Source organism: Ruditapes philippinarum, unplaced genomic scaffold (assembly GCF_026571515.1).
Source record: "Ruditapes philippinarum isolate M1 unplaced genomic scaffold, ASM2657151v2 ctg275_1_1_1_1, whole genome shotgun sequence".
NCBI classification, from domain to species: Eukaryota; Metazoa; Mollusca; class Bivalvia; order Venerida; family Veneridae; genus Ruditapes; species Ruditapes philippinarum.
Window position 1 is genome coordinate 54754 of NW_026852998.1, and position 70247 is coordinate 125000.

Genomic DNA, 70247 nt, shown 5'->3' on the forward strand with positions numbered 1-70247 from the left:
ATATCGTTTTATAAATATAACGACAAATCATTTTCCGGGCCAGTCGACTAGAAGTTTCATGCTCTAAAGTCTGCCGTTTTAAAGCCGATTTAAGTTTTTACAATATACATGTAAGAAAAACTTTAGAAGTCCTTTCCCCAAATTAACATCCTTTCGCGTTTAATTGGAATAGGACTTGGGGTTAATGTAGAAAACATTTTATGTATATAACAGAGAACATACACGCATACAAGACAATTCTGCGATGCAGTGGCACGAAAAGTTAGTTTGTAGTCGCTTTCTTGCTGCTGAAGCCTAATATAGTTGTGTTAGTTGTACCGTTGTCTATTATCGTCCAGGTCTAATCATCACAAAACACGCATGGAAATTTTCAAGGCGATAGACTACAGTGATTGCAATGCATTATAAAGATTTACTTCATATTCTAGTTTAAATATACATGTACGGGGTTAAACTAATGTCATACACAGATGATCGGGACTGAAAACATTCAATGCAAATTTTGTACACTGCACATTTTAGTTTGGATAAAAACAACTAGAAATATGTCCAAAAGACAGTACGTATGTCCCCAAACTGCACCGTTTTGTCAGTCTACTGACGTACAGCAGGGCAGTATGACAAAAGGAAATACAAAGAAAATACTACATTCATTTTTTCCAATGTTGACTTCTTGATTTTTCCCAATATTGATTTCAAGTCCCAATTTTATATCCTAAAGTATGCTTAAAAGTAAATAAAAACAAAGTCCCGTATGAACAACTACACATACTGACCAACAGTACTGTAAAGTTTCATGATTCTAGGTTTGTTTGTTTGGGCAATAACTTCACAAATTCTGGTCAACTACATATGCTGACCAACATTTCTGTCAAGTTTCATTACTGGAGGTCAGATACATTTTGTACTACGCACGTCACAAGTTGAAAATTTCAAATTTATACTAAGTCACGGGCATTTACTCCCAGAAACCCAAAAGCCAACCCCAGGAGCACAGCTTCACATGCTGATCAACATTCCAGTAATTTGGGATACATGACAAAAACATTTTGGACGGTTTTTACAAAGTCAAAGGTAAGTACTTTACAAATTCTGAAAGAAAATATGTACAAGCAAACCCATAGGTGCATAACTACACTTGCTGACCAACATTCCTATAAAGTTTCATGACTCTAGGTCAAATAGTTTTAGCGGTACTCGTGACACAATAATTTGAAAGTTGCAATTTTTCACTAAGTCAAGGGCAACTGTATAAATACTGAATAAACCACAATCAAACCACAAAGTGCACAATTACTCACCCTGACCAACATTTCTGCAAGGTTTCATGACTAGATCAAATTAAATAAAATAGCTCTACAAAAACTTACTGAATCCACGAGCAACCTCCCATGTGCACAACTACACATGCTGACCAATATTCCTATAAAATTTCATGACTCTAGGTTAAATACTTTTTGCGCTACTGCAACGCAATATGAAAATTGCATTTTTTTATAAAGTCAAGGGCAATAACTCTACAAGAACTGAGTATTTCCATAAGCAAACCCCAAGTACACAACCATAGAAGCTGACCAACATTCCTATAAAGTTTCATGACTCTAGGTAAAAAACGTTTTGGGCTTAGCCGGACATAAAATGAAAATTTGCATTTTTTTTATTAAGTCAAGGGCAATAACTCAAAAATATTAATTAAATCCTCAAGCAAACCCCAGTTGCACAACAACAGATGATGATCAACATTTCTGTAAAGTTTCATGAGTCAAGGTCAATTTTTTATTTTTTTGAATGCAGGGCACAAGTTGAGAATTACAAATGTCATACAAAATGATCTCACATCTCAATAAATCCACAATCAAACCCTAAAGGTGTACAATTACAATAATTGTAAATTGCTGACAAACATTTCTGTAAAGTTCATGACTAGGTCAAATATATTTTCGGCAACATACAACCCAATAGCTCTAAATACTGAATAGCTACATATGCTGACCACATTCCACTAAATTTTCACGACTCTTGGTCAGATATTGTGAGCTACGCGCATTACAAATTGAAAACTGATTTTTTTTCCCAATAAAAAGCGCAACTAGACTTATCACTTGATGTGATCAATACCTCCACCAGCAACTTTGACTTTTTGAAAAAAAAGTTACTGAAGAAAAATTTGAACTCATCCTATAGTAAGTGAAGTATCAACTGTATACAAAGATTTGTTTTTCAATTAATTGCAATTCAAACCAGGATCTTCATATAAACTTCCTATTAACCAAGTTTGATTACAATATCTCATTTCTAACTCTAGTTATTGTCTGGTAACCATTTTTCTATTCTTATTAATGGCGACCTTGACCCCAGAGGTCAAAATGCAATACCAACCAAGGTCTTCATATAAGCTTGCTATACACCAAGTTTGATTACAATCCAGAACTCATGTTTCTATTTTTAGTAACGGTCACCTTGACCCAGGGCTCCAAATGCAATACCAACAGGGGTCTCCATACACAAAGTTGGATTACAATATCTCATTCTTAACTTGTTATTGTAGGGAAACCATTTTTCTTTTTTAATAACAGTGACCTTGAAAGTTTGATTACAATACCTCATGCCAAACTCTAGTTATCGTCCGGAAACCCATGAAGAAGTCCAACAAGCTGACTCCTATATACCCCCCTAACTTCATTTGTGGGGGTGTAATAACTCTGACAAATGTGAATTAAACGAAAGAACAAGGGATGATCAATATTTCTGTAAAGTTTGTTGACTAGCTCAAGCACTTTTAGACCTACATGTGACACAACATGAGAACGGATGGGCCCACAAACAAAAGGGCAAATCTAATGCCCCCCCCCCTTCTTACTCCCCATCCAAGGGGGCACAAAAGGAAACAAACAAGGTTGTAGAAAACTGTATATATAATTTATTTGTTTTAATAGGAAATAAACAGCACTTACAGTGAGCACAATTTGCAACTATAGAGTAAAGTTCTAACAACAATGTAATCATACAGTGTATAGGATAATAATGTCTATGAAATAAGCCAAGAAATTCAACACAAGACTAATTAATGATACAGAGAACAGTGGAATCACTTGAAACATAAAACATACACATCATTTCTCTTATATAATCATATATACTAAAGTAAATTTATGTTTGAAAAAAAAATATCAATCTATAAAATACAATATTTCATATATATGACATTGGAATCACTTCACACATAACCTCCAATCAACACCGAAGAAAAACAAAACTTTTAATTTTCTTTGTAAATTTCATCCTCTATCATTTTGTGTATTGATTGATGAATATCACCAAGATTTGTACAAGCATAATTTTCCATGTTGATTTATAGAAGCTCCCATTCGATTGGGAAAAGCATAATTTTTCAATCTTTTTATTGATAAAAAGCTTAATTTTCCATGATGATTTATAAAAGCTTCATTTTACATCCTGATTGGTAAAAAGCTTGTTAAACAAGCAATTATCATAGTATTGCAAGCAATCCATAAGTCCCCTACCGGTAAGAGCCCAAGCAACATTCTGAAGGGCCATTCACTTAGGTTCCTATTTTAAGTAAATTTGTTGAAAAAGTTCTTTAAAAGTGATCACAGGAAACAGTTTTTATGTACAGACAGACGGACTGAAGGACACTCTAAAGTTACTTTTTAAACATCCCTGTTATCAAAATATAACATTTTTAAAATCCTATCATGATTGAAGAATTTCTCAAAAAAAAGTCTAAGTTCAAAAGGGGCATAATTCTGGAAATAGTCTTGCTAGAGTATTGAACACTCGCAAATGTTGAGTGACAATAAGAAACATTTATATAAAGTTTGAAGTAGATATATTCAGAAAAAGAAGTTATTAAAAAAAAACAATGTTTTTTTCATGAAAATTTTAAGTTCAAGGGAGTCAATTCTGATAAATTTTGTACTAGAGTTGTAAACCTTGCCAAATATGATATGTATGATGACAAGCAACTTATATTTAAAGTTTGAAGAAAATACCTTAAGAAATAAAGAACTTATAGTGAAAAAACTTAAAAACTAGAATAAGAAATCTTGAAATTCAGTCTATTTGTTGCCATAGCAACCAGAATTTTCAACATAGGAAGATAAGAAAAGGATGTGCATAATTTCCATACTGCCATCTACACATATGTCAAGTTTCATAAACATATTTTCAGTACTTTTTGTGTTATCACTGGATCCAGGTTATGTGTAAAATTTGCCATATTTTCAGTCTATTTGTTGCCATAGCAACCAGAATTTTCAACATAGGAAGAAAAGAAAAAGACGTGCATAATCTCCATACTGCCATCTATCCATATATCAAGTTTCATAAAAATATTTTCAGTACTTTTTGCGTTATCGCTGGATCCTGTTTATGTGTAAAATTTGTCATATTTTCAGTCTATTTGTTGCCATAGCAACCAGAATTTTCATCATAGGAAGAAAAAAAAAAGACGTGCATAATCTCCATACTGCCATCTATCCATATATCAAGTTTCATTAAAATATTTTCAGTACTTTTTGCGTTATCGCGGGATCCAGTTTTGTGGACGGACGGACTGACGGACGGACAGACGGACGGACAGACAGACGGAGGGTAAACCTAAAGTCCCCTCCGGTAAACCGGTAGGGGACTAAAAACTTAAAATTTTAGCTTAATTGGTAATGAACATAACATCTTGATTTCATGAAAGAATTATAGAAAAAAATCCACTGAAAATGTTCAGAAACATATCATATATGCTTGTAACAAAAAATACAGACCATGATAAAGAGTTAATACAACATTATTTGGAAGAACATGAGGACAGAAGAGGTATTATAATTATACAATTTTTTTTTCTATTATGTGTCTTGATTTGTATGGACCAGGAACCTGCCAATGCTAAATTTCTGTAATGAACTTATCCTGCCTTGATTGTGGTAGAGTCCACTGTATATTTGAAGGGTTTCAATATCAAACTACTTATATTGAGCAGCAGATAGTGGAGTGGCTTTAAATTGATTGCTTGGTCAGCTAGTATTAGAAGAGAATTTTTTTCTCTCTCCATTTATGCCTTTTAACAATGAATTAAATGAAATCAAAAAGTCTTGCTTTAAAACAATTCCTTTTTAACATTAATATTGAACAGTTTGTTCTAGCTGAAGCAAAAAAAAATGTTCTTGAAAGCATCTGATGCTAACTTTATAAGAAAAATACTATTTGAAATACTGTCTTTTAAATGTTTGAGATCTGTATCAATTAGTGAAATATTTTAACAAATTAACATAAATTGAAAATCTGCTGCAATAGTTTAAGGGAGTGATGGAATGAGATTTTCTCTCAGAAATTATTATTAACCAAATTACAAATACTGCAACAACCTTGACATCCTATAAATAATTAGCTGCTGCATCAACCCTGAACAACTTCATTAGTAAAACTTTATACGTTATATTAACTATTGATTATCACGTCAATGTTCTTTCCATATCTTAATACAGTCATTAATTTTATGTTTTTAACACTTCATGATCAATGTAGCTTGTTTAACAAATTGGAGAATAAATACTGTATCAAATTTCCAATAATAACAAGAAAACTAAAGTTGCTGGACTTCCTAGCAACACATATATTTGTCAGCATTAAAATACCTTTGCTCATCTCAAGCTGCCACAAAAAAAAACTTCTGCCCTAGAAAATGTCACTGGAAATTACACTTTTGCATAATGATAATTTCGGACCTTTGGCAAATGTGTAAAACATGCTGGGCATTTTTATGTGAACATTAGTTTTCAACCTGAGTAACTAATGACAAACGGCTGCTGGGCAGCGTCTATTTTTCAAAGAAATCGTTTTATTGGCCGGTGTCCGGGCTCTGTGACAATCAGACAACAGCAGCTGAGAATTTTGCTAATCGGGCAGACATCTTTAACTTTAAAATCGCCCTGCATTTGTGAAATCTTCAAAACTGCTGATGCTGTAGTTTGTTAAATCGTGCCGCAGCGGTTCTATTTGTGACCTCGGCATTAGTAAACAATGTTAAGCATACAGATAAGCAATAGTCCCATGTAACTGTATGGCTTTCATTTTGCTGTTCCAGGAATAATATTGACAGAGCAAACAAATACATGCAAAAATACAAGAGTACCAATAGTAAATAACATACCTCCCTTTATAACTAATGACAGCGTTCTTTATACACATTTTATTAACCATTAACCTTCAGTATTTCTTAAATGGACCCGTCCAACTTCCATTTTTGGAACTACATGTATGCTTAAGATATCAATTTTTGGGATAGCAAGATAAAAATTCAAAGTTACACAGCCATCGGCATAAAACAAGGTCAGACTGTACAAGCATCATCAGACTGTATAAATAATCTGGTTATATACTAGTGGCAAAGGCTAATTACTTTTGATAAACTAGTGCTACATTGAATCCATGAATATTTTTTCAATATTTTACAGACAGATTAGAAAAGAAAAGGTGGGTCTTTCATGAGGAACACCACGTATATATGCAGGTAAGTCGTTAATGAATGAGGTACTATCAGACACAATTGTGTCATCAAATACACAAACAACTTCTATCATTACATAACATCAGTTTGTAACAATAATAACTATCATCTATAAGTCCTTAAAGTTCACAAAGAAATGACAAACAAATAATAGTTTGCTGAAATGGCAACAATATAACTATAAAAACTTTATTTCATATAAGTCGTGAAGTAATGTCTGACCATCATATACTGGCAAACTACATGTTATGATGTATTTTAAAACTGGCACTTTACCATCAGATTCCCAACATGCTGTATATCTATAGATAAACACACAACATGAATCAAGCTCTACATACATTCAATGTTTTAATGAAATCTTGTCAACATTTAACAGACCAAAAGAACAGCAATAATGAATATTTCTGCAACAAAATTTCTCTGTCCTCTAGTTCTCTTACAAGAATCATAAGGAAAATTGTTATTTCAAAGTAGTTTGTAAGGTTGATTGGTCTGTATTTTTCATACCATTAAAAAATGACCATATTTGTAGCTAGAATTTCTTCTTACCACACTATTTTAATATCTAATACGTGAGACAAATTATTTATCTATTGTTACAAACACCTGTGATAGCACTGACCTGACTGTAGTAAGCTTCTAAACACAAAGACATACAAATGCATTATGTAATAACACAAATGTACGATGTTACAACACAATTGTGAAATGCCATAACACAAATGTATTATGTAATAACACAAATCTAATATGTTATAACACAGCTGTGAAAGTCATAACACAAATGTATTATGTAATATATTTTGTAATAACACAAATGTATGTTGTTATAACACAGCTGTGAAATGTCATAAAACAAATGTATTATGCAATAACATCAATGTATGATGTTATAACACAAATGTTTTTTGTAATAACACAAATGTATTATGTAATTTCACAAATGTATTATGTAATAACACAAATATTTTGTTATAACACATAAATGATGTTATAAAAACAGTTGTATTATGTAATAACACATATGTATATATATATATGTATATATTAACACAAATGTATTATGTTATAACACAAATATGAAATGTTATAACAAAACTATGAAATGTAATATAATTGTATGATGTAATAAGTCAACTGTATAATGTAATAATGCACCAAACACATTCATGGAATCATGGTAGGTCAAACAAACAGATCAGAATAATTGACAAAAATACATCACATACATGAGCACTAGTTCATACCATCACAGAAAAAGAACAATATTGTCCTTGCAAAACGCAACCAAAATCTTTTAAAAAAAAAATGGCCAAGTATAGTTTTACATGTATTTGTTTTCCAAATCCACTTTCAATTAAGTTGTTTTTTCATTGGACAGACAAAATGAGCCGCGTCATGACAAAACCAACATAATGTGTTTGCGACCAGCATGGATCCAGACCAGCCTGCGCATCCGCGCAGTCTGATCAGGATCCATGCTGTTCGCTTACAAACCCTATAGCAAGTAGAGAAACTGATAGCGAACAGCATGGATCCTGATCAGACTGCGCGGATGTGCAGGCTGGTCTGGATCCATGCTGGTCGCAAACCCATTATGTTGGTTTTGTTGTGACACGGCTCAAATGTTTTTGACAAACACAATGTGAATATATTTGCTGTTTTGTTTTCTTCAAGTATCTAATATAGATATCTCTCTATGTAGAAGTCAGCTATGAAAAACCACTATTAAAATCTTAACTTAACTGAATGCTGTTTCAAAAAACCAAAGATTATTTTAATTAAGTTCATATAAATTTATGTTCTGTATTTACATAGTTTTGCTAGTGAAATTTAAAACAAACAGCGACAATGGTTCTTGAATATGGGTGTGAATATGAATTGACTATATTAGGGATGATGCAAATATTATCTCGAGGATTGCATGTAATACTGTGGTACTAATAACTTACTCTAAAAGTTTATTATTGAGATGACAAAATTGCATTCAATCCTTGAAAAATATTATGATACATGACTATTCATTAACATGAAGCAAGATCTTTAGAATTCCTCATTAGATGATACAATGACCTTTTTTTCAATCACATTTGGAAAAAAAACCTACAAAGTTACAGGTTTCCCCAAAACTTTTTAATACATTTTTGATGTTTTCCTACAGGAGTAGTTATTAAATTGGGATTAAAGTAGCAATATTTTTTTTCTTTATACAATTAATTATCATTCCTTTGAACTAATCAAATTGTGGTATTTGCTACTACATAATAGAATTACAAGCCTTTGAAACTTGGGTTTGTATCTTATTTTTTTTATACTTGCAGAGGTTCACATATTTTAACACTTTCCCTTCTGAATTATATTGGCAGATAGGTCTTAAGTACAGTCATCTTTACAAGACAATACCATACATGTATTATGTAGGAACATCAAGAACGATGTGATAAACATACTAATGAAGAATCCTATTTATCCTGACTATTACATTAACCTGTAGATAAGCAACTGATATGTGTATAAATGTTTGATACAAAATTGTGCTTTCTTTATTTACAAGATAATTAGTGGAGGGCCTATATAATAAAGTTTACCTTATACATGATATAAAAATGTAGCACACTGGTCAGTGTACTATTCTATAAAACTATAGTAACAGTTATAATGTTAATGGTTATATAATATTACCTGTCAAAGCAGGCAGAACATGTAATATATGCAACAGATAGAGGCTATCTACTGTTTTCGTAGCTAAATTAGGATCATTTTTAATCACAAATCTACAATATACAAACATAATTTGTGCATGTCAATAAACTTCTTTAAATGCTAAACTTAGAAGATAAAATTTTTACTGCTCTGTCAAAAAATCTAATATGCCTATGTATCATAACTAGTACTGAAGTAAATTATTACTTACAATTTAAGTTGAATATGAAACAACAAAACATACCTCAATGCATATATAAAATGAAAACACTTATCTTTTCTATTATGATGACACATACTTCAATTATTTTTTGTTCAGAATGCTCTTTTTCAAACATTTAATGTTTCCTGTCTTGTATATCTGCGTGTTTTAACACTTAAAACTGTGAAATCTGTATAATGGATTCGCATAGCTCAGAAACTAGAACATTCAATTTAAAGTCTCAAGGGATTTCAATATCATAAGAGAAAAGATATGAGCCGCATCACAACAAAACCAACATAATGGGTTTTCGACCAGCATGGATCCAGACCAGCCTGCACATCTGCGCAGTCTGATCAGGGTCCATGCTGTTCGCTTGCTTACTACCGGTATAACAAGTAGAGAAACTGATAGCGAACAGCATGGAACCTGATCAGACTGCGCAGATGTGCAGGCTGGTCTGGATTCATTCTGGTCGCAAACGTACTATGTTGGTTTTGTCATGACAGGGCTCATATTAGCCTACCAACAGCAACAGCCTGGTCAGATTGTAGCACAATACTTTAGGCTGGCCTGGCTCTATGGCAAATACCAATTACTTTAGGTTACACCAGGTTAAAGGCTTACACAAAATTTAATTAATTTAAACATACTTTATTGCTCATAATACATGTAATACCAATATACAAAGAACAAAAGTAAGTGGGCTGAGCAGCAATTTTTTCCCAGCTCATTTGTTTTTGTATGCTTGTTCTTTGGTATATGAATTTAATTCATTGTCATATAGTAAAACCTATAATCAGGGGAGAGATTTTCATTTTCAATTGGGTTTATCATTAGATATTACATATTTTAGTAACAAAAATGAGCAAGATTAATCACAAAGGCAATAGGCTTATTTACAATTAACCTTAACATATCAAGTAATGTTCAGGCCATATATTCTATCAAGCAGTCCATTTTGATTGTTATATATATATTATGCTCTGGTCTCAAATGTCATTTAGTCACACATTTTGTGGTCATCTATGTACTATATTGTGCTACAGTAGTATATAATGCTGCAGTACTATATAACAGCATGTACTATATGTGTAACTAACATAAAGTGACATTATGCCCATCCAAAGGTATATAGTGAGTGAACAGAAAAAGTCAAAATTAGTTTACATTTAGCCATAATTCCTTTCAATTTTATAATTTACTTCAAATTTATAATTTACTTCAAATAAATAATAAATAACTCACATTGTGAAAGGAAATATTTGTAAATATCCATCTGAATTTACCTGTAATGTTCCATTTATAAAAAGAGTGGGGCAGTCTTTTTGTATTTTATGCAGATTTATATTTCACCATAAACATTTTCTAATATCAACTGTTGGCCAACCACTATTATATCAATCAGTCTTTTGGAATATACTGTCAATTCCATTCACTTCGACAATGAAAACATGAGCATAATGTCCCTTTAATTACACGGATCAATTGCTATATAATATATATGTAAATATATACGTATATCTTACTGACATATTTCAACATATTTTTAAAATTAATCCTGGAATTTAAGTAAAAACAATAATTTAACATTCATATAAGGTGTTTATTGTACCACTACCAGAACTTGTTCTTCCTACAAAATAACTTGCAAAAACTGTAGACTTTGAATCCTATATTTTAATGTATTTAGCAAAATGTGTTTTCTTATGGTCTATGTTTTAAAAACAAGATTATTAGTAATACATTGTGCAACAAACTTATGATATCTGTTAATCAAGATACTATGTCAGTAATGTATGTATAAGACATAGTTTAAGATATACATGAATATTTTGATATTATGCTAACAGTAGTTATAAACAAATGTAAAGCTATAGCACTAATATGAGATAAACTTGTCAACAAAAAAATAAAGGAAGAAAAATAGCATCAACAAAAACATCTCAACAAAGAATACAAGTTTTAACTAATACACATATAATTGTTGATTTTTTAACAAAAGAAAGTCTCCTTCAGGTTAATAAGTCATGTATTATTATATATAATGATTAAACCTCCTAAGACTGGTAAACAATACTTATAAAAGACAAGTGTATGACACACACAAATAATAACATGCATGTGTCATGTGTAAACCAATTAACTATCACATCAACTAAGTTAAAAAGAAAATAAATCTTTTATATTAATGCCAAAGAATTTTTTTTTTAATATCAGACTCAAAATGTAGGATATGTCTTGGTATTTGTTCCCTCAAATAAAGAAATGTAACCCATCATCTACATTCTGATTACGGTTTCAATTATGAATTTATCAGATTGTAACTAGATTTATCTAGACAAATTGACAAAACAAATTACAAAACAATTTACAAAGCATAAATCTATAAATTTCACAGAAAAAATGACTGAAAATCGTACAAAATTCTGAAAATGTCGACAAGCAAAAATCACAAATTGAACAATGACTTTCAATGCTGAACATTGCAACATATTACAAAATAAAGCAATAAACAAACAACTACCAGTAATATAACATTTTTATCATGCCTCACAACATTCATAGGAATCTATTTGGCAATTAAAGCAATAACATTCATCATGTGAGAAAAAAAAAACAACCAAAAAACAAATAGGGTGCTCAAAATTTCCAAATGCAACCCCATCCCCCTACCCTAAAAAAAATTCAGCTTATCTCAATACTGTATGCATCCCAATTAAATACAAAGATTAATAAAAAAATCACTCTTAACTTAAAGCCTCAGAAAATAATATGATTTCCCTCTGAAGTAAAGGCAAAGATGGGTTTTTATTATGATTTCTTTTATCATAGAAGCTCAACATGTAAGCAGTGTTAAATTTGAAATAATCTGTTAATAAAGCAACTGAAGTTAACAAAGTGCTATCACGCTAAAGCTTCTGAGAAATAAAAATATTTGCATTTTTTGGGCTTGAGATGTCTTTAATAAAAAAAAAAACCCAATGAATTTTCATAACAAGATTGTAAATTTCAGAGATAAGGAGATTATAATCCAAAATGCCATAATCCGAGAAATCATAAGAAATCTTTATTTCTTTTAGTTTATATACAGTACTATGTAACAATTATAACTAACAGCTGAAAGTGAATATCAAAATCCCAAATATCTTTCAAAGAATGTTTTTAAAAAAAGCAGTATCAAAACAAATATTCATATAAAACAAATTGTAGAGGAGAGAATATATAATCTTAAGGCTATATAAATATACAGCGTCCTCCTGTCAATGTATCCTCATTTCCAAATAGTTTGTGTCCTTTACAACTGAATTCTAACACATCCCTGAAACACTCCCCCCTGTCAAGACAGTTAATGCAAAACTTGAAAAACAATTTTCACGTAAAATTCACAAAAAACATATTAAGAACATGAGCAATATTGTCATGTTCGGTAAACCACATTTAGTTAGTGATTTCCATTATTCCTGTACAAGGATATTATTTAATATAAACATTCCAAAGTGATTAAACTTACAATGAAACTTTGCCAATAGTATTTCCATCAAAATTCTCATCTTGAAATGAAATACTTCTCAAATTTTCAAACATTAAAAAAAAAAAAAATTCATATCTTCATTTAAGAAAAATAAAGACAATATTTTGAGACTTTGTCACATGATCCAACTGTGTCATGTGATCAATCATGTGATCAAATCACATGACAAAAAACTTTTTCTTGTTAGTCTAAATGAATGAATGTAGTACTAGTACTAAATGCTATTTGCTATATACAGAGCTGTTGCCTCTATATGATATTTATGCTGCTATCAAACAGCTGTTGAACTTTTTGGTCTTGCTTTGCCACGTCTCTGAGCAAGGAAAGAGGCACCTACTGGTTCTAGTGACGGCACCTTTGGTTGGGTATTCAATGCTTTAAATGTAGCTGCCATTGCACCCTGCAAAAATTGTGAATTTACACCGGTCAAAAAGCTTGTCAAGATAATGCTAATACACAATAGACACTTTTAATTTTCCACGACCCCTCACTTTTTTAAATGCCTTAAACAATGTATTACAAATAAAATTGAAGCAAACCAGCAAACTATTTTCACCCTTTCAATTTTTTCTTTGAATCAGACAAGCCAAAAAAATCACTGCAAAGTGAGGCATGTTCTATATTTGCGCAGAACATTTTCTTTTTCATTATGTAGCTTTTTCCATATAACTTGTCAAATGCCAATTCAGAATTGGAATCAAATTCCATTATTTTATAGGATGTTATCCATGATGCCATGAAAATCTTTGTCATGCATTTTTATTTACTACATCCTTGAATATATAGCGTGAAAACCAAACATTCTCAATCTCACTCAGTTTCAATGGTGTGCTTATGACTTATATCAAAATGCTGTTTTATTAATATTTGAACAAACAAAAACTAGAACTATCACTAAATGTGATTAATACCCCCACAAGACTGCTTCGGAAATGAGGATGTTACTAGTAACAGAATATCTTGTAAAAGAATTGAAATATAGAGTTATGGTTGTGGGCAATTAAAGATAGTTGTGGTTCTTGTATATTGCATTTCCTTTCAATGTGGTTGGCCATTGATGAAGTTTTATTGAATTACTCTGTAATAAGTCCAGAAAGACAAAGAAAAGGAACAAAGGGCAATAACTCTATAAATACTGAAGATGGAGTTATAGTTCTTGTGCACTGCACTTCCTCTTTTTGTGCTTGACCATTGTATGAAGTTGTTTTGAATTTCAACCAGTACGTTTTAAGTTATGCTCCAGACAAGGAAAAGTATCAAAGGGCAGTAACTCTGTATTTTGTCAAAATGGAGTTATGGCTCTTATGCACTGCACTTCCTTTTAATGTCCTTGACAACTGTATGAAGTTGTTTTGAATTCCAAACAGTAGTTTTCAAGTTATGCTCTGGACAAGGAAAAGTAACAAAGGGCAATAACTCTGTAATTTGTCAAGATGGAGTTATGGTTCTTGTGCAGCACTGCACTTCCTCTCAATGTGCTTGACCATTGTATGAAGTTATATTGAATTCCAACCATTAGTCTTCAAGTTATGCTCCGGACAAAAAAAAAGCAATGGAAAAGTAACAAAGGGCAGTAACTCTGTAATTAGTCAAGATGGAGTTATGGTTCTTGTGCACTGCACTTCCTCTCAATGTGCTTGACCATTGTATGAAGTTATAATGAATTCCAACAATTAGTCTTCAAGTTATACTCCGGACAAAAGAAAGCAATGGAAAAGTAACAAAGGGCAATAACTCTGTAATTACTTTAGATAGAGTTATGGTTCTTATGCACTGCACTTCCCCTTACTGTGTTTGACAATTGTATGAAGTTGTTTTGAATTCCAACCAGTAATTTTCAAGTTATGCCCCGGACAAGGAAAAGTAACAAAGGGCAATAACTCTGTAATTAGTCAAGATAGAGTTATGGTTCTTGTGCACTGCACTTCCTCTCAATGTGCTTGACCATTGTATGTAGTTATATTGAATTCCAACCATTAGTCTTCAAGTTATGGTCCAGACAAAAGAAAGCAATGGAAAAGTAACAAAGGACAATAACTCTGTAATTACTTTAGATAGAGTTATGGTTCTTGTGCACTGCACTTCCCCTTATTGTGTTTGACAATTGTATGAAGTTGTTTTGAATTCCAACCAGTAGTTTTCAAGTTATGCCCCGGACAAGGAAAAGTAACAAAGGGCAGTAACTCTGTAATTAGTCAAGATAGAGTTATGGTTCTTGTGCAATGCACTTCCTCTCAATGTGCTTGACCATTGTATGTAGTTATATTGAATTCCAACCATTAGTCTTCAAGTTATGGTCCGGACAAGGAAAATGCAACGGACGTCTGGACCGACCGACCGACCGCCCGACCGACCAACCGACCACCGGGTGACTCCTATATACCCCCCCAAACTTCGTTTTTGGGGGTATAAAAAAACCTCATAAGTTAACAATAATAGATTACCTTCACAGCACTAGCATCTTGTAAGGTAAGTCTCATATGAGGCAGGTTATCTCTCATGGCTACCCATGGGTGTTTTAAAACATCTCCTGCTGCCAAACGTTTGTGTGGATCAACATGTAACATTTTACTCACCAAATCCTGGAAGGCAAAATAAAAACACAAGTTTCAGCACTTATATTACAAATAAACAAAAGCAGAGTTCCTAGTTTTTGCATTTGTGTTCATCGATTTTTGTCTGACCGGAAACTGGCAATTTTCCCAACATGACCCAGTGATAAAGTACACAAAGCAAGAACCACAACGTTATGTAATAAAACATGTAAACTCATACCAGACTCAAACTTGCAAAATTGATGATAATGCACAAAACTCTTTTGCTTTTCAGATAAAATTGAAAAGTGAAGCTATTAAAGTAAATTTTGAGACATCCCAATCTCTTAACATAGGTTTTTCAGCAAAAATGACACTGTTAGATATTATACATGAGGTTGAACATTCTTCATTCCATATGATAACCCCATCAATCAAGTCCTACAATATTTTCTCTTCCTAAAATTTTTTTTCTGGAAATTACCTTAGCTGCCACTGACACAGAATCCCAGTTTCCTCCACTAAGACTGAACTTTCCTTCACCAATACGCCCTAATATATCATTTGGAGTGTCATTTGGTCCATTTGCAAATGGTGTATGCCTGTAAGATATATTATTTATCAATATTATACACATTAGGTCACACAAAATGCAATTTTATTCATAATTCACTAAAGTATCTTGGTATTAATTTTATTTACTAAAACTCTGAACATTTACAACAATTTAACTTATTGACGATATTTATAAATCATGCCATTACTGAAATATTGTGCAAACACACCCATTACTGAAATATTGTGCAAACACACCCATTACTGAAATATTGTGCAAACACAAAATCAAGCAATGGAAGATCAATATTGTGGACTCACCCTGCCAACATAGTGTATAAAAGAACTCCCAGACTCCATATATCACAGGCAGCATCATATCCTTGACGTTTTAACACCTACAATATATCATCAATAGAAATACTTGTTATACTTCAATAACAATACCAAGATCACCTGAAGCCAAACAATAACAAAATTTGTGTTCTCATATTTTGTTAGTTTGACTGGGTTTTACATCACACCGACACAGTATAATTGTATAGGTCATATGGCGACATTTTAGCTTTACTGGTGGAGGAAGGCCTCAGGTGCCCTTCCGTGCATTATTTCAGGCACGTACAGGTACTTTGAGTAGAATGTGAAAGAATCCAAAGTCCGTGTTGTGAATCGAAACCAACAGCGGTGAGGGGCAAGTGGTTTGAAGTCAATGACCTTATCCACTCGGCCATGGACGCCCCTCAGTGTTGTCATATATTTGAAAGATCTCACACAGCAATGTTTAAAGATACAAACAAAACTATTAACATGAATGACTGACTCTTATATGAGTATTAGTATCACATATGGATCCTCTCCACATTCTCATTCATGCAATGATTATTTAAGGAATATATAAAAATCTAAAAAAAATGTGCATATTTCTACACTTTCACAAAAGTTAATCTGCAATAGTATACAGATGAACACATCTAAAAATGCCTATATTCAAGATTTTGCATCCTTTGTATTACTTACATTACAGACATATTCATTACAGTCATTCTTGTCATTAAAACCAATATTTATACTTTTAACTTATAGGTTTTTAAACCTCATCAGGTCTGCAAAGACAGTAAATCTAAATTATAATCGTCCCTGCACTCTTCGACATATTTCCTGCTATTTTGATGTAAAAAAACACAACCATGACATTGTCCTGCAGGTAGACTAGGTACAATTTATTGGTACATTACCTCAGGGGCTACAAAGTTAGCTGTATAACATGGAGTCATTAGCAGACCGTTGTCTGCTCGAAGTTGTTTAGCAAAACCAAAGTCACAGATTCTCAAACTTTCTGGATCACCACTTGTATCTGCATACAATATATTGGAAGGCTTGAGATCACGATGTACAACCTGAAATCATTTAAATTATTATTATATTGTTATTTCTGGGGATATGACATGCCAAGATTTCACTAAAACTGTCCATTGTGACATAAAAACTTAATAGTGTAAATAGGCTTTTTCCAGTAGTTTTACAATGTAAAAACACAACATTTTGTCAAGAATATTTTAATACTGAACAAAACTATTTTTTTTTATATATTTTGAGCCTAGTCTATGTGCAAAAGGAATCAAGGGCATACAGGTTATAAAACAACTGTCTGCAACAAATAGTCCTTTTGAACTAACATGTAAGAATGACATTATGCTACAGTTAATTATGTAAGTGGTATAGAAATTAAAATAAATTTTAACAGACGTCTTTTGTCATATCTCTGCGGTTGATCCAACTAACTCCTGGATAACTAACCAGTAACTATTAATCCTACATAATTTCTGAATCCATGTTGAGTGATAAATGACCATTAGACTCATGTCCAAGATCAACTGTAATTGAGAAATTACGAACCAGTTAGATAGCTAATCTGATCACCCTACTGAGCTAAGTGGGAGGACTTTGAAATAAATGTATTAATTAATAATATTCCTATACAAGGAGACGAAACATCAATATAAAACATTACCCCATTTTGATGAAGATATTCGACAGTTTTTGTGACAACCTGTAAGACAGCACTCGCCTCACGTTCAGAGAAAAACCTCTGTAATAAAATCTTGTCAAGGAGTTCTTTTCCTTGTAACCATTCAGTTACCATATATACCTTGTTCCCATTGTCAAATACCTGCAAATATCAAATGAACTTTTCAACTATAATGCTTAAAAATAATCAATTCATCATACAGGAAATATAAATTTACCTAACTTGTAAGTAATTTTTATTATAAAATATTTATTTAAATGACCAGGAATTACTTCGCTACATTCATATGTTATGAAACATACAGACTAGGAAAGTGATCATTAATATAATGGTAAAAGCTTTATAAAGGCAAGAAAGATAAACTTAGATATGCTAAGCTTTTACTGTGTTACTATTTTATCATTATGTTTAAAAGGAACAACAAAAATAATATAAAACGGCATTATTTTCTAATAATTCTGTTATACATAAACTTTAGTGTTTTGTCTTTTTTTGTTTTCACTTAGATCCTTTACAAAAGAACATTTACATTAAATCAGATTTATATTTTAATGTACTTACATCTCGTAATGTGATTATGTTTGGGTGATGACCAAATCTCAATAAAATTTCAACTTCTTCTGATGGGTCAACTTTTTCTTTGTCCATTATCTGAAATATTAAGTTGGTCTTCAACTCTGGAGTTATAGATTAAAGAACAATAGATATTCTGTCTTGTTTTTTCCCATTAATCTTGCTACCTGAACTTACAACATTTTCTGAAATCATTTTAGGCATATTTTACAGCATTTTTATATATCTGATTTATATAGAAATGGAACCCTTTAACTCTATATGAAACAGATATTCCAAATGTTTACAAGTTAACCATTTAATCAATTATAATAAATTTCTAAATTTTCTGATACTACTTTTCAATTTTTGAATATTCACGAAGGAGTAGGGGAGGGGGTAAATATAACAATTTATCTTCACAGCAATTATCATATAAAAATGATAAGTAATATTCACCTTGACAGCATAGCTGTTTCCTGTTAACCTATGTACACATCTCTTACACACAGAGTATGAACCTATACCAATATCCTGTAATATAATATATATTATATAATAACACAATTATTGAATAGTGAGTCTTTGAATATGATTTGATTTTTACTGGCAGATGACATATTGGTAGATGACTTATTGACCAAGGTGATAGCCAATTACACTCCCCTGCTAGATTTTATGTCACACTGAAACTGTATGTTCATAAGGCAACTTTCCAGACATACAGGTGGACAAAAGTCTAAAGTGTCCCTTTAAGCAACATTTCAGGCCCATGCTGGCACAAGAGTAGAACCATGCACCTTCTATAAGCTAGAGAGATACTAAGATACAAAGAAATCAATAGACAGGGGTACCATAGACTTTTTTTTGCAATTGATCCATCTGACAATTAAATGTACTTGAAAATTTAAAATACCCTTTACATTCATCAAAATATACTGCATTCCATCAGAGTTGAGGGAAACACTGTAAAGAAGAGATCTTACCTCTTTTATATCATATTCATCTGTAAATGATGACACTTTTACACCAGGAAGCTGGAAAAATAGAAAATTCTTTATTAAATTTTTATCTCTGAGATTTAAGAAACTGACTTTATCCTGCTTTCAAACAGATTTGTCCACAACTATTTTCAAAAATCTGGATAAGGGGAGATCACTCCACAGCAACGATAAAAAAGTTTAAAAGTGATATTTGCAGACTGTTTGAATGTGACTGTTCAAGAGAGGTAATAGTAATTGCAACATCTCTTACTCCCCCTAGAACCAGCTTAAGCAGTATTCAATCTTCCAACACACTAAAGTATTGAAATCATTTATCTTGAAAAGTCCAGAACGATATAACAACATTGAAGTTATGTGACACTTGACACCTGCTGTTGTGAGTATATTAATCTGTAAATGGGTAGATCCAATGAAAGCAAGCTGACAGATGCCTCGTGCATTCACAAATCTTGTGTAGCTGATGATGTAGAGCTTAAGTTGAACTACAAACAGTAGGTTTAGTGGCCAGACTGACACACACACACACACACACTAAAATAGGTATACCCCACTAACAACATTTGTTGTGCGTATAACTTCAAGCTTTGTTTGTTTGTTTGTTTTGGGTTTTACGTCACATCAACACAGCATAGGTCATATCGCGACGTTCCAGCTTTACTGGTGGAGGAAGACCTCAGGTGCCCTTCCGTGCATTATTTCAGGCACCTGAGTAGAACCACCGACGTTCTGTAAGCTAGCTGGATAGCTTCCACACATGAAAGAATCCAAAGTCCCTATTGGGATTCGAACCCACAGCGGTTAGGGGCAAGGGGTTTGAAATAACTTCAAGCAATTGCAGGCCACCATAGTTATACTAGCTATGTAATTCTTGCTACTACCACTCAAAATGGAAGAATTTTATTTCTTACACTAAATACCTCAAAACATTAATTCTACACTAGGTCAGAATATCAGAAGTTCAAACAGAGCTTTTTATTGTTAACTACTGCAAAGAAATGTTTTCAACATGCTCTTTAAAACCTCCTATGTTTAGGACTATATTAAATGCTGAAAATATAGAAATTCAGCAAGAAAATTCAATAACTGAAAAATTACTTGGAAAAACTAATACTTTAAAAGTGCTGAGACATCACACTCCCTCGAGAACATTTTCTTTTCTCTCTCAACAGTTTGCCTGTCTATTATATTATTATAAGTATAATCAGAATGTTTTACAGTGTTATGCTGAATGCTAAAGCTTCATATTGTATTCTTGAGAAACAAATGTCACAAATATTTTTACATAGATTTTATTGTCTATAAAAGATGAATTTCAGCAAGAAACACTCCTCTTACAGACAGTTTTATTCAACAATCCCTCTTTTCTCTAGGGAATGTCAGGTGTTACTGTCTCCTAGCAACATCAGACTCATATTGTAACATGTCAGACACTTTCATTTTCTTCTTGCAAAAATTCAGCTTTATCTGTTTTACCAGGTAATTTCCAATCTTTTCTTAGACCACAACAACAAAACATTTTATGGTTTTACATCAATAATTCTTGATCATTACTCTCTTTTTTTCCTTAACATCTTTTAACAAAACCAAACTCATTTTTCAATCAATAACTTTTGTGACATTTTGTTTCAAGAAGAAAAGAAAGTATTTCCTTTTTATATTTCATGACCTACATAATATTAATCTAAAATGGTATTGCACTGAGTATACGTAAGGAAAGAAGGTTTTGGGAAGAAATTGTGAATTAATCATTACCACATTAATCATTTTATACTGGCTTGCCTATCTCTCTCAAACTCAACAAAATCATTAAGAATTTTTCAGGGTTTTTTCTTTTTAAATATTCACTCATTGTTATAGCACACAGAGCAAACAATGATCAGACGGCACAGATGTGCATGCTGATTTTGGTCTCCACTGGCTGCATGGGTAGATTTCGTCTATTACTGGTAGAATGCTAAGCGTTAAAATGTCAAAATTTCCTTAATTATGAAAGGTTCACAAGTCTGAGCAAACAAATATCATTACTGTATCTAGCAAGTTTTTAACTTTCATTTATTTCATGCTTTCCAGTGTTTTATTGTAATATATCAGATGATTATATTCTGATAAACCACTAGTGAAATTTATAAAATATAATTTTCACTGTAGCCGGACTATATCTGGATGCGGATGAAAAGAAAATTATAACGAAATGGAATAACAGGCAGAAATAAATGCTGTCATGCGTAAATTTTGCTTCTTTAGGAAAAGAAAGTCGATGTAATCATACATCATGTTATAAAATTTATCACAGTTAGACAAAATTTATCAGAACTATATTTCAAAATTAATGATGTGACGTCATGATGTGATGACGTCACAAAGGAGAATGCGCGACGTTACGCGGAAAAATCAGTAAAAAATACTTAAAATCACTTAAAAAGCATGAAATAAAAAGAAAATTTATTTGTTTTACATATAAGATTGAAATATATTTCATTCGTGAACACCAGCTATTATATTTTCACTCGTGGCTATGCCACTCGTGAAAATATTGCATCTGGTGTTCACTCAGTGAAATTATATTTCAATCTTACATGCAAAACAAACAAATATCCTCTATATAAAACATTGATGAAATTTTAATAGATCATATGAACTATGACAAAGATGGTGTGGCTTGTCTCCCTGTCTGTACATTACATTTACCAGTATCAGATAACTCTTTCTCAAACTTCAATGTGTAGGATAAACACAGATCTCGAGACTTTTCTTCGAGGCTTATCTGAATATATATATTTATTCCAAATAAAGGTGACTATAATAATTATAAAGGGAAGTGATGTGGATTTGAGGTAATTGTCAGGAAATAAGGTTGTGTAGATTACCTCTCCAGTAACTGGTCTAGTATACTGTAATACAGAGTCTACAGACAAACATTTTCAAGTCTTTATCTCAAATTAATATTTATACTGATAGAATATTTCGTAGATATCTACTTATTCATCAAACTGACACTTGCAGTCTGCTGATACAATATAAGTATTTATCTAAAGAATTATTCTAATCTTGTTCAGATGAGCTGGTCACAACATGCATTCATCAAATTTTCATATTTCAAAATAATTTTCATGAAAAAACACTTTCATATGACCACCTTGTATACAACTATTGTATATGTATATGAGAAATAGAACATATGAAATAGCTGTTTAAATACATATGAATGTGTCCACAGAATAAAATATTTTAAATATCCTCTTTTCACAGTCTTAATGCTCGTCTGTTTAAAACCAAGAAATTTGCCCCTTGTCTAACAACTACACCTTATCATGATAAGCAAGTATTCCAAGTTTCATGTTGATAACTTTTAAAATGATTGAATCATGGGCTACAATAAGGTTTTTCACGATGATAATGATGACAATGCAGCAATCATTATAGCTCAACTTTTTCTCCCGGACAGTGGAGCTAAGAATGTCAGTATCTTACAAATATCTCATACAGGATGGTGTCTAGATTATACTTGTTATACTTACATTTCTGACTTTAGCAGTACTGAGTTGATTATCTAGTGGGTTGGGAGGCTGTGGATTGCCATCTAGCAAGGCAGGCGCTACAAAACTAAATCCACGGAATAATTCATGAGCTGTAGCACTGGGAGGTATACCTGGGGAATCTGTAAATAAGTTGATCATTAGTGAATATGTTTAATATTTCGATGAAAAATTTATTTATCTAATCACCTTTCAGTCAACAGTACAAGTTAGATAGGAAATTAACCTTTTTTACTTTGATCACCAACATATACATTTACACACATGAAAAATATACAACTTTTCTGTTTATCTAATATACTAGTTTATCTTGTAACAATGAGTGGTATATACAGTCAGTGATATATAAATCATATCTAAATTATAAACTATACCTTTCACTGAAATGTCTAGAAAAATTGCTTTTACCATGTTATTTTAAATAATATCATATTGTTTCTAGTAATGATATAACAAAATGTAATGTCTGTAAATGGTAATATAGAGATTAATTTTCAACAAAATATGCAAGTTTTAAAGAAAGAAAACTGTGACTGTTTGAAACTCGTATATAATAGACAATAAATTTACAAACACAGATTTCTTGGAACTTTATTCATGAATCATAAAACAATAAATCTATCCTTAACTTTTATCCTACGGCAAATGAATATACCATGCAACCAATGCAGACCATGACAAGCCAAGGCAATTGTGTTGTCTGATCATGGTCTGCAGTGTTCACTATTCAAGTAGTATTTTTTTTGACATTTCCCCTGAAAATGATAAATGGTTAAGTCCAGACTTAAAGGTCGGCAAGTCCATTTAAGAAATTAACATTGTAAGGCTTAATGGGATATATACCTTTGGGTGTTTTGGATGTAAATTCTGGATCAAAGTAGAAAGCATCATCTGTCTGTACAACAGCTGGTTTGAAAGGTGGATTCACCTCACGTCTCATCAACTTTTCCCAGTCAATTGTTGAAAAAAATGCATGTCGCTTAAGTTCTTCTATACCACTATTACTGGATCCTACAATAATGATCAACCCTATCTTATTAAAATGTAATAACTGATAATACATACCCTGGGAATGACTACTAAATTGTACACTGCAGAACCCAATTAAAACCCAATGTTATATGTTATAATAATACACTATTACACCCCAGTCTAACAACAGTATAGATATTTTTCTTTCACAAATTTTATCATTTATTTTATTCATAATCAAAAATATCTTATAACATCAGTTCCTGTTTTATTTAAGTGATTTAAAAACACCTTTTCCTACTTCAATTGGTGTTTATTGTTTGAACATAAACAACAGACAATAGAGATAAGTGGGTCGGGTAATGCCACCTGTCAACAATCAGATCGTGAGATGAAAGTTTATACTGGGGTATGAGACAATCAATACATATAGAACAAATCTTTCACATTAGTTGAATCAGTTTGGTTTCCATAATCATCCAACTTTTGGAGGTAGATCCATGGTGACGACTCAGTCTTAACTTTTAACTTATCTGATTTGCTTTCTATGCCAAAAAAACAAATTATGGAAATAAGATGTTGCTACAACAATTATGCTCTAAACAAAGTAAAGATTACCTAATCTGTTTTGTGGATTGCGTTTGAATAATGCCCGTAACAAACTCTGTGCCTCAGGGCTGAGGAAGCCTGGCATTCCTAATTTGGCTCTGAAAACACAAGTTACCAATATATTAAGATTAAAACTTTACATAACTTTATGTATTTCTTCAACTTTTTTTGTTCATAATACCTCTAAAGGATAACACTAGTTAAGTTTAAATCAAAGTCTGCTCTCTGTAATTAGTAGATGTCAGTTAAGGATCAAATCTACAGCTATCTTGTTCAGTAGGAGACATTGTCTTCATGAGAAAATCTAATTTCATTTCAACTTTTTTTCCCCTTACTATCAAATAAGCTATATGCTAATATATTATTGATAAGAGTCGGTATATCATAAGTTGTTTATGAGGATGTTGAATGACATACTTTAGAATCTGTGTCATTGTTTCCTTTCTGTTTGCTCCCTGGAATGGCAATGCACCTGTCAACATCTCAAACTGTAAAACAACATATCAATACATGTTTTATATATCTTACAATGCTGTCTTATACTACTTTATGTATATGACACTTGAACCAATTGAACTTGTCTGTATAATATTCTATACATTTAAGTATATATGACAGATACACACTTGGAATTTCACTTACATCTTTGTCATGTACATGGAACAACGATATACAATAAGACCTACATGATGCTCAACCTATTTAAAGAAATACTCTGTATATCAATTAATAACACACTGAAGCATCCAATATAATCACCTTTTACTGCACAAGTGTGTGCATCTGATCATTTGCATGTAACATCAATGACAAAAGCCTTTAACAGAAGTATTCATATGAATTCTACTTAACAGCACAAGAAGATTCATTTGAAAACAAATTTAACTCATTAAACCATAACAATAATAGGTCACATCTTGCCTTTCCTCAATGTAATCTGGATATCGACCAATAGACCAAAACAGGTTATAAAACATGTACAATTCAATGTTCAATAACCTATTAGAAATCACGCCAATGATATAATAAATGAGGCATCATTTAAAGTGGGCTGTTAATCCTAGACATGTTTTGCCTTTGCCCATTATTACACAAATCAACTATTATCAACAAAACAATAATCACATGTCTAGACAACATAAACATTTATAGTGTAAACATTCAATGTAAATAATTGGACTGATCGATTATTAATTTCCTTTTTCTCATTTAGATTAATGAGTCAAATAAAAAGAACAAGAGAATGGCCACAGATATAGATGAATAATTTTTGACGATATTTGTATGCCTGGTTTTGAGAAGGACTAATGACCTGTTAATAGTTGTAAATTGCATTCATTATCTACAGTCACTGGTGATCGATAAACAAATATTTTGCATTATTAGGAAAGCTATGTATCTAAAATAGTCATAGCAATAGCCTGAAATGCTGATATTCTTTGCATACTTTTGCTTTTAACTAAGAGAAATACATACAATCAACATAATAAATTTAAACATTGTTTCAATTTTCAAATAATAGCATTTTCATATATTTTTTTAGACATTTTATGAAATCAGGCAAAACAAACACAAGTGCGTTTGCGACCAGCATGGATCCAGACCAGCCTGCACGTCTACCAACTCTATTACAAGTAGAGAAACTGATAGCGAACAGCATGGATCCTGATCAGACTGCGCGGATGTGCAGGCTGGTCTGGATCCATGCTGGTTGCAAACGCACTATGTTGGTTTTGTCATGGCGCGGCTTTTATATATAATATTTACCATGAGAACACCATATGACCACCAATCAGCTGCTGTCCCGTGCCCTTTTCTGTTGACAACCTCAGGTGCCATGTACTCAACGGTACCACAGAAAGAATATGTCTTCTTGTCTTGAAACAATGACTCCTTACTTAGACCAAAATCTGTCAGTTTAATATGTCCATCAGAGTCTAGAAGTATGCTGAAAGGTAAGCAAAGAAAGTTTAACATTATTTTTTTCATATAAAATAAACATTAACAGAAGCAACGCAGTTTGTTGTACCCATATGAAATTGTGCATATGACTTTACCAAAGAAGACTCTTGAAGAGTGTCTAGAGACACTAGCCATCTATATAAATAATTATAAGCATTTAATCCAAATATCTGCTACAACTAATAAAGTTACATGTTTATTAGTTATTACAATATTTGACATGCTACTTATTACAGCTACTTATTACAAATTGTAGTATGCTTACATAACCTGAGCCACTAAGTGGAATCATATTACAAACAACTGGCAAATTTTTTTATTACAAATTTATGTAGCTCAACCATTGTTGCCTTTGATTAAAATAACAAGAGCTGTCCAAAAAGCAGCACATTTCATTTGTCTCAGTGCTTATTTTCTAAATGGAGAGATAATTTGAAAGATAATGTTTGATGTAATGACTTATTATAACTTTGCTGTTACAAATCACAAGGACCATGAACTTTGACCCAAAATCAAAGTGCATTTACATACAAAGTTAAAGCTCTTTAAACTTTCTTTGATCTAAGTGACCTTGACCTTTGACCATTTCACACAAAAAATGGATAATGGGTTATATAGGTAAAACTTATCAACTGGCATTTATATATATTTACAAGTTTCAATGTACCAGCTCTTTTTAAGTATTTAAATTAATGTTCATACCCACAAAAACTGATCCTATGCTGACCCTGCCAAATGGGTCATGACAATGGCTTCACAATTTCTAAGTTAATAAAATTTGATGCAGCAGTGTATTTTAAAAATTGATAAGTGCTTACTTTTCTGGTTTCAGATCTCTATAAACAATGCCCACTCTGTGTAGATGATCCAAGGCCAGGGCCAGCTCAGCCAGGTAAAACTTGACATCCTCCTCTGTGAACATCACCTATAACACAATACACAGAAATACATAAATAAACACTGGTTTCAATTTTATATATGACTTTTTCCGCATTTATTTCAGCCAATGTCTGAGATTATTAAGGTGTATTGTGAGGAAGACACTCTATGCTTTGAACAATAGCTAAACAGATAGTAATATTAAAACTTTTAGGCGTATACAAAACTCGATTCATTTTACTTGTGATCCAGGAGACAAGAATTTTTTTATATTTTATTATTGATTCCAATACACTTTACTGTTTTCACTCTCATTACCATAAAGTTTATTCAAACAATTGCTATATATATTCTTTTGAAAAGATCACACAATTTTTAAAAGGATTCACACAATTCTTGGAAGAATTCATACTATCAGACAACTTTTGAGACGTTTTCAGTGTACATTTTGTAGGCAAATAATAATTTTCAACCATCAAAATATTACAAGTTAATCAGATAAAGCATCTCCTTTCATCATTATATTCTAAACATTTGTCAAACTTCAACATTCTTGTACAATGCTACACAGTTTCAGTGTTGTAATGTATAATTATTCTATTCACTTAGCAGTCAATGATCCAGTGAACATTCTTGAGAACACACTAGGGAAGAAATTTTAGGAAAATTAAGTTAATTACAGTTTCATTATGACAGTTTCATTATGTTCCAAATGTTCCGTTAAAAATAGCAACATGATCAAGTTTGCTGAAAGGGGTGCACGGCAGTCCAAATTGCAAAAATGCACAATCTGTTAAAGCTAAGACTATTTTGTCTTTATAAAGTGAGCATTAAATATATAGCTATTTTCATGCATCACTAAGTTTTCTATGCCTAAACATGTCTTAATCTAGTAAACTGTAAATAACAATCTCAACGTTTTTAAATTTTGTAGATGAAGCATTTAACTGAAAGATAATGTAAAAAATCTGAAAAATGTTATTCTAATTCTACAGTAATCAAAACCATTATAAATATGTTGTTATCATAGTATATAACTAACAGTATGCATATTACTAACTTATATTTTACAGATTTCACATTTTAGTATTTGATACATATAAACAATGTTTTATATTGTGTGATACATATATCATACATTGAAATATAAACAACATATAAAACCTGTTACAGTATAATACTGGTACTCAACAAAACTGGTTTATAAAATGACTTCACTTGAGAATTTGGTGTTCAGGTGAAAAACACAAGCACAATAAAGCTAGTCTACATAACAACCCTACAATAACATCATTGTTTGTTTGTTTTCCCATTATTGTCAAATTTCTTTTATTTTATTTTCTTGAAAGGTGGGGGAGGGGTGGTCATAAACATGCACTTTTTGTCATGCCAGATAACTTCTTTCTGGGTGGTGAAACCAGCAATGAACCCACTGGTAATATTGAAAGTCAAGAGAAAATCACACCTCTGGTGGGATTCTAACTAATAGACTTTGAATAAGAAGTCTGATTTTCTCCCTTAACTCCACTCTTGCCACCATATTTTGTTGAAGAGATGATCCCTTCACAATTTATATAATATTCTATTATCATTTTCTTGCAAAATTAAACTTATATCATCTTGTTCTGCTTTGAATGTGGAACTATTCAATGTTATCTTGACTTGTCCATCTTTCATCAGGAAATTACCATTCAACACATTTAGGGGAAATTTTTTGTTTTGATTGAGTTTTACGTCACGCCGATACAGTATAGGTCATTTGGCGGCGTTCCAGCTTAACTGGTGGAGGAAGACCTCAGGTGCCCTTCCGTGCATTATTTCAGGCACGAAAGGGCACCTGAGTAGAACCACCGACGTTCCGTAAGCTAGCTGGATAGCTTCCACACATGAAAGAATCAAAGTCCCTGTCGGGATTCGAACCAACAGCGGTGAGAGGCAAGTGGTTTGAAGTCAACGACCTTAACCACTCGGCCACGGACGCCCCTTAGGGGAAATTAAAATCTAAGTACCGACAGAATAGCGAAAAGTACAGACCATGATCAGACAGATGTGCGGGCTCTTATTGGTCTGCACTGGTTGTTGTTGCCACAATCGGTCTAATCATTAAATATTTCAAGTTAATTAACTGCAAATACTTAAGCAGGACAGTAAAACACAGATGTGAAATACATGGGAGGGGGGTGACACAAGTACTTGGTGACGGGTAAAAACAGCTTCAATGCTTGAAGTGCAAAAATAATTCTGAAGCTCAAAATGCAAACTGTTGGCAATAAACTTATTTCTATGTAATGATACCATCTATATATATTTTTTTAAAAATGGGACAACTGACAAAGAATTACGATCAAATTAAAACTACCATAAGAAAGTGAAAGTAAAATTAATAATTAATTAATAATCTCCTTTCTTTCTAATATCATGCTTGCATCATTTCATTTTATGAACATGTAATTATGTACAGACAATTACTATACAAACATATTACAATACTGTACTTCGCGATATTTTCATGTTGGCAAATTTTCACAGTTTATACCTAAAATGTATTTTCACGAGTAACAGCATTGGCTATTTTGTTATTTTATCAGAAAACTAACAATATAACTGCCATGTTTGAAGAGTAACAAAGGGAGGCTACATGTGATTCTGAATTGCAAACATGTGACTAAACTACATTTATATAATTATATTAAACATTAAATAACATTGTAATGTCTCTCAATTTTAAACATCAAAAATAAACAGTCAATTATCTCCAGCAATTGTTTTTGTTATTAAAAACTCAAACTTGAAATTTACCAGTTTGTAAATAGAGCTAAAATGAACAGTATTTAACACAATAAAGTAAAACGGAAGGTATCAAGTATGTGTGTATTTTGCCCAATCTGTTTTTATCTGTCTTAGTACTCTCTTAGTACTTAGTATATTTTCTTACTCAGGCAATGTTTTCGTTTAAGTAGACTACAAAGCACAAATATAACTGAATTATAAAAATACTGTACAGTATATTTACCTTCAATATGAACACAAATAACTTTGAAACACAAAAATGGTAAACAAATATTACAAACATTGAGAAACTCAAATGCATAACTGAGCAAGGAAGGTTTACACAGCAGCTATGTTTACACACTGGCATGTAACACAGATGCTATGTGTAATAAAAAAAATATGGCATATAACATATCTAAGGAACTGAAATAATAGAAACCAAACTGTAGCATGCTTTATATATACTACCTGTGGCATATATCCATCAATTTGAAGCTGATTAAAAAGTAAACAGCAAGTTTGTGCTCAGTCTGAATGTTTCTTAGTTATTGAGGTTACAGATATAAACAAATCTAGGGAAGATATACAGATAAATTATTCAAAGAACAAGTCCAATGTTACAGATTTCTAGATAAGTAATTCAATATGAACAAAAGATTAACTTAAGTTATATTAACCACAACATTGCAGGAAAATATGCCTATTTCACAACACAGTCCGAAAAGTTTTACAAAGGCTCACTAGTCAGCATGAAAGTTTGATCAAGTTTCAAACTTTATCACAATTCTTTTACTTACCCTTATATGTTTTTCTACTATAAACTTCTGGGGAAAAAAAGAGACATTACCAAAACCAAGAAAAACCAAATTCCCCACATGTGATCCTCAAGAACTTTAATTTGTTTGCCGTTATTTTGAAACCATTTTTATTGTATACTCATAATACTGGGATCCTTCATATTTACTGGACAATCATCTTACCTTACAAAATTTATTCCTGTTAAATAGGTACTTAATTTTTTTTTTAATTCCAAGGTCATCCCGGTTGAATCACAGAGAACCTTTCTGTTTTCAAGTGGTTATAACATTATTTTAGCAGACAATATTCTGTGATAATTGTTATTTTATAATTTTGAGTTTTGATTTAAAGAAACCAAAAAAAACAGAAACAAAAAAACAACAACCGAATAACAAAAATGTTAACTGTTAATGATTTATAAAGACTCTTCGTAAAAAGCATGGTTGTCAATATTCCATTTTTAGTGACCACTTTGGTTTTTCCAGTATCATAACCTTACAATTTATCAGTTTAATTTAAATTCACAACTTTAAAATATTATGAGTAAATGAGTTGTCTATGTCTTTTTTGCTCTTATTATTATAATGACCTACTTTGAAGCTGCTTTTAATGGTCAAAATGTTAAATTCCATATTTGATAAGGCTACGTTTACATGAATTAAGAAAAAAATCAATGTTTTTTCATCATTTTAAATAAATGTTACAGCCAAAAAAATCATATTTTGTCCAGTAATATGAAGGATCCAAGTATACTTTTCAAAATAATTAGAAACAGACACTTAAACATTTGTAATTTATGTCTTTTGTTTTGTTAACTATACAAGACTTAAACCTGATTGACTAAATGTGTACCATACTTTTTTTCATATCAACTGATGCATTTAGGCTTATTTCCACTGGCTTAAAGCCTTCAGATTCATGTTAATTTTCATGAAAATTTTGAAAATGTATTTGAATGTGTTTTATTGTGAAGTAACCAAAAGGAAGCAATTTACACATTATCAATGGTACTTACAAACCGCGTAAATTACCAAAAAATGGTCAAAATATGCATAAATAACCTTTAGTAAAGCATAAGAAATATAATTGTAAATACTGAAAAATCAGTCATTAATTGCACATAATATGTAAAATATTACTTAAATCTTGAAACTAATTTTTCCTGACATCTTAGTACATTTTTCTCAAGTTTGATTTTATTGAAATATTTTGACTTATCTGGAGGCATGTAGCTATAATGCAAGACCAGCCTGCAAATCTGTGAAGTATGCTCAGACTCTTTAATGCTGATTGATAAATTTCAAATTTTCATTTTGATATCCCCAAAAAATGATAATGAACAGTTCTACGACACGTCCATTTCAAATAATTAAGCGGAGTAAGTGATAAAACTCTGACTAGCTTTTACAACATTGTTTGCAAATTGTAGAGGCTAAAATTTAAATGAACCTGTATACCATCAAACATCAATATTGTTGATCAACACTTGAAAAGTTCATAACAAAAATTGATCAACATTTGTAAAACTGAAAGAGTTAGTATATTTCAATATATAAACATCATCCTCTGTGGACCTGTATTTAGGTGCATGTGTTTTAAGACCAAACAACCAAATTCTCAATCAAGATATTACAGACATCGGAAACAATTTTCCCATAATTTCTTTTTCATGCTTTCTAACATGAAAACATATTTTTGCCATTTAAAATGACTGACAAAGAAAATATAAAGAAAATGAAGCACTTACCTCCTTTGAAAGTCTTGTAAACAAATCTCCGCCTCTAAGAAACTCTAGAATCAAGTACAGCTTGCCCTCTGTTTGAAATGCTGAAAATATGACAATCTTTTCAATTACTTTTACCAAATTATCAGATTTACTCTATGGCACTTGAAAAATTGGGTAAAAATATCTTAAAGCAATTTAACTTCAAAATTAGGCTACATTATAATTATTCTTGGGAAAAAATATATGAATGTATGAACAACAATTTTTCATTTTATCCAGAGTGCCTTGATTTTGATGAAACAGTACAAGTAATTGGCCTACAGAATTTTTCCATTGCAAAAATGTAAAAAGAATACCACATGTCATCACTCAACGCTCTAAGTTTAAAAAGGGCAAAACTCCAAAAATATTGCTTTCAGATTTACGCTCCTTGTTTAACAACTGCACCTTTTCGCCATACGCAAGTCTAAGTTTCATACTGATAACTTTTAAAATGTTTGAATAACGGACTACATTAAAGTTCTTGCATGATAACTACAGTGACAACAATGATAACCGCACAGAGAGATCATTATAGCTTGACTCTTTCTTCCACACAGCCTAGCTATAACTGACAATAATTGAATTTATCGGAAGAATTCCATCTATAATGTAACAGTTCCTACCCTGTGATCTGTATTTATTTAATTTCATATCTTATTTTTTTTTTGCAAGCTGTTAATAAAGGGCCTAATATTTACCATAATGTAGTTTGACAATATATGGATGGTTAATATCTGCCAAGATATCTCTCTCCATTTTGGTTCTCTGTCGGTCACGCACTGAAAATATAGTACAATTTTCTATCACTTGCACAAGACCAAAACATAACTTCACTAAAATTGTTTTATTATAATATACTAGTAACATAACTGTAATAAAAGAAGCCAAAATGCAATCCAGCAATTCCACTTGGGGTTAATGTTTTAAGTCAAACTAATTAACAATGTCAAGGTGACTGGTCATAAGACTAGAATCAAGTTAATTTGTTTGATAAAAACCTTTGGGCCCATTTACTAATATATATTATAGGGCTCCTGTTTATATTAGCTTGGAGTCATTTACTCCTTGATTTTGCCTATTGACTTTCAAAATATAATGTTTTTCCTTTCTCAGTCTCTGACTTCCAAATTTTGATACTAAATGGAAGCCCTGATTAGTTTGTACAGGAGTATGCATCAGTGTAGAATCACATAATTTCCAATAACAAAGAGATGTATGAAATCTTTCTAAAACTTGACTGGATCACTTTTGTCTTAAAATATAAAGAATATTTATGATATACAAAAGTTATTGGATAATTTCTTAAACCTACAAAGATATGATAATTATTAAACAGTATTTTAAATACTACCTTTAAGTGTTGCTTTCTTTAAAACTTTCATTGCAAACAATGTACCGGCATCTTTCCCTGTCACTTTTCTAACCAAGAATACCTAGAAAGAAATGCATTAATGAATTTTAATGCATAATTTCTAATTTATAATTACATACTTAATTTCTTCAAAATTGTCTTATTTATATTTAACTTTACATATTTTGAGAATTTTAAAACTATTTCATAATCTAAATCATTTCCTTTTTTAACCTGAATTGACAGCTGTTTGTAAATATTATATCTGCATATAACTGTATTCTTCTTCAATAACAATGCATGAACTAGGAATACATGTATGTTGGAATTTTGTAATGAACTTCTAGCAGTTTTTTAAGACCCTAAAACAAGGTTAGTCCTTATACTTTAAAGATTTCAATTTCTTTTAAATCAGCTGGAAAATTTTGCATATTGGCAATAGACCAATATATCACAGTATTAATCCAGGGCATCATGTAAAAACACTTTTAAACAAACCTTTCCAAATGATCCCTGTCCAAGAACTTTGAGCAATTCAAAATTTGATGGGTCCACTCTTTCACCATCTTTACCAACAGTCTCACTTCCTATCTCAATCTCTTTATCCATATCATCCTCATTCTTTGTGGAAAAAAAGACGAAAAAATCATTGAATGATTCTTTATACAAAACTTTGTATTAACCCTATAAACAGTCATTACAGTAAAAACAAGCTTCTAGTAACTTTTTTTTAACATTATCATTACATGTACTTGATTGTAATTGTAATCAGGTATGAGCCATTTTCTGCAGTTTTTAACAAGTTAAGTTGTACTTTATAACAATCACATTTATAAAACTTTACAGTGCCATTTTGTTCTGTAAAAGCATAATTTTCTAATTCATATGAAATCTTAGTGTTTTTTTTTTTTGGTTGTATATACATGAAGTTTCTATTTGTAACATTAATGGCAATGGGCAATGCCCCTTTGAAGTTTTAAACAAGAGGATCGCTCAACTGAGAAATAAGTCAAAAGGTCAGAGTGGAGACCCTTTTCACCCAGAAGCACAATTTGAAAACAAGGGACAGCTTAATCTGAAACATTTTTGAACACTGTCACCAAGGAAATTTTTGTGTAAAATTATTTCAAAACTGAACCAGTGGTTTAGATGTTGTTGTTTCCTAATTTTAACTGTAACAGCCATTATATCAAACAGTTCAGTCTGTCACTAAGTGAGAGGTGAGCTAATAAAAAGATGACATAAAAAGAGAAGGAAAACAATGGTTGACCTGGCTGGGGATTGAACTATTGACCTCGATCCCCTGGGGCGAGGCCAATTTTGACCCAAGGGCTTTCATTTGAACAAACTTGGTAGACATACACTAGAAGTTGTTTCATGCCAAATATCTAATTTATTGTGCTTTTGGATTGTCACTATATACATATAAGGAATTTCAATGACCCCCCTGGGGTTTTAATTTGAACAAACTTGGTAGACATCTATTAGAAGATGTCTCATGCCAAATATCTAAGCTCTACCTCTTTTGGATTTTCACAAGAAGATTTTTCAAGTTTTTACTATATACATAGTTACAAGGAAAATCAATGAAGCTGGGTTGGGACCAATTTTGACTCTAGGGCTCTTATTTGAACCAACTTGGTAGACAACAATTAGGAGATGTTTCATGCCAAAAATCTAAGGTCTATCTCTTTTGGATTTTCACAAGAATTTTGTTAGATTTTGGCCAAGTGGTTTAAGAGGAGAATTTGATTTAAGAAATTTTTGATGCACGGACAGACAATGGACGACAGACAATTTGATGAGCCATCACAAAAGCTCACCTTGAGGACATTGTCCTCAGGTGAGCTAATATACACACAAAAAACAACAGTGGAATCCCTTTTATTAACTTAGAGACAATAATCTCACCTGGTCTTCAACAAGCATGTCCTCTTGAGAACCCTACAAAAATTAAACAACAAACATTTTCATTACAAATATATTAATATGCGAATTAATATGTTATGCATATCCACTGGAAATTCTCTCAATCCATAAAAAAGATGAACATATTTTAACAATTAAATAAGGTGATTTCCTGAGATTGTTCTTTAATATAAAAAATCTGTATCATAGCCCTCAGGACTCCAAAAACTGAAAAACCCTACCAAGTAACCTGTATTTCACTTGGTTTAATTGAAGGAAAACTTTTGCAACCAAGGATGGAGTATCTCTTTCAAATTTAAAATGTTTACTGGTTGGAGAGATAACTCCGACACTAAATCACATATTTTTTGCAATATTTTAATTATCTTCCAGTATATTTTAAATATTGAACCACCTAAACAAAGTTCAGTTCAAAGACTTTACATTACACCACAAAAACTATGTATGAAAATGGAATCTGGTACTTCTTTAAGGTCTTGAATGAGGTATACAAAACATGGTCTTTTTACCCCACAACAGTAGATAAAGTCGACACTTAAATTTTTAAGTAAAAAATGACTGGAAAATCAGCATCAATAATTTATTTTTACATCTTATATGGTTTATCTATTTTTTGTAAATATTTAAACAATTTTTCAAAAATCTTTCCCAAGTCAGTGGCCTGTGGTCAATACATTTCTAACTACCTTACTGTAATTTAGTAAAAAGAACATTTTGAAGCAGTTTTTGCCTACAAAAAGTTTAGGTTATTTGAAAAACATTAAAAAGTCTACCAAATTATAACAAATCATCACATTCTGTCCTGTTCCTATACTGTTAGGTGAGCATGTGCTTATTTGTTGAAAAACAAAGCTAAAACAATTATATTTATCAAGTGTCGGGGTTATCTATGCGTCGGAGTTATCTCTCCAACCAGTATAACTGATAAAGGAAAAAACATGAACACCATGTCATTATGGATTTTAAAGCTGTAGGCAATGACATGAGGAAACAAATCAAATCAATTTATATCAATTAAGTTTTCAATTTTAAAACAGAGCATTCTACAAATTTTATTATCTCATTTATAAATTAGGTAAAAATGAACTTGAAGTTGAAAACAAATTTCCAACGATTTGACTGTGGCAGTCATCAACGAAATTATTGCTGTAAAAAGATGAGAAGTAACTCTACACAAACATTTTTACATGAAACAGTGAATATTAGTCAGTCAAGTTCACAATGACACGCCAAAATAATTTTAATAATAAATGACGGCCGAAAATGAAAAAAATAAAATTTCTGGGTATGTCGGCAAAAATATTACTCGACCTCCGGATCATTAGAAACGTCCATGGGCCCCCATGGGTCTGCGAATTGTGCCAAAGGCATGTTTCTGTCTGTTAGAATATATAAAGACAACTGTTAAGCAATATTTCTAGTTCTTGAACTGTTTTAATGGCAAAATTCTTTTCACTTGTCGTCAGTCCCCGACAAGATGGCGAATTTTCGCCAAAACGAGGCTTTATAAACTTCCGGTAATCATAATTTTTGCGCGGGAAATACAAATCAGAGATTTACAGTAGACCAGTGTTCAGTGGCGTTGGATGATGGGGAATTCACTCATATTTTTGAGAATTCCCCAGGCATGTGGGGGGAGGGGATTTACATATATAAAAAGGAAAAAGATCAACAAATGTAATAAATTCTCATATTTCGATAAAAATCCCTTTCGATGATTTACTGAGCTCGCACATGATGGGATTTTCTTTAGCTTTTCGCCTATTCAATATCTTTAAGCCCTGATCGAATTTGCACTAATTAAATGTTTATTAAAAGCAGAGACATTACTGGTTGGGGACCATCAACCGGACACTACATCTACATCTATATGAACATCTTCCGTATAGCTGAAAATTTGACATAGTACAGCTAGGTTCTTCTCGATCATAACCACGGATTTATATTACATAATGTAAATCCGTGTCATAACTAACAAACTAGATCTAGTTTTTTCTTATTTCTGATAATCTTGACACTTATATCTGAGACACGTCCTAAATTGTCCACATTACAGTACCATGTAGTGCTATGTTCCTAAAATGTATAAATAAAAATAACTAAATAAATGTGTCTGGACAGATCTATGTAAATAATGTTGATTTAATCCAGATTAGGGGTAGATACTGCAGCAAATACTGAAGTTTTGGATATTCTATTGTTTATTCTGCAAATGATTATTAAAGCTAGCTAGTACGAGTATATATAACAGGTCAGGTATTGCATTTTTGACGTCCAAATTTTCAATGTCAAGGTTTTTGAAACACGGTGCATTAATTATATCGTTCCGGGCTGATTTGGAATATTTTCCCGTTCCTGAACTGATTTGGATTTATTGGCACCGGTTGATTCAAATAAAATGGATTTTTAGCTTGACAAGGTAAGAATATATATAAAATAAACACATTTACATCTTGATTTATAAATGTCTTTAAATATTCTATTGCACGGAACATTGCAATGTTTAAGGAATTCATATATACAACTTAATAAGGGTTGTTAACGGTCTTTTACGAGTTGGAATCGAAAAACAAATTTCACATGTCAGTGGAGTAGTAGCAAACACTTGCATAAAATTGTCAAAAAAAGTCATTATTATCTATGGTTTTCCAGGTATTTCGTGATCATTTATAGAAAAAAAACCATTCCGCGATAATATAATGATTTTAGTAAAATGTTTTGTCCAGTAATTAATGAATCTGTCGTACGTATTTTTATGACAACCCTGTAAACTTTTTACTTTTTCAGCCCGGAACGATTATGCACCGTGTGAAATATACATTAAACATAAACATTTATGGAAGTTGTAATAATTAATTACTTAATTTTAGAAGAAAGATGTATTTATTGTTGATAAAAATGCAAAGGATTGACCGACAACCACTTTCCAAAGAAAAAAAAACTAAAACAGGCAATGTATGGGCCGTACGGGTTTGATGATTGTACGGTGGTGAACCAGTAGAGGTTAAGGATATTTTTCTTGGTAATTAACAAAGAATTTTGAAGCACAGAATGTAAATGTACAATGTCACTTTGCTCAGCTAACTGATTCCATTTTAATTAAGGTTAATAGATCAAGTGTAATTGTTTTGAACAACTCTTGTAAAAATATCAATTCGTTGCAGTATTATCATTTTTGACTATTTACATGTAGGCCTAACTATTTAATACCAATATTTGAGGTATACAATGCTCCCATGTACAGAGCACTTTAAAATACATTTAGATTCTTAAATTAATAGGTGTTGAAAGAGGGTGCCGATAAGTCATTAGTCATGCAGATCTACATTTGAAAATATTCAACAATGACCTCCCTTCTTTCGTTATTTGATAAAATGGCGTTTTAAAACAATGTCAAATTCAGCAATCCACTAGATATGCAGAAGATTTGTTACTAATATAAACTACATGTATTTCAAAAGGTTTACAGACATGTACTACAGGCCTATGAATAAGTTATAAATAAAAATCTGACAGTGAAAATTAATGCCATTACTATTTGTAAAAGTGGTAGATTATCGAAAGACAAATATTTTATAGAGGTGTTGAAATTAAACATGTTACAACTTACCATTATCTTAGTATTAAATTTCAATCATCTGGAACATTCAGTTACTGTCAATCGTATTTGTATAAAAGAGTTTTAAAGGCTATATAGTTAAGATAAGTACATGTAAGATGTTTGGTCAGTTGCACCAGAAGATTGATTCTATCATTCATCTCTTCGACCACACAATAATCCAATCCTTCTATATGGTCGTGAGATTTCATTTGTGATCAGCTAACATCAATAGTTCAATTGTAAAAATATCAGATTATACATTGTTAAAGCCATTTGACAATATGCTTTGTGATAAGTTTCATATAAAATTTCTAAAATAGATCTATATCCTGGGTACATAAAAAAGCATCTAATAATGCAGAAGTAGGCGAACTTGGAAAATATTCAGTCTATATTGAAGTTATTTGTAACACAGTTTAAATTAATATTAAAGAGATATCAAAACCTTTTACACTAAATGGATAAATAATCATAAATTGAACATTGAAACGTGAAGATATAGGAAAATTGTAGCACAACGACACTGCAAATTTGTGTTCTTCAAATTTAGTTCAAGATAAAATTCATTTTTCGGTGTCTTGCCTTAGTTTTTATACTTGTAAAAAAACTTTTTTTTATAAAAAACTAGATATAAATACAAGAATTCTGAATCATTGTGTAATGCTAAAAATTGTCTGACTTATATATGTCTTTAGAAAATCATGATGTTGTGGCCAATATATTTTCGATCTTTGAAGATAGTTCGACACGACATCATTGCTGTGTGTACATGTGTGTGGCACTTTTAGTTCCTCCTATTTGATCTTTTTCAACTTCAGTGGTTCCAGCATTCCTACTTGATTACTGCCTAAAACCCTTAGGATATGGTGTCCGCTTTTTAAATTTAAATTGTCTTTGGACGTTATGCCTGCGATATGCATGCATCATAACCTCTGGTCCCCCTTCAAAATCCCATCTTCTTTCCATGATAACCGCCGTATGAACACATCTTTGGATGTTTCTTGATTTTGGTAAGTGTGGACAGTAACTAGCATTTTACAGTACCGTCCATGAGCGGGCTCAATGAAACCGAGCCTACAAAATTTCCAGTTTTGTCGTCTTAAGGGATTCCGTTATTTTCTCTATCTAATTGCAACGTTTCTGTTTCATATATTTAGATACATAAGGAATCATTTAACATATCTAATTTAAAAAGTTATTTTGTGACAATGAAGAGCAAGGATAGTTTATAGAATACACCACTGTCACATACATAGTTTATATGAACTCTAACTAATATAAGAAATGTTTTATAAATACCATAATATTTTAATTGTAAACCCTCTCTGTTGTTGTTTAAATCTTGTTTGCATATTTGTTTTTGCACACTATCTTGCAATATACATGTATATGTTATATTGTTATTGTATATCCTCGCAGGCCATGTGACATTATGGAATTTGAATAATTTAATTGTACAACCCTTCAAATAAAGTATTGTCAAATATCTTCATAGGGTATTTGTTAGACACTAAAGTCTTGAGGTTTCAGATATGTTATTGATTTATTTTAATTGCATATTATGTGTCTTTTCAGTTTCATTTATGACCTATGTTATTTGTGTTTTGACCAATACCAATTAAGCTTTATTTACATTAACATCCTTATTTGTTGTATGAATTATGTTGAAACTTGCCATTTGTTATACATAATGGTTCATTATGCCGTTGTATTTGAATCTTGGTTGGTTTAACAAACTATTTATTATATATATATAGGTCATTTGAAGATACTTAAACCAAGACAGAAAAGTTTTGTTTGGATCAGAAACGTTGAAGGTTTTCATAAATTGCGAAGAGGAGAAGAAATGTGAAGAAAATCAATAGCAACTAGAAATGTGTTCATAGGACACGGATGCCCTTTCATTTCACGGTTTTGTTAGTCTACTGACGCACATCAGGACAGTATGACAGACGAACAGACAATAGAAATGCAACATGACCCCCCACCCCTAAATGATTGGGGCATAAAAATGACATCCAACATGGAACGCACGCAGGGTCAAGGGCAAATCTAAATGTCTTATTTGCGACTACAATATGGTTTCAGAACAGAAATGTTAACAAATAAAATTAGAAAATGAAAGTGTTATCATATTACTCTATAAGATGTTCAGTTACGAGAAAATGAAATACAAGACAAGTGGAATTATATGTTTTTTGTTCTTTATATAATGAAATCTTGATATAAAAAAGAGCGATTCCAACGTGTTCAAAAATGCATGTTGATTAATTAAAACAAATCTAGGTGTATTTCCACTACATGTATAATATACCACCATAAGGTGTTTTCCAGTTTATTAAGTTAAAATGTTAATATGTCTGCCAAAATGTGTCCATAGGACACGGATGCCCTCACACTCCACTGTCAGTCTACTGACGTACAAAAGGACAGTACGTATGGCAGTGGGACATACAAAGGAAATTCTACATGACTCCCCTATCCCTAAGTGGTTGGGGCATAAAAACTACATCAAATTAAAACAATGTTGATTTTCCCCCAATATCAACAAATATACAAGCAAACCCCAGGTGCACATCTACACATGCTGACCAACATTTCTTTAAAGTTTCATGACTCTAGGTCAAATATACTTTTTGAGCGATGCTCATTACAAGTTGGAAATTGCAAACTTCTACCAAGGGCATAAATTAATTAACTTTACAAATATTGAATTAATCCACAAGTTAAAATTCAGAACAGAGAGTTGAATACCTGGAATAACATATAGTAAAAATGAATGTTTAATATGGAAGTGTCCGAAAGTGTTCCTGGGTAAAGATCTGATTGCATTGGTGTTGGTGTAAAAACGACATAATTAATATAACGATGAATGCATAACTCCTGTAACCGGTGATAAAAGATTATTAAAATTGACATTATGCCAATCCAAGGGTATATAGTGAGTGAACAGGTGAATATCGTAATAAGTTTTCATTTTGCCATAATTCCTTTTAATTTAATAATTTTCTTCTCATAAACAATAAATAATGCACAGGTCCAAATAAAATTTCTATAAATATCTATTAGAATTTACGTATAACGCTCAGTTTATAAAAAGAGTGGGGCAGTCTTTTTTGTATTTTAGGCAGATTTATAATTTTATATTGAACATTTTCCAATATCAACGATTGGTCAAACACCATTTTAACAATCTAAAGTCAATTCAGCTCAACTTGACTATGAAAATATGAGCATAATGTCACTTTAATATCCTAATCTAATATCCAAGCAAAAGATACAAAAATCTATTTCCCAATTAAATTAAAATTATGTTGGTATATTTTTTACGGATATCCACTGTTCAGTAAGCTCGATTTATGAATTGATCTTTGCTAAAGGGACTTCAGCGAACAGGGTTCTTAGTACACTGTCGCACAACGTCAAAATAAAAGAGACATTTAAAGTTATAGAAGCCAGAAATAAATTGCGATGTAATATTTGTTGTATGTTTTGTTTTAGTGACAAGTATATTATCGATAATAATTATAATATCTCAAATGAGATGTCCAGATTAAATATACTACTTTATAATTTTAACTAGAAAGAGACAACAATAGTACGTCTTAATATTCCAAGATTTAAAGATCGTGTAACACATTTTTTTCATGGTTTTAGTTTATAAATTTGATGCTCAAATTAAGATTTGTCAATATTGTAAGTTCAAATAAGCATTATTTATAAAGATATTACCCAATTTAACATTTCATGTAAATAAAGTTTATTTTCTATAGATTCTAAGTAAAATTTTCAAATAAGAAATGAATGCATGTAATTTATTGATTCAATATAATGTGCACAAATATTTGCAGTACACATTTTACATATTCTTTGATGTTTGAAAATTGTTTTATTGTATACATATATAAATTTTTGCAAGTGTGGTATACACACAGAGTTCCCTCAATACAACCCCATATGAGCCATACAATATGGACACAATCAGGCCGTGTAACAAAAGATACAGTCGTATATGAGCTAATCTCAAGTTATATGTGAAGAATGATATAGAAGGGCAAACTCCTCACAGCGGTTACGTCACGCTTTACTGTACAGATCAGGGGAAGTAACCGCTGCGAGGAGTTTGATAGAAGGGAACAAGTCCAAACAAGAATAAAGCAGCCCATCAATTTAAAAACGGCACACATTTTAATTTGTTCTGTTCTATATCATTTGCCGAGTCTCACATTCTTTGTTTAAATGCAATATTTTTGTAAACTTTTATATATACATTTATATTTGGAAATAAAGGCAAATCGCCAATAAAAATTGCTCTAAGAGTGGGTCGTTGATAAACAGAAGATCAAGTATACAGATTTTAGATGACATTTATTAAATATCAAAATTGGACTGAAAAAAGGCTACCATACCATTTAGGCATCTTATCAAAATTAAAAATTGACCGTGGCAACCAATGTCTGTGGCACCGTTAAGCTGCTAGTGCTTTGTGACGGCCTTATCAATAACACTTTCCAGACTGTACGTTTATTTAAAACAATAAAATGCGTCTGTGGCTTTCCATATTTTAACAAAACAAAATTCAAAATTGGACCAAACCAGGCAGGATATACCTTTCGGAAATCATTTCTTATTTTTCTAAATTGCTTAATTGTCTGTGGCTTACCGGCAGCTGGATCGATATATGAGTGATGGTAACATATGAGGCGGTTATATCGATATATCTGAGACATCTGGAAGAACTACATGACGAGATGAAGATGACCACTCTGAGGGGATGAGAAGTCCATGACCAAGCCTTTAAAATGTCGCATTCTCAAAGTAGGCATTACGGGGGGAGGTCAAAGAAGACATCTTCGAAGACCGAAGACGTGGAAATGTTCTTCTAGACCCACCAGATGAGGGAAGCAGTCCATGGCGGAGCTGAAAACTGGAAGGAGTGAACTTATCTTCCGTTTTGCTTGTCTGAGCTAGGCACCGAACCAAAAACACCTGTCCGAAGCACCATTGCTTGTCCGTGAGTCAGAATGTCAGGAAAACCTTACCCGTCCGCTTCTTGATCCTTTATTTTAGGCAGCAACACATTCTTTAACTAAAAAACATAATGCACACAATGGTCTCATTGGCATCCCGTGTATTTTTTCATTAATAAAATCTAAAACATTTGCATTTTATTTGCCTCATTCAGTGAATTACTGAATTCCAATCAAATAGGTCACCACTTTAGAATTATAACATACTTTAAGGTCTCAACCCGGTACGGAATTAGACCGAACCCATTGTAGTCTAGAAAGTAGTTCTTTAAAATTTTGAAATGGCCCAATTTAAGTCATCTCTAGTTAGATTGGTCATAATTAAAGTGTATTTATTGCATGTGTGTAGTTTTTGTGTGTTATATGATGACTTTAAAAGTTGTTTTTTGTGTATTCTCCAGGAACTAATTTGTTGGTGGAAGGATTAAAGATGTACTACCCACCAGCTGTTAGGAGTTTTTAAAGTGGTGAATTTAAAAAGTGTTACAACAGAATGAAGATTTCTGAAAAAAGTAGATGGCTAACCTATTATATTTTGGGCCTCATTGGACTTAGATAGTGTTAATGTTTAAAGTTGAAGACAGTATATAATTCATCAAGAACAGTGGAATCCAGAATTAAGCCTCAAATTTGACTGATTTACTATAGAACAAATAGTACGAAAATTCACCGGGCCGAGGCCTTAAGGGCATGACTGGTGACATGTCCGGGGTCCGTACTCGACAGCGAGAGCTGCTTTTTGTGCCCTTAGCCTACGGGCGGATGGATCCTCATTAAACATTAACAACATACATGTATACACACAGTAACAATACCCATCACAAAACATCCAAGTAAGTACGGGCCGTAAGTACTAACACAAGTAAGCGGAGCTTAATAGTAACTAAATTTATCAATATGAAACAATATTTATTGTGTTTTAAATGATTTTATTCATATGACTTTATTGTGGGGTCGTGTAGAGGGGTCAATGTGTTTTAGGTACTGACTGGGCTACGCGCGCGCCGCACCGGAACTAAATTGGGACTGTCTCCTTATATGCAACAGCATTAATTATCGTGAAGATGGCCTCTTCTGTGGCTTTATGGCGTAAGTACATGCAAAATCAAGTACATGAATTTACTTTTCTTTGGATTATTGATTTATCAAAGCACGGCTGTTTATTAGTCCAACTAATTGTACTGCGCGACGAGATATTGTGCTATTTTCGTGTCTGGGCAATATCTCGCCTCTACGTACAACATAAAAAGTACCTTTTCTGTGGTGAAATTTGCGCCGGGATTTTGAGCGCAAGCTTTGGACCGTGTAAAATCGTATTAGAATTCATATTTGAATAAATTTGTTACGATACCTTTAAAGATTATTCATTTCTACATCAATTTCATGTTTTATTTGTGAAAATCTTCCTAACATAAAGATTTTGATAGAAAAGTAAACACATGCACCATCAAAATAAAAGACATCGCCGCTAATGTCACGTGACAAATACACTGTTGATAACTACACTGGTGTGTATGCGGTACTGCGTTACTGAGAAACGACGAAACCCTCTTGGTAAAATATCAAGTTTAATGTTATATTTAAGACATTTATTTATGCAAAAATTAATAATTATGATAGGATGAAAATATTATTTTATTAAAGCAGATACACAACTTATTCGTTATTGTCAGAGCGTTCTTAGAAATATCAAAATCATTATTATCTTTTATAGAAAAGCTACTCTGTAAATGGACTCCTCACTAAACCGTTTCTTGTTTATAAAAAAAATATTTTGGTCAGCTTTCCAAGTAAATATAAGACATGGGACCTATTGGTATCTATAGATTTTTTCCACGATTATGATGGAAATATGGATATGATAAGAGCAGAAACATGAGGTTTATATGTTTAAACAGCAACGTACGGATTCCTTGCGCCTTTGCGACTACGAGAAAACACCATTCTAAGGAATTTAACAGTCTGTTATTTATAATCAGGTTGATTAACTATTAAACGATACTTTCAATGTTCAAAATAATTTTTATCAATAATAAAACGAGTAAGCTTCAAACGCGGTGCCTCGACATTATACATGTATGTGCGAAAACAAAATTCCACGTAAATTTCTTTTTTTATATCTTATCCACGCAGGCCCATAATTCTGGATAGTTTTCTCCAGAAAGCTTTCTGAAGATGTTTTCTAGAAAGAAAAAAACACACACAAACGAAGGTATGAAAATTGTTTTAAAATGACCGGGGTAGCAGAGAAAAAATACTCGGAAATTTATTTCATGAAACAGGTGCCCCGCCTTATTATGCTGTTGTTATTGTTTTTTGTTTTGTTTTGCAAAAGACTTTCATAATGTTGGTATACAGTAAATATTTATCCCATACAATTGACTTTTATGCTAAGAAATTATTTTCTTTTATAAAATACATGCATGGCGAGGTGAGATTTGAAGAATCAACGCGGTTATTTTACAATGTTATGTAAACAAAACGCTGCGCCGCTAATTTCTTTCACAGACACTTTGGAGCTTTAAAATCCAAATAAAATGTATATTTGTCAATACCAGCACATGTAATGATCATATATGTATATAAAACTAAGTATAAGCCAATTTTGAAAAAAAAATATATATTTCAAAGTCTAATATAATACACAAGATAAACATGTTCGCCGGAAAAAATCCGCACACAGACCTGCCGTCAAAAACACCATGTATTTTATTCTGTTTCCAATATTTTCACAAAATCCTTTGGTCCACCGACACAAAAGATATAAATCTTCAAGATGATGGTCAATTTTAAACTTCAACGGTAATATTAACAACGCAACTGGCAAAATAAAAAACGAGATTATCGCCGTTTTACTCCATCTACAAAATCTTTCGACAAATTCAAACGTGGCTCCATATACATTTTATTAACCAGGTTTTCCGAAGGAAAAAACTGGTTATTAGATTGAGGTATGTCGGCGGGCGGGCGGGCGGATGGGCGGACGGGCGGGCGGGCGTAAACAATTTCTTCTGTGCGCAACTCCTCCTACATTTCTCAACAGATTTTGACCAAACTTTCACAGAAGCTTTGTCATCAAGTGCCCTGGCGCATATTGTCGGGGTTTTGCGATTAGATAATATTTGACCTAATTATGGCCCTTTGTTTTTTTTCATTATATAGAATATATAGTGAACAATTTCTTCTGTGCGCAACTCCTCCTACATTTCTCAACGGATTTTGACCAAACTTTCACAGAAGCTTTGTCATCAAGTGCCCTGACACATATTGTCAGGGTTTTGCAATTGGTATATATTTGACCTAATTATGGCCCTTTGTTTTTTTTCATTATATAGAATATATAGTGAACAATTTCTTCTGTGCGCAACTCCTCCTACATTTCTCAACGGATTTTGACCAAACTTTCACAGAAGCTTTGTCATCAAGTGCCCTGGCGCATATTGTCGGGGTTTTGTGATTAGATAATATTTGACCTAATTATGGCCCTTTGTTTTTTTTCCTTATATAGAATATATAGTGAACAATTTCTACAGTGCACAACTTCTCCTACATTTCTCAACTGATTTTGACCAAACTTTTACAGAAGCTTTGTCAACAAGTGCCCTGGGGCATATTATCAGGGTTTTGTGATTGGATAATATTTGACCTTATTATGGCCCTTTGTTTTTTTTCCTTATACAGAATTGAACAAATTCTTCTGTGCTGAACTCTTCCTACATTTCTCAACGGATTTTGTTCAAACTTTCACAGAAGCTTTGTCATCAAGTGCCCTAGCACATATTGTCGGGGTTTTGTGATTGGATAATTTTTTACCTAATTATGGCCCTTTGTTTTTTTTTCCTTATACAGAATATATATAGTGAACACTTCTTCTGTGCGCAATTCTTCCTCCTACATTATTCATGTTTTACATTGCACATAGTTACATTGTTTGTTGCTTGTATTTGTATTTCAAATACAACATATTTATCTACAATGGTGATAATTGAAAACCTGGTTTCATGGCATTGCCATGTTTCTTGTTTGGATTTTAAAGGCGTTTTGAGGTTCACACCCCAAGCGTCTGTGATTTCTTTGATTCTTGTCCAATCTTATAAGATTTAAGGGTTATTCAACACTATTACTCATTTTAAACATACTATGATACAGATTGTTACTGCCCCAATATAAAAGGTGTTGCTTTGGAAAACGAACTAATAAAATCGGTAATAAATCACGGCGCCTCCTCAGTTCATTTTTCTATATTATTTTTTTTTTGAGTTTTTGATAAAGAACGAAAATTAAGATTTTAACCTTCCAGTAAATTAAGAAAGAAAAACAGAAAAAAGTTCCTAATAATTAAATGCAACAACTCAAAACTTAAAAAGTTGGCATATCTTGCGTAAATTCAAAGCGTATTGGTAAGCCGGGAAAATGTACTGAGGAAACTCGGGACCGTAACACATTTAAATTCTTAACATCGTTTAAACAACTTTCATAAATGTATTATAGAAAGAAATTTAAGCATAAAATTATCGTCTTTGAAATAAATCATCAAGTATATTTATAATTATAAATTGAAAAATAAATACATGTAACTAAGACAATCTAAAAATAACTTCTTCTCAATTTGAACCGTGTCAGCATGGAAAATTGTTTAACTGATTCCGGAAAGGAATCACGGCTCGAATTTAAAAAATCTAATTTATTTATTTAAAACTTAATCTTATAAATTTATAGTTGACACAAAGAAATTAAGTAAGGAAGAAACAGGACTGCGCATCAATTATTAATAGTGTCAACATTTCCGAAGTGTATATTGGCCAGCGTACCGGTGTCGGCGTTGTGGAATACATGTAGTTGACACATTTTAAAAATAAATATTAGGTTGAATATATTTTCTATACCGGGACAAAACTTTTCTGCAAAACTTTTCTGGAACATCGCTTAAACAACACGAAATATCCAGACCATTACGGCATGCTATGATAACAGTCTTTTATTACACGGATAAATGGTACATGTACACAGGTTCTTTCAGATACAGACAAACGAAAAATGGGTGCTCGGAGTAAAGAGTTTTATTTTTTTGAAAACAGTTGAGGAATGAAAAATTAACGCAAGAATTTACCATTTGAATTCTTTCATAGCGTAATGCACGTTTGAAAAACAAAACTTTCCTATAGGCAAGGATTTGCTGTTTTTTATACACAGCAAGTTGTGACTAACATAATTATACTAACATAGATAATACTACAGAGTGATGAAAATATACATTTTAATGAAATACAGTATTTTGTTTATCCTTAACCTTTAATAAACATATTTATAAAAAAGAGGACTAAATTAAAAGTTCCCCCGCATCATTTTAAAGATTTCTATCATGAATTACAAAAATATTTAAAGATAATTTTCTGGCGATTTATTTTATTGTAGCAATAAATATAATTAATAATAACATCATTTAAGAAAAAATTCCACTTTTTAATAGTTTTACATATTTTTTTAGCCACGCAAAAAAAAAATGACAACATTCACGCACGGTACCGAACAATATCGATTTTTAGCGTACATGTTACATTACTGTAGCAACATCACAATATGGCGGCGTTGTTACACAAATGAGATTCTGCCCCAGAACGAAAATATCTCAGAATCAAGCTTTGGCACGTCAATATATTTTGACTAGGCTGTTTATTACAGACGCGATCAAAGCATAAATGTACACTTTTTCATCCTTTCACGGTTCAGTAAATTCACTCGCAGTACAGGTGCGTAGCTTGTATGGAATGCCGGTAGGGACATGCCAATTTGCTTATTTGCCAATTGCTGAATTGCTTATTTGCTCATTGCTGTTTTGCTTATTTGCCAATATCTGATAGGCTTAATGACAAATATGCTTATTTGCCAATTGCTGAATTGCTAATTTGCTTATTTTTTAGCCGCTGGTTTACGTATTTGCTTTTTTGCCGATTGCTAATTTGCTTTTTGCAAAAGAAATAGTTTACACTGTGCCGGAAGTATATGGAAAATCTGACTACAGACAACCAGTTGAGTCAGATCTGTTAACTTTTACCAACAGTATTCTTGTACATTTAGTGTTTTTCCAAGAATACTGTTGGTCAATGAATTTAGTTGCAGTGGTGCCTAAGCAGATATATGTCTACAACTGATGGCTGACATGTCCTTGAGAACACAGACGCTTGGGGGTCAGATCCTGTACCCCAACGTGATACGTGCCCCTGTAAACACTCTATTAAAATATTTTAATATTTAAACACGAATTTGACATCGTTAAAAATGATTTTCAAACAATCTTTACATATACCGGTATGAAAAAATACCATATACCACCAAGTCTCAATAAAGTACTTTATGGTTTATCGTTGTAACAGATGTCCAATTAGTATTTAAATAAATATTAAAATAGTTTTGATATAGTGTTAACAGAGGCGTATCACGTTGGGGGCAGGATCTTACCCCCAGCGTCTGTGCTTGAGAATGGTTTATACGTATTGTGTTGCAGCTATAGATCTGTTTGTGCAGCTTAAGTCAGAGATTGATGGCATAATAAACACTTGATTGGTCATATATAATTGGAAATTATTGGATAAAGATTGAAAATAAAAGAACTTGAAAACAAAACTATTTCTTATTTTATGGCATATAAAATGTCGTTATTCTCAGGAGATTTGTCACGGAGGGCTTCATTTTAGTGGTAGGAACACATAGTATCACGAATGATACACTTGGTGCATGCTAAACACGGGTGTTTGTCTTTGCACTTAAGCAATAGGCTTCGTTTTTAGCTCTGTAAGATTTTGAGATCACTTATGTCTGTGTGTCCATCAACATTTTGCTTTTGTTCAATGTTTTTGGAAATTTGGTCACACTTTTCCATTTCTTCATGTTGAACATTTTACATGCTATCAGGTGACCATGACCATGATCATGACCTAGGGTATAATGGAATATTGAATATTGTGTATGCATGCTACCTAATGCTTATGTGAAGTTTACAGTTAGATATAAGCAATAGTAGCAGAGATATGACAGAAAAACAAAGGCTTCGTAGTACAATTCATTGGTGACCTTGACATTCAGTATATAACGGGGACAGCTTTCATGTATGCATGCTTGTAATTATGCAAAGTTTATGCAAAGTTGCAGTAAGCATAAATCAGCAAAGTAACAGAGATATGACAGAAAAACAAGTTACCAAGAAAACCAATGCCTTGGTGGGTAGAATAGCATCCCTATTCTCTGAATAGTGGAGCTAAAACTGAAACTCAAGATAATTAAAAAACAACTACTTTTTGAAACTGAATTTATATTTTTCGAAATTGAATAAAAAGTATCCATCTGTCTGTCTACCTATATTCAAGGTAATGATGGATTGATCATAATTTACACAAGTTATAATTAACAAAACTTTATCAACATAATAACATGATATAGGTTCATGAGCTTGAAATAAAGTCTACAAAGACTTGTTTTGTCATATCAAACAAGAACTTCGCGAGTCGGACGTGTCGCCTGACAATAGCATACAAATTTATGTATATAAGCAAATAAGCAATTGGCAAATAAGCAAATTGGCAAATCAGCAATTAGCAAATAAGCAAATTGGCAAATCAGCAATTAGCAAATAACCAAAATGGCAAATCAGCAATTAGCAAATAAGCAATTCAGTTGTTGGCAAATAAGCAAAGTGGCATGTCCCTACCGGCATTCCATAAGCTTGACTGTAATATGCGATTCGAGGATGGTTCGCGAAAATAGCTAAAAATTTCGCAATAGCGGAAGTAACCCTATAATTAATGGCCATGTGGTATCTTTCACCGTTACTTCCCGCTTAACCCCATCAAGAATGGTACTATCTTAATTGATTGCTGACAGATCTACATACTTAATATAAATTCAACAATCAGTTCAATTGTCCATTGTGTTTTCAATATTCCATTGTGTTATTATCGATATTTTTCAGGGACAATTTTTTGGAAATAGGGGGAAATGTAAATTAATCGGGATGCGGAATGTGACCGAATTTCGGCCGAAAAATGGTGAAATGAGGGCTTTGATCAGTGTCTTTCAAAAAGAAAGAAAACATATTTAGTATCTTGTTTTGAAGATCAGACTTTGTTATGCAAAATGTTAAATTATTTTTTTGCAAAAATGTCCTTTTTCACTTTCAGCTACATGTAATCCAGTATTAATCACGGACAGTCCTCATTTTGTAGAGGTAAAGTTTTTCATACCGGAATTAACTGTTCAAAAAACATTATTTGGAGGCGTTAAACCATGCAAGGCTGGTGAGACGGAGGTGAATGTTAATTTTGATACATGGTAAGTTAATTAGAAAGATAATTGTTTTCCAGCTTTTTTTCAAGCGGCGTTCAGCTTTTCTTGTATATCTATCATATAATTGTATAATAAAATATTTTATAATTATAATATAGTTCTGGCTTCCATATCTTTATATGTCGCTTTTATTTTGACGTTGTCACTGCGGTATACATACCGTACCCCGGATATTGCTCGATATTATGAGGACTTTAAACGGCGGACGAAGGTAAGTTTAGTGACGATATTTTCCAAACTAATGGCTATTTCATTTATTTCAACGGGTTTTATATATCTAGAGGTATTTTTGTAGCTCTAAAAGATGTTTAAGTATTACAGGTATTTGTAAAATTAATTAAACTACCCCTAAACGATCCGCTGCTCACTAGAAAATACTGACCATGATACTTTAGAATCGTTAGAAATCATTGTTACCAATATAAAAAAATTGAATCGAGCAATTTTTTATTCATAATCCAAGTATGCTTTGTCCAAATTTCAGACAAAAAGTGTGAAAAGTACAAAAAGATACCGGCCTAAAAAGATACAAGAAAGTGTACCGAGTATTGATTTTAAGTGGACAGAGAATTGCAAAATAGCCCAACTTTAGTGTACAGTGTATTGCAAAACAGAATGAGCATATTAAAATGGAAACTCGATATTTTTGTCTAATTTTCACGTCTGTTTATCGATTCCATTTCACTTTGCTGATAATGTACTGATTATATGATATTTATTAAAATATTTCTGATTCAACAATGGATTTTCAGTGTTATTACTGTTCTTTTCCTACGGGCAAATACAGAGATTTAATTTCCCATTTGATTGAAAATCACACTATATAATAATATGAAATAAAGTGTGTGCAGGGTCGGGAGCAGGGTAGAAACATCGAAATTGATGATAAAAATCTTGAAATACATGTCTCAAAAAACTGTGATCAGGGAGACCCATCTCTGAAAAGAAAAAGGATAACAAAACATATTTAGATGACAATAATAATAGGTTTTTACCTTAAGAAACATATCAACACAATTTGTAAAATATTGGCCCGAGTGCTTATGCCGTCCAAGCATGCCGGTATCGTCTTAACCTCATTGCGATCATTGAATTAGGCCTCTTGTTACAAGTTCAAACTGCTATGAAACTATAAAAAAATGCTTCAATACTGATCAAACTGGGCACAAATGTTGGCTGGGCCATAGCCTGTGGAATAACATGCTCAATTTTAAATTTCCAGTTACCATGGCAACTGGGGGACGTCTTAAAATTGCCAAAAATCTCTATTTTGCGTTGTTTTTCCCATCAAAACTGATTTCAAGGTGCAGCAACTTTTCAATTGATTGAGATAAAGTCTAAGATTTTCGGCGTTGATTATACACGGTACCTTTAAATCGACCTGAGACCATTTTAGCCCCCAACCCCCACAAGTCCCAAATCTTCTCAGCGATTAGAGGGGCTAATGCTCCACTTCAAACCCAAAAACAGAAGGGGGCAGAGGGGTGGGATGTAAAGCCTTCTTAACACGCCTTTATGAGATAAAAAGGTTATAAGGAACATAACCTTTTTATTGCATCTGCTGCCCTTTATCATAATCTTATCAAAATCCATTATTCTTTTTTTTAGCTATACCCGCTCGGCAGTCATACGGTAACTCATTGCTATTGACGTTACAAATTTCACGTGCAGACGTTGCTAGAGTGCAGGTGCAAAATGACCGAAAGTTACCTTTATATGGATTTTAGGCTTAGTAGGAAGTCGGTTGATTTTAGATATTGAATACCGTCTAATATTGACAATCTTGAGGCAGCATTAATGCACTTTGGATGCATTTTTTTACTATTTAAAGTAAGATATGCAATAACCATTAACAAATTCTGGAAATGTTGATCCTTCGATAGCAACGAGAACTTTTTAAAAACAGAAAATTGCTGAGATTTTTCATGAGCAGGAATGAAAATCTGGATTATTCGCAGATGTTTCCAGTAAAGTACCTCCGAACTCTGCACATATAGTGTAAATAAGTATACTGGGCAGGAACCAGTTTCCGGACAGAATTCGAGTCTTTTTAATTGTCTATTTTTTTATAATAAAGATGTATTAGTAAAACTAACATATCAAAAACCTGAGCTCTAACTACGTCCAATAACACAATTAATACTGCCTGGTGACGTAAGCAATGTACAAACTGAAGGGTTAAATTAGGTCATCAAAAGTGTAAATTGTTCACTCTTGCAGAACCAGTTTCCGGACATATATTAAGCTGCTATTTATATATGTTTTAACTGATAATTACTCTAATATAACAACAAATTTCTTCGCACATATTAGCTTTCTTATATAATTAAGCTGATTTACTGAAAAATGTTTATGATAGGAAAAATAACGATCACGTGATGGGTCTCGAAATGACTGAAAAGTGAAACAGATATTTTTGTGTGTACAGCAGCAACGAAGTGCGAAAGTGGAGTAAACCTAGCTAAACACCGTTTCCCGATACGTTACAGATTTAGCTCTGGGGGTACACCCAATGAACTTCAAATGAAGTACATTGTGCATTAATTGCTACCCCAAATTATATCCCGAAATAAACAAAATATTGCGCATGCGCAGAACAAATTACATGCCCCAAAGGGATATAAGGCTGTTTTTAAAACACAGGTAAGATATCCTCACGAAATTTTAATGATGTATCAACTTGGAAGGAAGTTTATTTTCTCAAACAATCAAACCAAGCATCTTCATGACATATAATACCGATCGTCATCGATAAAGCCAAAATTAAGCTGTTATAATACTTGTCCGGAAACTGGTATTGTCCGGAAACTGGTTCCTGCCCAGTACACAATAAGAAATATTTAAAATTAAATGTAGGATTTACTCTATATTGATATTACACTAAAAAGCAATACTCGTGACACCGGCTCAATACTCGGTACACTGACTTATGTGTATTTATTCTCAAAATGCACTGTCATCTGAGGTTCTATTGTTGATTGAAGATTTACAACATAAACATTATCACCATTATCACATTTCACTCGATTCAACTTTTTCTTTTAAGGAAGTATATTCACGAAAACATCAAATTTGACTGATCCGAGCTCATTTATCACGTGAGCAAAGAGACGAATTTTACCTCCTAATTATATTTCAAAGCTTTTTCTCAACATTTTTTGGGTTTTCAGTAACTAGAGAAATTATCGAAGTATTTGTTTTTCTATAAAATTTATATCAAACCAATTCAAAATGATGAAATATCGTCAATGAACTAACCTGTTTGTTTTCTTCGTTCAAAGTCGCGAAATGGGATGAAAGTCCTCATAATATCGAGCAATATCCGGGGTACGGTATACCGCAGTGGTTGTGCGACAGTAAACAGGTCTAGCAGTACTATAAAACATGTTCGCTGAAGTCTCTTTAAATCATAAAATTATCAATTAAAAAGAATTCAGATGGGAAATGAAATTTTTCGTCGATAAGATACATAAATAATAAGGAATTTTACCCCAAGATATCTCTTATTTTCCGTGGAGCGTTATAAAATAGCTCTCGGAACTCTTGTTGAAGAAGGCTTAATAGTATATGTGATATGATTCACTTTTCCAACATGTAAATATTGAAGTACTTAGTTTGTTCCAACAATTCAGTGAATCGTTTTCCAACAAAAATAAAAGCTGAAGGCCGCTTTAACTGTTTGGAATGTTGCTTGTTGCTGTTTTTTTTTCAAAACTGAACTGAATTTTGAAAAACTTATGCCCAGAAGTTATTTTTTCAATTCAACAGTTTCCCAATATAGGTTTTAAGGATATTTTTTTTTAAACCCTTTCCAAATAAAAAAAAAAACAAAAGAAATGACATTAAATTTTTAAATAAAACAAAGGCCCAGTTTTTTTTATAAACCAGCAACCCGGGCTGCCCACATGGGACACAAGAATTTTTCTTACTTGATGGTTGAATTTATTTGGGTTTTCCCGCCTAAAAATTGTGCTTTAGATATTTTTTTCTGCCTTTTTCCTTTTTTTTTTTTTAAAATCATTTTTTTAAGGAGACCCTTTGTAAATTTAAATTAAAATATTTTTTCAGATATTGTATAATATGTAGTTTTAATTGGGATTAGCGGGGAACCCAAATGTAAACCTTTTTTCAAAATTCCGATGCTTTTTGGGTTAATAACATCCGTAATCTTATGAAAAATTGTTAACATATTTGCTATCTTGGCTTTTAAGTCATACAGAGACTTTAAGGTCATATTGCGACTTTACACTTTTACCATGAGAGGAAGACTTCAGGTGCCCCTCTGGGCATTATTTTAGTCACGGGTGGCACCTGATAGAAAGGCTTTAGGAACCATAAGACTCCACTTGACCAATATTGTAATTATTTGATACACCTATATACGCCTTGCATAAAACTAATGAAGAGTCACTCGATTCAAGTCATTTGAAGCTAAAAAAACATCAATTTCTCATTGTAATTATAAAAAAATTCTTACATTTGCCTATTTGTAGTCTTTTAATTTTCGTAGTAAATTGCATCAAATATATTTTACCGACTGACTTCTCTTGTTATATATATGTTCAGGTTTTTCTTATTAGTACAAATGAATTAAAAAATATGTTATTTTTTTAGGGGATTTCAATTTAAATGCAATTAGTTAATGAAAAATTTTAATGTTAACGACAAACCTACAAATACAGTCAAAAAATTTACAGGAAAATACATCCGGAAAAATTTTAGGGGTTAAAAGGAAAGGGTGAATCCCCATACTTTTGAAAATTTGTAATTTTTTTGACATGTAGTAATACCATTGTATTGTTTGTGCTTTGAACATTTTGATGTTTAGACCAGGCATTGTCTTGCCAATAATAATAAAAATAGATCTGTGATATAACAGGGGGGCAGTGGGAATTTGTTAATTTTTTTTTTAAATATTTTGCTGTAAAAACATATACAAGACGTCACATATGACTGACTTTACCTTAGTTTTGCCATCTCAGTACGTATAACAACGTTATTGCCACATATTTTTTTTATTATTCCATATCAAATTAAAACTAGCCACAAGAACAGACGATACATAAACTGTGTGTTGTTTGTTTCTTTCAGTACAAAAAGGACTTTGTTACTTTACATCTAGAAAAACAAGAGACTTTGCCATGGACAACTTTTATTGAATCAGGTATACATTTTGTATTCGTAGTTCACATGAGCACAAAGTGCTGAGAGGAGTGTTTTGATGATAGCATGTTGACCGCTTTGCTTCATCTTAAATACTAATAAAGTTATGATATTGTAACACACCTTGTTGAGTTCTACAAGTCACACTGATATTTTCGTCACAAGGTCAAAGAAACTGGCCTTTTAAATTGATATCATACCCATCTAAGTGCATATAGTGAGTGAACTGGTGAATGTCGAAATAAGTTAATATTTTGCGGTTATTTATTTAATTTTTATAAGATACTTTGTGTGAACAATGAATAACTCACGTGGCCCCAAGGTAATTTCGTTATATATCCATCGAAAATAACCGATAAGCTCAATTTATAAAAAGAGTGGGACATTCTTTTCATATTTTCCAATATCAACTGTTTGTTTAACAGTTAATCATTTGAAGTATTATGGTCAATTCAGCTCAACCCGACAATGAAAAAATGACCATAATGTCACTTAAGGTAAATTTTCTCGGTAACCCTTATTACTTGGCTTTCCTGTTCACAATCATCCTGCCATGCATTAGACTTTTTGGCCTGACTAACACTTTTGTAAAGGTTATTTTCTAAAGTAAACACAATAATTCTCTTTAAACTAACAATATGTGTTCACGAAAAAAAAAACTGGAATAAATTTTTAAAAGGCAAATAATGAAGACTATTTTTGCTATCTCCTTTTCATTTCAAAAGCATAGTTAAGTAACAAATAATAATTATATTATTCGTATTGTATGGATATATTTTTGTATGCTCATCACTTGTTCAATGCCACCATTGACCGTTGTCTTTCAATGAAAGTTTACTGACATAAAATTGGTAGGGCCTTGTTAAAGCTATGTTACCTTCTTAGGGTAAAATTGAATTAATTTTCGATGTGTTTTTAGCATGGCATTTTATTGTCTTTCACTTAATTAGGTCAGATAATTTTTGGTTATGTTAGCCTAATTATGGAGCTAACCGAGTTGAAAAAAAAAAGTAAAAAAAGATTAATTTTAATTGGACTTTGATTTAGGTTAGAAATGAATGACAACGAAATCAGTTTTAGCATCATTTGGTGGACCATCCTAAAGTTTAAGTAAAAGTAGATTGCGTGTTCTCTACCGATAGATAGATAGATAAACATTTGCACGCCTTTTTTTAATTTATATGGTATAAACTCTATATAATGTATATTACACATATAACTTGTCACATTTTTAAATGATTTTTGATATTGACGTTTTTCTAAATACATTTCTAAATACATATTCAATAAGAAAGGTCCCCAAACACGGCTTAATTCGAAAGGTTTCAGTCTGTTATATTGAGCCTGTTCATAAATAAAGTTGAAAGTTTTGTTTTTAAAAATGAAGTAATTCACTGTCTATTATAGGCTTAGACCAATCAGCTAAAGACCCCGACTTTGATAATGACCAGGCACCAGAAGAGTATTCCTCTTTTGCACATGCAGGCTATGATTACATTACGGACTATCTTAATGCATTAAATAACGGTAAAGAAGAAGACACAACCATAAGACTTATGATAATTGGATGCTTCGGTCAAGGTAAAACCACGCTAGCCAGAAGGTTAATGTCGCATGACTTAGATGGAGTACAAAGTACAAATGGCATAGACATTTATAACGTTACATGCCAACAGGATGAAAATGTTTGGAACAGTTTAACAGAGGAAGATTCTTATGGACACACTATGAAAAGACTGGCTCAGATAAGTATGACACAAGCTGACGATACAAAAACTGAAAATGATGACAATGCGTTAGATGGTGCAATTTCCACCAGTTCACAAGTTATTTATTCTAGAACCACACCCACTCCTAGTTCTAAACCAGTTTTGACAAAGGATGAAAAATTATCAATTTTTTGGGGAGATTTTATGGATGATCCAAGGCTAAACGACAGCCTATCACTTTTTGAGCAATTTAAACAAGAAATTTAAAAAAAAGCAAAAAAATATTGTGAAAAAAAACAAAAAAATTCACTTTGGGGGTTTTTGGGGGTCAAAATTTTTTTTTTTACGCAACTCCCCCCCGAAATTTTTTCCCCCTTCCGGGGAAAACCAAATTTATTTTTTTAGTATTTGACTTCATAAAAACATTAACCCCCCCCCATTATTTATTTTTGACTATCCAGGCGGTACGCATCCAGTTTTGAATCAATGGAAAAAATTTAATTTGAAAATTTTTTGGGGCACTCAGTAAAAATCATATGGGCGGCAACAAAGAGTTTTTATCAACCACAAAATTTTTTTTAGTTTGGGAACGCTAAAGATGGGGTCAAGGAAAGAAGGGGAAAGCTGAAAGACTTTTTTTAATTTTATCAGAGAAAAAGTTTATTTGGGCGTCAAAAAGAATCATAATTACCCCCGAATGTTTTGCTATAGCAGGCAAAGATCTAACAGATGGTAAAGTTAATCGCCTTCGGGAAACAATTGTAGATATAGGGAGGAAGAAAACGGAAATGCTACCTGCCAGCTGGCTGCTTCTTGAGTATTTATTACGGCAAAGACAAAATATTATAAGATTTGAGGAGGTGATGAAATTGAATAAAGATTACGGGTCTCCGATTGGTTCAAAACATGAAATGAAATCATTTCTAAAATTCCATCATGCCAGAGGAACATTCATTTACTTTGATGAAGGCGAATTGGCTGAATTTGTTGTCCTGAAGCCTTCGTTCATAGTTGATGCTTTCAAATGCATCCTCACATCTGGTAAGTTTTGCAGAAAGGACACAGCTCTGCGACCTTTGTGGCAAAAGCTTACAACAAGGGCTATTTTAGACCCGGGTCTTTTGCAGTCTGTCTGGAGTAATGATGGCAATAAGGATTTCATTCAGTTTAAAGATGTTCTTCTGGCTATTTTGAAAAGACATAAGATCATTTCTGAGGCACTAAAGTTTGATGATAACACTGCGGAGTTGTCATCACTTGGCTACTACATAGTTCCTAGTTTCCTGAGAAAGGCGAAACAAGATGAAATAGAGATTTTCGTTGGGAAAAGACGTTCCACCACAGTTTCACTAGTTTTTATATTTGACAATGAAGCAGTTGTTACAACAGTATTTCAAAGAATTACAGGTGCAGCGGTTGGAAGTTGGTCAGTCCTTGAACTGAATGGAAGTAGTTTGCTGTTTGAGAATGCAGGTGTGTACAGGATTAATCAGAGGCATGCAGGTGTGATTACTTATGCTGAAAATAAGCTAGAATTGTTGGTAGCTCCTATGTGCATCGAAGAAAACATACAAGCTGAAGTGGCCGATTTTTTTCGAAGATTTGTTGAAAATGTGATACTAAATGAATTTCTGAAGCTTCGGAGTTCTGAAGAAATAGATGAAATACCATTTAAAGTGGCAGTTAGATGCCAACACCAACTACATAATTGCAAAGGAAGTAAAGCATTATATGACTTAGGAAATTTGAAGAAGCAGTCAGAGAAAAAAGTATGTTGTCCAGACAATGTCGGTCATGAAAGTATTGACATTGACCACATCTTACATGAATGGTATGGGCAAAATATAGTTGTTGCAGACGTACCAAAACGTACGCTCACAAGAAAAGAACATGCAGTACTGTCCACTGCTATTGGATCTGAATGGAGGATTCTTGGATCACTGCTAGGAGTCAATGAAATAACTCTACAACAGATAGAGCTTGACTATCATAGAACGTCTATGAGGATTTATGAGATGCTCGGATCATGGGAAAAAGAGAAGGAGGAGAAGGCTTCTTTGGATGTTTTTGTAAAAGAAATTAACAAACTTCCACCTAACACAGTCAGAATGGATGTGATAAGAAATCTGATAAATGATATTTACAAATAAAAGACATGTTTCTGTTTGAAGATCAAACCAAACATTCGCTCTAATGCAATGGGATGTTGTGTGTTTGTTTTTACTTCTATCACCAAGGTTAATCATAAACTTTGCAAATTTGTATGTTTCTTGAATTGACATTTCCTTTTATAGATATGAGTCTATTAGTCGCTAAGCATGTCTGTGTATCTGGCGGTCAAAATGTTGTTAAGTGACAGTTTAAGTATCATTATTATTTTAATATTATAAGAAGAAAAATAAAAAGTAAAATCGTTCATGAAGTGTCCTTGTAAAATGTTTGTAAAATGAAACAGATGTTGTTAAGACCAGAGCTCGAGTTTGACTGCTGGCTGGTAACAGAGAGACACACAAAGCAATTTAAACATAATAACAAGGCTAGCTTTTAAAAAAGCTAGTAGCGACTCGCTTCGTAATTTTTTTCAAGGGGTGTGTTTAAATGTAAAAATGACAGCTCTGTTAGCTGAAGAGACTTCAGCGAACATCAAAATAAAAGTGAAGTCAACACTGGCCCGGTGCCCGATGGCCAGTGTATATAAGTTCAGGCCAGTGTAAATTTAAGAAAATTTTGTTAATTATTTAGTAGAATAAATTCAAAACTGGAATTCGGGCCAGTAAATTCAAAATCTTAAACTCATTGACTGAAAGTGACATATAAAGTTCTCTCAGTTTAACCAAGATGAGTATGAGTATATATGAAGGTGCATGTAAACAGATTGAATGAAGAACCTATGTCTATGCACATTTACTATATGGCCTGTTGACCTTGACCACAAAATGTTAGATAGGTAGATTTCATAAAGATGTCTCTTTATACAAAATTAAGTTGTAATACATGTATGTTATTTAGTATTGGAATGAGAGGCACAAGTCCTAAAGTAAACACAAGTTGTCAATCAATTCAGCCAGAAAAGCCGGGATCCTATTAAAAAATATAGGGATCCCGGAAATTGACCAGTCTAAGAAGATGTTTTTCAGATAAGCCGGGATCCTATTAAAACATATAGGGATACCGGGAATTGACCAGTTCAAGAATATAGTTTTCAGAAAAGCCGGGATCGTATTAAAATTTAAATAGATCTCACGGATTGGCCAGTTCAAGTATATAGTTTTCAGAAAAGCTGGGATCGTTTTAAAATATATAGGGATCCCGGGATTTGACCAATTCAAGAAAATAGTCTTTGATTTTTCCAATTAATTAGGCATATAATTATAAGTATTGTGATTTCCGCATTTTAAGTTTGTTAATAAATAGCTCTAAATATATCTATATTATAAGTTAAATTAATTTAACGTTCATTATATACAATAAAAAAATTAACGTTTAATGGCCTTTCATTACGACAACAATCAACACAAATATAGTTCATTAGGTTTTTCCTCCTTATCTTATACGATCCCGGATCCCGGGCGTCCCGGATCCCGGCCAGTAAATACATACACTAAATACCGGAAAGGATAAAATGACCGGAAAAAAGGAAAAATATAAAATGCACAGAACCAGATGTACACTTATGTTAATTAACCAAACGAAAACTTACTACAGAGAAAACAGGTGAAATCGCTAAATCAGAAGTCAGTGTAAATATGATTTATTGAAAAGAATTCATAAAGACAAACATTTTAATCATCATTATATCTTTGCGCTCAAAACAATACTTGCTGATTTTTAAAAATGGCGTGAAAATTGAAGGTTTTTTGACGGTTTGTAAGATTAAATTTGATTGGCTAAATAATTTTGGATCCTAGCCCTGATAGATAAATTTTGTAGAAAGCTGGAAGCCAAGCTTCGATTAAATTTTTGGATAGCTTCGGAGTTTTAGGTTGTTTCTCAGTAAAATCCTACCGTAATACCGGCTCGCCGTGGCGAGCCGGCAATTAAAGGGAAGTAACAGAATTACAAACTTGAAGGGTTACTAAATGAGACCATGACACATACTGACTAGTGAATGCAAATGATTCATATCATGGTATGTTGTAGTGGACAAAAGAAAATCAGAACGATTTTGGCTCTAAAATCGTGAACAAAGTTAATAAATTAATTGAGACTTAATTACAAAAAAGATCTTGTTGAAATATTAGTAGAATGTTTATTAATTTGAAAATGTCAGAAAAAGGGCGGCCATAGAACATTTCCATGTGAAAAGAATATCACTCAAATACATACATGAACAAATTACGGTCTATACAATTTATGAATAAATAAGCACATGAATTATATACGAAAGCCTAAATGTATAAGAAATAAATAAGAAAGGCTTTATAACGCGAATCAAAAGGCGTAATTACGCGAAACAAAAGGCGAAATACATGTAATGCGAATAAAGGTGTAATAACACGAATTGATTGTAAGAATTTAAGACAATTAAGTTGTGAGTAGATTCTTTAGTAATTCCTACAAATCATGATGATAATATATTGGTGATGATAATAATGATGATGAATAAAACGTAATAATATTTCAATCTAATATTGATTTTTCCCCTTTAACTAGTGTTCAAATGACCTTTGCCTTTCAGAAAAAAAGCTAGTATGAGCCAACGTCATTTTTCGCTGACGTTGTCCACGAGTTTGACCGTACACCAGATATAGACTACATTTTGAATCTCTTGTTTTGAAATAATCTCGTATTAAAGATAACACTTAAAAGCTGCGGTGACTGATCTTAAAATCTAATCACACGATTTAATTAGGACACAGCACCTTCCCTTTGTATAAAGTAAATAAAAATACGTTATCATTGGTTGATATTGAAATATATGTACATATATATATCGTCGTGGTTTCTTACTATAGTGATTTTAAACGGTTGTGAAACACGCAAAGGAGGGCCACTAAATGTAAGTATATTGTTGTGTACTTGTTTTAGATGTAAACGATTTTGATTCAACTTATAAACAGGAAACTAAAGATATTATTCTCGAATTGTAATGTAAAATGACACGTGAAACTTAATTTTCTTCATCAACTGTTAACAATGAAACACACGAGTAAATTAGTATGCGGCTCCTGAATTGTTCCGTTATTATATGTATGTAGACCTAATAGTATTATAGTTGAAGTTGTACAGGGCTGCATTTTTACGGTAAATCCTAAGTGTATCCCAAGTCCAAAAACATATTACCAACTATAGGACTAATTTGAGACTGTTTAAATTAATATATTTATCTTTAGTCAAAATCTTACACTTCGTTTAAAATATTCTCATGAGAAAGTTAAGAACTACATACTATGACACGCGTTTTAATTAGCAATGTGTTAATGTTTATCTGCATTGCTATTCAGAAATTGAAGAAGTCTTCACATATGAATCATAAGTTAGGACATTTTCCGTGAAATTGCAAAATTGTCCCGATTTTTGTCTTAAGACTGATTATACTCGTACAATGAGGACTTTTAATGAAGCACAACCCTGTGTATTACCAACTTTCAGTACCAAAATAGAGCATCAATTGTTACCTGTCCAACAATAATTTTTAAACCATAGGGATGCGGACATCGATAGCACATGTCATTGTTTTTTTATATTTATCCTAAATTAATCATATGAAAAAGCATAGTAATACAGTGGAGCCTTGCTAATCCGAACCCTTCTAATCCGGAATCCTTTCTTATCCGAACGAAGTGTCCAATCCCGATTTTATTTGTTCTATTTTCAATAGTAAAAAACCTTTCGGATCCGGAACCTGTCTACTCCGAATTCCGGACGATTTTTTCAATTTTTGTTCTTATTTTACTATAAAATTTACCTCTCGGATCCGAACAGATTTTTCCAAATGTCACACCTTCATTCAAAATAACAAATAATCGCACATCTTGCAGGTGTTAACATACACCAAACTGATAAGAGTAAAAAATATTTTGCTTGATTAATGGGTGAAACGTATGATCTGCAAAGGTGTGAAAATTACACTTAGCTTGCCTTGATATCTTCTATAATTGCTTAATTGATTGTTTTTAGTCAGCTTCTATATATATTTTGATATAATGCAATAGAAATATCTTTTAATCCTTTGTATTGGATTCAATGTTACGTGATTAAGTAATGCAAATTAATGGAAACTGTCTGTGAATTCGGATAGTCGCTGAATCGGATAAGAGTAAACAACAATTGACAAATGCTGGTCCGAATATCTAATCATGTCTCGGCCTCCTGTTTAACATCGTAGGTTAACTTACCCTTGATGACATAATATTTTTGCTTATTTATTTATTTTTATTCTTTATTTTTGTATTCACATGTATTAAAATGAACGATAAGAGACTGCAAAAATAAAATATCTAAATTGCAATTTCAAATGCATTCCAGTTTTCTTTCCTTCAACTATTTTGCAAATAACATGAAAAAAACATGTAAAAAACCCTTCTTATTGGGAAACCTTTCTAATCCGGAAACCTTTCTAATCCGAACTTTTCTTCTGGTCCGGACGAGTTCGGATTAGACAGGTTCCACTGTATATATAAATACATTGTATCTTAACATTTAATCAATATACATATGCATGCGTTTTTATTGTCGCGCTATTACTGAAAAATAAATTACTCTAGTATTTCATACAAAGGGTAACATTGTCAAAATGAAATGGAGATTAAGAAACTTCGTGTATATATAAAGTTTCTTTTTAAAAAATAGTTGTAGATTATGAACAAATAATTACACATGATATAATCATTCCTAACAGTGTAGTTATCACAATGAGCGAGAAGCAGCCCATCATCAGCTCGCAGCCGGACGGGTACCAGAAGGGACCTGTTGTAATGGTACAGCCAGAGTTTGGTTCCGTGCAGGGCAAGATTATCATTCCCATGACCGGAAACAGGGAGTGGTCATCCGGCCTCTTTGATTGTACACAAGATGTAACTAATTGTACGTTTTCTGTTGTTGTTTTAACATAAGTAGACCTTAGAATGCTTTCTCTTTTCTTTTAAAATATATTTTGTTGATTATAGAGTAACTAAAACATACTATATATATTAATTCATGTTTATATTAAACAGTCGCCATATTTAGATTAACGTTTATTAATTTTCGACATCACAAGAAATATCTTTGCTTACTAAATGTTATGTTATCGAAAGAGCATCTGATTAGTACGAGAGGGGGTAGCCCCAGAGTTTTAATCAAATTGCCGAGTGTTTCGGTGTTCTTTCTTTTTTGTATCATAGTCAACATAAAGACACGTTCCCTAGCTGTTGTCACAATATGAAATCCCAGAAAAAAGTAACCAATGAACGAGCATCTGGATATGATATTGCTATCACTTTCCCGTTCTCTGCCGTCACAATAAGTAAACCCCAGCAAAAATGAGTCAATCCATTGACACGCTCTGGAGTGCAGGTACCTAATACCTGCACTTCAGTTAACGCACTGTGCGTGTTTATGTATACTTTTTAACTCTGACACATTTTCAACAGAAAGGTCCCCAAACTATGATACAAGAATAATTTACTCTCTTTCTGGTTTGCTGTTACGTCATTCCTCAACTGCGTGCCTCTTTTGGAAGTAAAATTTTAAAATCGGCATGTGTAGAAGAAAAAAAATACAAAATGTAATGGACGACAATTGCATTTCAGGTGTAATGGTAGCGTGTTTTGGGCCGTGTGTGCAGTGCCAATTATCATCACGTATGGGCGAGATTCTATGTGCTCCCGTGTGCATTCCCGGAGCTATGATTGCCCTTAGACAGAGACTTCGTACTCTTGGTGGAATACAGGTTTGTTAAACAAAACACAGACATAGATAAAATAAAACAAGCATTGTCCTCGTTTTGCTTTTATATAAGACCGACATTTAATTTTAATACAATATTTATCTAATCAACAATGTAAACTGTCATACTAATTTTATATGATCTAATCTGGTGTGATTTTTTTCCAGGGTTCTCTATGTCATGACTGCCTTGTGTTAAATTTCTGTGGCGCATGCGCAGTGTGTCAAATGAAGAGAGAGATGGATGCAATGGGAATTGTATAGATGTCCTGTAAACGTTGTCCAAGACTGGCCAATGCATTGTGTTATGCGATCGTGTTTCATCAAGTGCTGGTCATTAATACTAAAACTGTTTAACAAAGCATAATATTGTGTGCAAAATCATTTTACATCCTTTTGAACATTTTGTCTTTTTGCAAACTTTTACTTTATGTGAAAAAGATACTTGCTGTCTGTCAATCATAACAATAAATCATTGTCTTCAATTATCATTTTATGTTATCAGTCAAAAAATGTTAAAATAAATAACCATAGGTCACTTAATTATCTATATTTATGTCCCAAACAACGAGGGAGTGTATCTACATATTAGAAATCATATGATAAAACCCCATTAAAAACCAAAGATGATTTCTTTTATAAAATACAGGTAAGAAGTGTTACAGCAAGGTAGCTGGTCAGATATTGTTAGACATATTCAATTTTATATTGAGCTTTGCTGAATTGCTTTGTTGTTAAGGGATTACCACAGGCTGGTAACTGGTTATATATGAACACAGTCCAGGAAAAGTTGATGAAAAAGCGAAACTTGATTAAACACTTTGAGGTCATGACAAATAGAATTTGACTCAAGGCATGAAGTACAGCAAAGAGGGGATCATGTATTCTTCTATGGTATTGTCAATTGGACAATGATGTATCTTACGGATGAGACATATCCTAAGCATCAACTGTTCTTGTTCAGTTAGTCAGCCGAGATTTAGATATTGCATCATGTCAACACTATGAATCATAATTATCTAACTCTTATAAACATGAAGACAATGGTACAAATATATAAGCTCTGGGATTTATCAGAGGAAGCTTTCTTTTTAAGACTTTCACTAGTTTTGAAACAGGAGACCCTTAGGGTTGAACCAATTTTGACCTCTGGAACACGATTTATATTGTTCAGTTGACATATCAGGTACCTTAGCTCTAGGTGTTGTATGCAACTTGACTTTTTTAAACAATCTTTAAATCCATATAATATTCAACCGTATGGTCATTTTCCTTAGGAGCTTCTGTTCAATACCACAAAGCAGTTCTTTATACCATATATTTAAGGTCAAGCTTCTATTTCATTCTTAAAATATTTTTAAAGGGAAACCCAAAATCAGAAACAATGTTTTAAAACCACTTTTTAAGGGGATCTTTCCTGTCCAAACGGGGGTTAATTTTTGATTTTTAAAACCCTTTCCATGCTAAAATTTCCAAAAATTTTTATCTTTTCAATCTAAACCTAAATTTTTCATCTTTTGTTGAAAAATTTTTCAAAATATGTAGGTAGTGAATACCCAACAGACAAAGAGCAGACCATGTACACACCTCAAAGTTGTACCAGCTTATCTTGGTCTGTTCTGCTTGCATACATGTAGGTAGCATTTGTTGCCGCAAGCAGACAAAGGGTTTAAGGAATTGTTTACAATAATCATTACAACAGATAACTGGTAGCTAGAGAGATGTCAATCTTAACCTGTATTTCAAGTGTGCACATGAGATTTGGATAAATTTGTAAACTACTGACAGGCAACATGACCTTGATATTTTACTATTTTTTATCCCAGATGATCAATATACAAACATTGACTTTGACTTGCCATGCCAACATTTTGACCATGTTTCACCTTAACTTTTGGATAGAAAGTGAATAACTTAAAGAGAATCGGCTGTTTAGTTGTGAACAGCTTATGGGCACTAAATGATCAAAGCAGTATTTCACTTATTTCTCAGGCAGCTAGCAGTCACCAAATTTATTGTGCTTCATCAACCAAATACTTTGTATCTAAATTGCAGATCACATTATCAAATCAATTAAATCTTATCACCCTAAGTATCTTAAATGGACTTGTCCATCTTTCAATCTTATTATCTGGACAAAACCATTCCTCAGTTTCATGGAAAATATTAAAATTTATTGTGAGAAGACATCAAAGCAGACCATAATTTGACAGCAGGGGCATGCCAGCTGGTCTTGGTCTGAACTGGTTACTTGGGTAGATTCAGTTGAAACTAGCTGACAAAAGTTAAATTATACGCAGTATTTTATAGATATATATT

The 70247-nt window shown here is 32.3% G+C and overlaps 4 protein-coding genes across 5 annotated transcripts; 3 read left to right on the forward strand and 1 right to left on the reverse strand.

Annotated features, from left to right (window-relative positions):
• Positions 1–2897: 2897 nt before the first annotated feature.
• LOC132730668 (ribosomal protein S6 kinase alpha-1-like) lies at positions 2898–37721 on the reverse strand. 2 transcript variants are annotated; one of them, XM_060716649.1, is made up of 22 exons: positions 37528–37721; positions 36199–36231; positions 34786–34908; positions 34288–34369; positions 33635–33715; positions 32916–32995; positions 30839–30865; positions 27538–27644; positions 26525–26705; positions 25175–25245; positions 24767–24855; positions 24020–24187; positions 23159–23298; positions 19623–19673; positions 19096–19170; positions 18646–18735; positions 18067–18225; positions 17291–17452; positions 16377–16453; positions 15985–16102; positions 15411–15548; positions 2898–13366 (listed from the first exon to the last, which is right to left on the reverse strand). In XM_060716649.1, the coding sequence occupies exons 1-22, from the start codon at positions 37585–37587 to the stop codon at positions 13238–13240; spliced, it is 2241 nt and encodes a 746-aa protein (XP_060572632.1). In that variant the 5' UTR covers positions 37588–37721; the 3' UTR covers positions 2898–13237. The 2 variants fall into 2 exon arrangements, with proteins under 2 accessions (XP_060572632.1, XP_060572640.1); XM_060716657.1 differs by lacking the exon at positions 30839–30865.
• Positions 37722–57443: 19722 nt separating this feature from the next.
• Positions 57444–60326, forward strand: LOC132730640 (uncharacterized). Its single transcript, XM_060716615.1, has 3 exons — positions 57444–57461; positions 58231–58351; positions 59758–60326. The coding sequence occupies exons 1-3, from the start codon at positions 57444–57446 to the stop codon at positions 60324–60326; spliced, it is 708 nt and encodes a 235-aa protein (XP_060572598.1).
• Positions 60327–60847: 521 nt separating this feature from the next.
• On the forward strand, positions 60848–62209 carry LOC132731006 (uncharacterized). Its single transcript, XM_060717106.1, has one exon. The coding sequence runs from the start codon at positions 60848–60850 to the stop codon at positions 62207–62209; it is 1362 nt and encodes a 453-aa protein (XP_060573089.1).
• Positions 62210–64924: 2715 nt separating this feature from the next.
• LOC132730685 (cornifelin homolog) lies at positions 64925–68413 on the forward strand. Its single transcript, XM_060716667.1, has 4 exons — positions 64925–65058; positions 66901–67085; positions 67793–67932; positions 68097–68413. The coding sequence occupies exons 2-4, from the start codon at positions 66914–66916 to the stop codon at positions 68190–68192; spliced, it is 408 nt and encodes a 135-aa protein (XP_060572650.1). The 5' UTR covers positions 64925–65058; positions 66901–66913; the 3' UTR covers positions 68193–68413.
• Positions 68414–70247: the final 1834 nt, after the last annotated feature.

Excerpts from the sequence above, each read along its gene's own strand:
- LOC132730668 (XM_060716649.1), bottom strand. The coding sequence starts at position 37,587 with ATGCCTTTGGCACAATTCGCAGACCCATGGGGGCCCATGGACGTTTCT. Across the intron at positions 36,232-37,527 it reads ACGTTTCTAATGATCCGGAG|GGTTCTCAAGAGGACATGCT; the intron begins GTCGAGTAATAT and ends TAATTTTTGTAG. Across the intron at positions 16,454-17,290 it reads CTAACTTTGTAGCCCCTGAG|GTGTTAAAACGTCAAGGATA; the intron begins GTAATGTACCAA and ends GATATATTGTAG.
- LOC132730640 (XM_060716615.1), top strand. Across the intron at positions 58,352-59,757 it reads GACAACTTTTATTGAATCAG|GCTTAGACCAATCAGCTAAA; the intron begins GTATACATTTTG and ends TGTCTATTATAG.
- LOC132731006 (XM_060717106.1), top strand. The coding sequence starts at position 60,848 with ATGCTACCTGCCAGCTGGCTGCTTCTTGAGTATTTATTACGGCAAAGA.
- LOC132730685 (XM_060716667.1), top strand. The coding sequence starts at position 66,914 with ATGAGCGAGAAGCAGCCCATCATCAGCTCGCAGCCGGACGGGTACCAG. Across the intron at positions 67,086-67,792 it reads TACACAAGATGTAACTAATT|GTGTAATGGTAGCGTGTTTT; the intron begins GTACGTTTTCTG and ends ATTGCATTTCAG. Across the intron at positions 67,933-68,096 it reads GTACTCTTGGTGGAATACAG|GGTTCTCTATGTCATGACTG; the intron begins GTTTGTTAAACA and ends ATTTTTTTCCAG.